Genomic DNA, 56,589 nt, shown 5'->3' with positions numbered 1-56,589 from the left:
GTGGCCCGGGAGTGCAGTCGAGGATGGCCCAAGTGCTTGGGCCCTGCACCCCATGGGAGACCAGGAGGAGATGCCTGGCTCCTGCCTTCGGATCAGCACAGCGCACTGGCTGTAGCAGCCATTTGGGGGGTGAACCAACGGGAAAAGGAAGATCTTTCTCTCTCCAGCTCTGCCTGTCAAAAAAAAAAAAAAAAAGAAGAAGAAGAAGAATTCAGGTCCCTCATATACTTCTGCAGTTTAGAAAGTATCTAGACTCATAAAATAAATGCAATCTTTATACTTATTTCCAGAATATTCCTTTAAACTGTGTTCTGAAGCGCTGCCATGAAACACTCAGGGCGTGGTTTCTCCCCGGTAAGCAAGTGTTTCAGAAAGACAAGCACAACGTAGCAAAACAGTAGTTCATAGTATAGTAGTAGACAAAAGTATTTAAACCAAACAATTATCAACACTGAATATTTCCCGAGGGAAAACATCCTACTTTAGAAAGGTAATAGCCTGTGCCTCGGAAACAAGAGACGAGTGCAGTGGGATACCTGGTCTGAGGGCTCTCGAGGGAGGCCTCGCGTCTCCGACATGGCAGACAGTACATCGTCAGCTCCTCAGGATTTCAGCAAGCTGCCAGACGACACCCTGCTTGGAGCTTTGTTGAAGAGTCTCACTGGGCCCTGATAAGGGTTTGGTGCAGAGAGTTGATTGGAAAGTGGTTCCAGGGAATTCTGTGAGAGACTGAGGAACTGGGCAGACTGTGAGCACCAGGAGCCATCCTGCTGGGGACCCTCTGAGACACTGCCGGGAAAACATCTGTGAATTCTGGGGTCGTCATCCACCACTTTGCCTCCCTCCCTGGTTGAAGATCAGTCCGAGGCATTAATGCCGAGTCACGTCCAGCCTGTCCCATGTGTGGATCACGTTCAGCCTCAAAATCAGAGAATTCCCCCAGACAATGAGGCAGAAAGCCAAAGGGGACGACAGTGCAAGCGAACTCAGCACTGGCTGTGTCTTAGTCCAATTCCTGGTGCTTTAGCAGATACCTGAGACTCGGTAATTATAAAGAAAGGAGGCAGGGCCGGCACCGCGGCTCACTAGGCTAATCCTCCGCCTGCGGCGCCGGCACCCCGGGTTCTAGTCTCGGTCGCGGCGCCAGATTCTGTCCCGGTTGCTCCTCTTCCAGTCCAGCTGTTTGCTGTGGCCCGGGAGTGCAGTGGAGGATGGCCCAAGTGCTTGGGCCCTGCATCCACATGGGGGACCAGGAGAAGCACCTGGCTCCTGGCTTTGGATCAGCACGGTGCGCCAGCCACAGCAGCCATTGGAGGGTGAACCAAAGGAAGACCTTTCTGTCTCTCTCTCTCACTGTCCACTCTGCCTGTCAAAAAAAAAAAAAAAAAAGGCTTATTTTTATTTTAAGATTTATTTAGTTAATTTGAATAGCTGAGTTAGAGAGATCTTACATCTGCTGGTACACTCCTCAAATGGCCGCAACAGCCAGAGTTGACCAGACTGAAGCTCAGAGTCTGGAGCTGCTTGTGGGTCTCCCAAATGGGTGGCAGGGACCTAAACATCTTCCACTGCTTTCCCAGGTACATTAGCAGCTGGGGTTCACACTGATGCCCACGTGGGATGCCAGTGCTGTAAGTGGCAGCGTAACCTGCCATGCCACAGCGCCAGCCCCGAAAAAAGGTTTATTCTGACTCACGGTTCTAGAGGCAAGAAGCCCAAAGCCAGGTGGAAGGGAAGTTGGCGCACAACAGAATACACAAAACACAAGACATGGCCTCGTCGTGTAGCAGCCTGCTCTCCAGAACCAACCCACATCCAGGCTTCAGTCTCTCTCAACAATAATCATCCCTTGAAGAACCCACCACCTCTCAACACCACCACACTGGGAATCAAATTTCAACGTGGATCCCATAGCATTCTGCCTCTGGCCCCTTAAGCCCATGTCCTTCTTACCATGAAAAAAAAAAAAAAACCAACCATCCTATCCCAGTATTTCCAAAAGTCTTAACTTTTCCCAGCAACAACTTGAAAGTCCAAAGTCTCACCTGACATTCAAGGCCTACTCCCAGCTGTGAGCCTATAAAACCCAAACAAGCTATTTCCAAGATGCAATGATGGGATAGGCATGGGATACACATTCCCATTCCAAAAAGGAGGAGTAGGCCCCAAGCAAGCAAGCCCAAGAGGACAGACGTTAAATCTTCAGGCTCCAGGATAGAACCTGACGCTGTGACGTAGAAGGCCAAGCCTCCACATGCAGTGTTGGCATCCCATTCAGGCGCTGGTTGGAGTCCCAGCTGCTCCACTTCCAATCCAGCTCCCTGCTAATGTGCCTGGGAAAAGCAGCAGAGAATGTCCCAAATGTTAGGGCCCCTGCATCCACATGGGAGACCCAGAAGAAGCTCCTGACTCCTGGCTTCAGCCTGGTCCAGCCCTGGCCATTGTGGCCATCTGGGGAGTGAACCAACAGGTCAAAGGTCAGTCTTCTCTATCTGTATCTCTACCTTTCAAATAAATAAAAAAAAAGCTGGAGGATAACCTTTCATTCCACCTGCCACCTCCTGGGCACACTGGGGGTTGGGCCCTAACACAGAAGGCAGCTCCACTTCTGTGACTTCACTGGGCTAAGCCTATGTGGTGGCTCTCTGGGATTGCGCACCGGTGCCTGTGGCTTTCCCACACTAGCACGGCTCCCTGCCAGTGGCTTGACAATCGTGGGATCCTGGTGGCACCTCGTTCCCATGGCTCCACTAGGCACTGTCCTGGCGGACCTTCTGTGGCAGCGCCCTCTGCGGGCTCCCGGGAAGTTCAGTGTAGCCTCTGGAATCCAGCAGGAGTCCACCATGCTTCTGTGGCTCTTGCATCCCGCATACCTGCAGAAATGGCATCACATGGCTGGGGCACCGCTAAGGCATCTTACTTGTACCTCTCAGAGTAGCAGGTGAAGCCACGCCTGGAGTTGCTGGAGCTTCATGCTTAGTACCTGGCTGCCTTCTGCTTGTGCTGACAGTCCCTGGCCACCCTCTTGCTGCCTTCTTACCTTTTACAGAGCCAGGCTATGACCTCTACAGACTTTCACGCCCTGCTCCTCTTCTAACCATAAATCCTGCCGTGAATCATTCCTTTGCTCCCAAATCTCACTGCAAGTGGCCAGAAGTGACCGCGTCAGTCACTGTATTTTTCCTAGAAACGTCTTCTGCCAGGATCCTCGTTCATCCTTCTCAGGTTCGCCCTTCCACAGAGCCCGAGGGCATGCAGTTACCCGCAACTGTACAGCCAGGCTGGCCTTTACGTTGGTGCACAGTAAGACACTGCTCATTCCCGTCTGCAAGCCCATCAGAATGGTGATGCTGTGCACATTTCTGTCAGCTTTCTGGTCATGACCAGTGAAGCCATCTCAAAGGCATCCCAGACTTCACCTGGTGTTGTCTTCTGAGCTCTCACCAGAACATCCCTTCATGCTCCATTGATAGCATCCTCTCAACTCTTCCAACCCGTGCCCAGCTCCAAGGCCACTTCCACACGGCCAGGTATTACCATGACAACAGCCCTACCTCTTGGCACCAGCTTTCTGCCCTGGGCTGTTTTCTGTTGCTGCAAGGGAATGCCTGGGCCTGGGCAATTTGTAAGGAGAAGAGGAATATTTTGGATCATGGTTCTTGAGCCTGGGAAGCCCAAGACTGGGGGGCTGCCTGTGGTGGGGGCCCCATGCTGCTTCACCTCCTGGTAGAAAGTGGGAGGGGAGGCAGGCACATGGAGGACAGACCACAGGAAGAAGGCCTCACCTTGTACAAAAACGCACTGTTCCGAGAACGCACCCTCTCCCAGAAAGAAAGGCCTTAATCCCATAATGACATACTCACCTCTTAAAGGCCCCACTATCTCTCAACACCATTACACCAAGCATCAAATTTCAACACGAGTTCTGGAGGGGGCAAACCTTGTTCAAACCATCGCAGGCGCCACGTGTCCTTGCCAAGGGGACAAGTCCTGAGCTGCAGAAGTTGCTCCTGTATCAACGACCTCTTCCTTATCCGCCTCTGTTCTACCCGCCCTGGGCCAGCATCCTCAAGACCCATGCCCACGCGTGTACTTCTAGGCCCTTCCAGTCTTCTGCTGTATTGGCGGACAACCCCTTTGCTTGCAAAGCAGGTCAGTGTTTTTCTGCAGAGGTCACGTGATACTCCACACCATTTACGGATTTAGAAGTAGCGAGTGAAAGAACTTGGGGAGCACACCCACGTCATCTTGCCAGTCTTCTCTCGCGAGAGGCCTGTGAACGAATTCTGATCCAAGGCCACTCTCCTCTGGGGGGAGGGAGCCACCAGTGTGTACCAGGCCCAAGGGCCCAGGAGCATCTGGAGTGTTCTAGCCCATCCTGAATCCCAGAGTCCTGTTTTTCTCCCAATTATGGACTTGAAAAGATTTCCCAGGCATGTGAATTGGCTGTTCTCCCCATCGGGGCCACCCTTATAATCCAATCTTGGGCTTGGGCTTGATTCTCAACACATTCTGCACAGAGAGGCGGGTCTCTTACAGTGCGGGGGGGGGGGGGGGGGCGGGGGAGGGCTTCTAATTGGGCATCTGCTGGGCTGATAGTTTCATTAATCAGAGCCTGTCTTTCTCTTCCTTCATCCCAGCCCACCCTTGATGGGGGTTCTGGTGACCGATCCAGTTGTGTTCAGGGTTTGTGACCACAGCTTACTAACAGCCACGGAATCGTGTTTTCAGCTCTGTGTGCAGGATCTCCTCTCGAGGGTCTGCTTTCTAGGGCCATTTATGACACTAACTACTTTCAGTTAGGCTCCGCCCAAGCAGGCGACGAGGCAGGGATTCTGGTTTAAGTAGCTTATTTTGCAGACAATCCCAGGAAGTAGGCCAGGAGGGAAAGGAGAGAATGCGGACCGAGGGTGCATTAAGGAGCAGGTGACTTCTGTGAGCCTGCACACCCCGTCCCACAGATGGGTGAGGAAGCTGGGAACGTCCCCTCCAATCCCTCGTACATAGGATGAGCGTAACTCCTGGCATGGTCACTCCCAGCACCTGCAGCTGTGGACTGAGAACATGCGTGTGGTCAAGCAAGAGCTCGGGTGAAGAGACAGTGGGAGGTGAGACTAGGGGGATGTGGGCGGGGCATCAGCTTCAAAAAAAGTGCAAATGCGGCCAACAGCTGCAAGCTCGCAATACTCCATACTCGTTCATACTAGGGCCTGCTGAACCTGGAAGAAACGACAAACCCCACCTTGCCTTTGCAACCCAGCCTGCTCTCATGGCCAAGCCACAGCTGCCTTGAAATAGTGACAGCTCTGGACAAAGGAATACCTCAGGACCGAGTACCTGCACCGGCCCCGTCTTTGTGACTCTAAGTATCAGGCCCATTGTGTGTGCTCAGCCCAAGCATGGGCGAACTTGACTTTACGCTTCCTTCCCAAGCACAGCTGGAGTCGTAAGAAACTTTGGATATTGCCTATGATTTCCCAACTTGAAAGCTTTTCCATATAAATGACAAAACTTCTCTAAAATCAGCCACTAGAAGTATCTTCAATACAGAACCCAAGTTCCTGCCCTCTTAAGCAATGAGTGATAAACATCATTTCATCTTTTCCCAATGGCTCAACATCACTATTACAAGTCTCAGCGACCGTCTTTTCCCACATCGCTCGCTGGGGTTGCTAGGGTGTGGAGAGCTGTTAGTTCCTTACACATGGTTAGCACAAATGTAAAATTTGCACAACTAAAAGGGGGTGGACAAACCCCACCATCAATAGTGGAAGGTTTATCACTTCGTTCAATGATTGATTGAACAAGCAGACAACACAAATCAGACAAGATACAGAAGATAATAACACTGCATTGTTAGATACTAGCAAGTTTGGAGTACTATATAAAGTACCACTTCCCCCCACCCCAGCATCCACCTCCTTTTTAAGCACACAGAGTATATGGAGATGGGCCACACGCTGTGCTCAATGTCCACAAGGTCCAGCAGACTGGTTCACACAAATCCTGTTCTATTGCACACCCTCACCTGTTATATTCATAACACGGACTGCCAGTTACCACGCAAACGCACGCATCACGGCTACACACAACATGGGTGTGGCCCACAGACAGGATGCTAAACGAGGCAGACATGGAAAAGACCCCCATCATGATTTCATCTGTGTGAACTTCCAAGCTGGGCAAAACCAGCCCGGGGCGCAGGGCCACGATGTCAAATCCTAAAGAAAACCGAGGAGATACCGGTTCTAAGGAGGTGGGACTCTGGTGCTCTCCGAGTGAGAAAGGGGAGAGGCCTGGGAGGAACAGATGACAGATCGAGGACTCAGATCCCTGCCACCCACATCGGAGACCCAAACTGGGCCCCGAGCTCCCATTTTTGGTCTGGCCCAACCACAGCTGCTGTGGGCATTTGCGGAGTAAACCAGTCATTAGGAGTGCTCACGCTCTCTGCCTTTCAAATAAAAAAAAAAAAAAAAGGAAAAAGGTTTTCAAAAGAGTTTCCCCCACTGACCAACTGACCATGTGTTTTACTTTTTTTCTTTAATTTATTTGAAATACAGACTGATGGGGCAACAGAGAGCCAAAACAGGTAGGGCTGGGTCAGGCAGACACTAAGACAGTGGAACTCCATCCAGGGCGCCCACATGGGCGGCAGGGCCCCAAGAACCTGGGTCATCTTCCACTGCTTTCCCAGGCGCATTGGCAGGGAGCTGGATGGGAAGCAGAGAAGCAGGGACTCGAACCAGTGCTCTGATACAGGAAGCCAGCGTCGCGGGCAGCAGCAGGACCCGGCTACACCATAACACCAGCCCCCTTGACCGTGTATTGTACAGAAGACATTTAAGCAGTGGAAAAGAGCAAGTGGAAGAGGACCACCAACAAGGCAAGACGGGGATGATGGAGGATGGAGGGGGCTCGGCAGGGGGCAGATGTGCACACTTGCATGAGATGGGTGGCAGTGCCATGGTGTGGGGCCCCTCCCCCATCCCGCCAGCCGCCATGGCAGCTTCCAGAAGCTTCCTCTGCCAGGGACAGTTTTCACTGGGACATGTGCCCGTGGGTTTCAGAGCTCCCCAGATCCTGACGTTCTGCCAGGCCTACACGTCCCCCCACCCCCAGCATGGGGGGGGGGGTCATCTCACACTGCAGGTGCTGGTTCAAGAGGTCTGGGCTGGGCCTGAGAGCCTGCTTGTCTCACGAGCTCCCTGCTGATGCCACCATGGCCTGTGCATAGACCGTGTTTTTTGAGACTCGGTGGAGGGGGTCAGAGAAATCAAAAGCAGTTAGAACTGCTGAGCCTGGGCAACAGCGCGGGTCGTGAGGGGGCTTCTCCTGTTGTGAAATAAAGAACAAGCACCGCACAGCCCAGCAGGACTCAGGGCGGGTTGTGGGGGGCCACGAACTGAGACGGCCCGGCCCGCGGTATCCTCTGACCCGTGCGAATATTTGCCCTGGGCTCTGTCTGTTGTTCCCCACCACACTGAGCTTCTAGTGGGTCTTGACTGCTTGTTTCTCAGGAAAAAAAAATATTTGCAGCGAAGGGGTCAATCCTGCCAAGATCCACAAAAAAAAAAAAAAAAAAAAGCAGTCTGCACGGCTCCGCGCTGCTCCCCGGGCTGTTGTCTTCCCAGCACGTAGCTGTCTTACCCCCAACGCAGGCACTGAGCCGAGTGGGCATAGTGAGAAGCCAAACAAGCCCACTTCGGCGTCCGTTCTTTCTGACCTGAGATGCCCGTGAATTCCTCGCAGGCCCCACTAATGGCCGCCCACTTGGCAGTGCTTCCTCCACTCAGTGACACAAGCATCAAGTCACAGGCCATCGTCCAGGTGGCCCGCTTGGCACCGCTGTCCCCTAGAGGGGACATTGAGACAAGATGACTCTGCCTGCTATGTTTACTTTTTAAGGATCTCCCTCCGCAGTGGCAGAATGTGCTGGCCAAGGCCAACCCCAAGTGCAATGGTTGGAGCCTTTGCCATCAACCTTTAGACGAAGGCTTCTTTGCTCCCAAGCTTTCGACTTCCTCTCCTTCTCTCTCATTGTGAGCCTGCCAGTGAAGTCAGCTATGCCCCAGAAGTTTCCATTGTTTCTCACGGCAAGAGCAGGACCAGCCCAGTGCCAGGTCCGCACAGCCACCGTGTCCTCGGTGTGGGCCAGGAGTCCCTCACCATCGTGGGTGCGCTCTGCCTCCAGTTCCGTGTGCCAGGCATCCAGGAAGGGTCCGTACTGTGCCCCAACTGGCAAACATAAAAAGTAAACCCAGAAAGGTCACCCATTCTTTCATCTTCCACAATGCTGCTCAGCACAAATACAGTTAATTGCCAAAGGACATAAAACAAGGCTGTACTCAGCCAAATGCATTCTCTGCAGGCGCCGGACAAACAGAGCCTGCACGTGGATTTCAGCACTCCCAGCAATAAGCCCGGTCCCTGCAGGCCCACAGTGTGATGGAAACAGAAAGGTGGGGAACAGTCCTAAAACAACTCTGCTCTCAGCAGCCAGAGGCCACGGACGACCCTGGCTGGACCCTGGGGAGCTATAAAAGGCACGTGGGTACAACTCCCAGAAATTCCTGCTTTGCCTCTTTTCCCAAAGTCTAACATTGTTCGTCTCCTTGGAAGACTGTAGTTCTTATCCCTACAGATACAAGATGCAGATCTTGTAGTCCAAGATCTCAGCTCTACCTTCTAATGTTTTGCTTTTTTAAGATGTATTTATTTATTTGAAAGGCAGAGTTACAAAGGCAGAGGCAGATGGGGGTGGGGGGTGGAGGTCTTCCAACCGCTGGTTCACTCCCCAGATGGCTTCAACGGCCAGGAGCCAGGAGCTTCTCCTAGGTCTCCCACCTGGGTGCAGGAGAACAAAGATTAGGGTCATCTCAAAGCAGAGAGCTGGATTGGAAGTGGAGCAGCCAAGACTCAAACTGGCACCCACATGGGATGCGGGCACTGAGGGCCAGAGCATTAACTCACTGTGCCACAGCACCGGCCCCGTCTCCCGTTCTGTAGATTATCTCTTCATTCATGATCTACTCCTTTGCTGTGCAGAATCTCTTTAGTTTGATGAAATTTTATTTGCTTATTTTTACTTCTGTTTCCTGCGTTTTGGGGGTCAGAACCAAAAACTGCCTCTCCAGTGTCTGGAAGCATTTCCCCTGTGCTGACTTTAGAAGCTTCAGGATTTCAAGTCATACATTTTGGTCTTGCATTCATCTGGAGTTGATATTTTTGCACCTAATTTTATTCTTCTGCAGGTGGACATTGGATTTCCCCAGCACCATTTAGTGAACATTCTCTTTTCTCGGATGTTGTCCTTAGCACCTTTGTCCAAGACTGGCTGCAGATGCATGGGTTTCCTTCTAGGTCTGCTCTCTCCCACTGGTCTGTGTGTCTGTTTTAGCTCACTGGGCTTTCCTCTTCTATTACTGCGTTTTGCCTTTCTAGCAGCTCTGTTTGGTTCCTGTTCTCAGCATCTGGACTGTCAGTTCATTGCCTGTTCATTTTCAGCTTTATCTATCAGTAATAGGAAAAGGAGTATGGACGTCCATATGGTGATGGTACATATGCCAATTTCTTCTTGTAGTTCTACCTGGTTTTTCTTCTGATTTTTGAAGCTATTTTGTTATTGATTGTATTCTTTGAGAAATTGCTATATATTTCTGGTGGTATTTGCCCTTTCCATCACTAATGACATTTTTTGGTTTCAAGTATGTTATGTCTGATATAATATAGCTATCCCTAGGGTTTTTTTTTTTTTTGGATAGGATTTTAATAATTTTACTATACATCTTTCTGTGATCTGTTGTTTGGTCTATCTCTTACAAATCGCAACCATTTGAGGGGCCAGTTCGGTGGCATAGTAGGCTAAGCCTCCACCTGTGGTGCCAGCATCCCATGTGGGCACTGATTTGTGTCCCAGCTGCTCCTCTTCCAGTCCAGCTCTCTGATATGACTTGGGAAAGCAGTAGAAGATGGCCCAAGTGCTTGAACCCATGCACTCGTGTGGGAGGCCAGGAGGAAGCTCCTGGTTCCTAGCTTCAAATCCGCCCAGCTGTGACCATTGGAGCAATTTAGGAAGTGAACCAGTGGACACAAGACCCCTCTCTCTGTAACTCTGCCTCTCAAAGACATAAACTATTTTTAAAAAAAGATTAATTTGAGAGGCAGAGTTACAGAGAGAGGGAGAGAGAAGAGAGACAAATCTTCCATATGGTGGTTCACTCTCCAGACGGCTCTAACAGCCGGGGCTGGGCCAGGCCAAAGCCAGGAGCCAGCAGCTTCATCCGGGTTTCACACATGGGTGCATGGGCCCAACTCTTTGGGCCATCTTCTTCCTGCTTTTCCCAGGCCATTAGTGGAGAGCTGGATTGGAGATGGAGCAGCTGGAACACGAACTGGCTCCCATATGGTATACTGGCACTGCAAGGGGGCAGCTTTACCCACCACTCCACACTGCTGGCCCCAATCTTTGTCTTTCATATGGTCCACTTAATCCATTTATATTTATTGTAATTACTGATACATGTAGACCCGTTCCCTATATTTGTTTGTGCTCCTTCTTGACCTGCATTTTTTTTTTTTTTTTTTTTGGACAGGCAGAGTGGACAGTGAGAGAGAGACAGAGAGAAAGTTCTTCCTTTGCCGCTGGTTCACCCTCCAATGGCGGCCGCGGCTGGCGCACTGCGCTGATCCGATGGCAGGAGCCAGGTGCTTCTCCTGGTTTCCCATGGGGTGCAGGGCCCAAGCACTTGGGCCATCCTCCACTGCACTCCCGGGCCACAGCAGAGAGCTGGCCTGGAAGAGGGGCAACTGGGACAGAATCCGGCGCCTCGACAGGGACTAGAACCCGGTGTGCCGGCACCGCAAGGCGGAGGATTAGCCTAGTGAGCCGCGGCGCCAGTGACCTGCATTTTGAATGACTTGTTTTCTTCTTCCTTCCTGCTACCTTCAGGCTGTGGCAGAACGTAAAACAAGCAGAACTCTCAGCCTGCCAGGGAAGCCGATGCATGTGCACGTGCGCACGCGGGCACACGCAAACTAACACAACCACCGGAGCAATCATCTACAAGCACCGAAAACACACTCACGCTGTGTTCAGCCTTTTAATCCGAAGAAGTGCTTGCTTATGTTTTCCGGAACTCACATAGCAGCACGCTCCTAGCTGCATTCATTACAGACGAAAACTAAATTATCCCAATGTCCGTCAACTGTCAAGTGGGGAATGTGCAGCTGTAATCATACAGAGCCTCCAACAGAGAAGCAGAAAGCGAAGCTACAGCTACACCGACTTGGGTGAAACATCGCAACAGGAAACAAACACACTGCATGGCAAGACACTGGACAGCTACAGTCTGTTTCCATGATGTCAAGTTCAAATACGGGTAAAACTACCGTGTTTAGAGATTTTGTGTGCAAGTGCTAGGAGCACACAGAAAAGCAAGGGAGGGACTGGCAGTGTACTGGTTTCCTTTTAAGGAGCAGGTAGGAGAGAAAGGAAGGAAGACGGGAAGGAGAGCTGTGCCGGGGAGGGAGGAGACTGGTGGGAGAGGCGCAGAAAGCCCAGGAAGGACCTCGAGCTGCTGCCCAGGGCAGCCAGAAGGGAGAGAGAATTTCAGGCAGAGACTCAGCCAGAAGGGAGCCCTCCTCAGCTCTCTGGGGGGTCCTCATGATTCTTGTTAAGTGGCAAGTCAAACAAGAGGTATGGGAAGAAAGGTTTGAGGCACCCAGAAAAGATCTGGGACCCTGGCCCGGGACCCCAAGACGGCAGCTCAGCCAGAGGTAGATGACAAAAGAGGGGCAAGCAGCCAGCCCCGCTGAGGCCCCACAGCCTGTGTCTGCTGCAAATGCAAACTGCAGCTTGGACAGATTTTGCCAGCAGCCCCTGACAGCAGTCTGGGGAGCCCAGAAGCCCTGGTGTTTGGGTGTCTCAAGGCTGAGAAACAGTGAAAGTGGGGGTGGGCGTGCAGCAAAGGTAGGTGGGAGGAAGATGCATGCACGTGTCCAACCGTAGGTCCAGGCCAGAGAGCAAGGCACTGGGAAAACAGGCAGGGCTGGAGCCAGGGCCCCGGTGGGGCAGAGAGCAGATTCCAGGGCCCAGGAGGCCAGAGCGGCAGCAGGAGAGGCAGGGGCCTGGGTTCCGGAAGAGAGAGTTGGCGTTTCCCACCTCGCAGATGGCGGCTTCTGGGGATGGAGCCCCCTAGGGCCCATCCTGCCTCCCTGCCAGAAGCTGGGGAGCCTCAGTCCTGGGGAAGCCCCCAGTGCCCAGGTCAGCGTCCTGGGGCATGGGGTGGGGAGAAGCAAAAGCTGCCCCATCATCCCTCTTCTGGGAACAAAACAGGAGCACACAAGGTCGCTCCTTTAGCCCAAGCAGCTGCCGCAGTCCAGGCTCAGAGAGCTGAAGCCCTGTGGCAGGAATGAGACCAGTACCCCTCTCCTATCCCACAGGCCAGGCCCGTCCAGTGGACCTCTCTGCCGTGATGGCAATGTTCTAGATTTGCACCGTCCCATGTAACACCCACGAGCCCCATGTGGCTCTTGTGCTCCTGGAACGTGGCTAGTGTGACCGAGGATAGTTCACCTTCATTCACTGAAAGGCCAGGAAGCACACGTGGCCAGGGGCTGCCACACTGGACAGCCAACCCCGGTCCCTTCCTCTAAAGCCAAAGTAGCTTGGGAGGGGCTGGCAGTTTATCAGCACCTTAACTCTTTGACCAAATGAAATTGCACACGGAAACACGATAGAGAAAGACAGCAGAGTGGGAGCACCCTGGCTGGGTTCTCACCACCCCCTGTCCAAGCCCCGGGTACAACCTAGATGTGCGCACAGTTGGTGGGTGAGCTGCCTGGGGCCCAACGGGCATCTATCACTCGGAGCACACAAGGTCCTTGAGCCATCAGCAGGAGACTCTGTTAAAATCATATTATTTGACGATGTTTCTTAAAATGCCTTAGCAAAACACTAGCTTTACATGGATGGTGGTGATAGAGTTTCATTGTTAAGTGTATTTAAATGAAAAGGTGAATTTAAAGCAAAACAATAAAACTGTCCTTGAGGTTGACAAACACAGCAAAAATGGCAAGTGTGCCAGAGTACAGGCAGCACTGCTCATTTGGGTCTGAGATTAAGGCCTTGGGTCAGCAGCCCTGGCACCTCCTGGGAACTTGGGATATACTGCTGGACCCACCGTCTCTGTCCTGGAGTCACTGAGCCAGGGTCTGCATTTTAACAAAAATCCCAGGGGGTCCTTGGGCACCCTGAGGCTTGTGGAGCAGCCGTTGCGGGGGTGCTGTGCAGCTCTGAGGCCTGAAGCCCCACTTCAGCAGCAAAGAGGGTCCCAGGTCTCAGGAGAAAGTGATGGGAGACCCTCACCTCCTCAAGAGCACAGAGGTGCACACACATGTACACACGTGCACATACCCATCCATGCACACACATGTGCCTTAGATCCTCACACAGGCACTTACACGGAGCCCAACTCAAGGGCTCCCCCAGGCTCCCCCAAGGGCCTGGGGCAGGGAAGAGGGAGTGATCTCTCCTGCTTGGGGCTGGGGGCTGCGCCTGGGGCTCCTTCAAAAGTGTAACATGGGGGTAGGGGTGGTTAGCTCAGTGGTTAACATGCAGCTTGGGATGTCAGCATCTCATATTGGAGTGCCTGAGTTCAAGCCCCAGCTCCACTTCAAATTCCAGCTCCCTGCGAATGCACACCAGGAAGGCAGCACATGGTGGACCAAGAACCTGGGTGCTGGGTGCCTGCCACCATAGGAGAGGTTGGGTTGAGTTCCTGGCTTTGGCCAGGCCGAGCCCTGGTTGCTGTGGGCATTTGGCAAGTGAACCAGCAGATGGGAGATCTCCCTCATTCTCCCTCCCTCTCTCTGCAGTTCAAATAAATAAAATTATCAGGGTGGAGCAGAGCGGATGGGGCTGTCGGGATTGGGTGGGGAGAAGGAGCCAATAGCTGCCCAGAATAAAAATGCACAGCATTTCCGTGAAGGTGAGAAGACTGGCTCCTGGGAGCCAGGTGTGTAGGGGTCAAATTCCTCCAGGGCCTCAGAACCCGCACTGAGGGGTTTGGACTTTACCTTGTGGGGCACTGGCAGCCATGGTGGACCCATGAGGACGAGCAGGGTGCAGGGAGCTGGCGACCTTGGCATTTGGCATGGTAAGAATCTGCACCCAGGCGCGGCCCCAGGGCCCCACATATCACTGAGTGAGGGCGGCCCCATCTTGACAGCCGCTGCGGGCATGAGCACCCTCAGGTGTGCTGGCCTCGTGACCCTCAGGGCACAGCGGCCTCGCCCCAAGCTGAGGCAGGCACAGCAGGCTCCTCCCTGGGGGAGGCCTCCTGGGAGCACTCAGGTGGGCTCTGCTGAACATGAACCCTCACTGACCTGGGGCATCAGACGCTGCAGGCGGCTCAGCCCGCTCGGACCCGCTGCCTCCCAGCAGTGGCTCCTCCAGAGGCCACTGGTGGATTTCAGGAATTTTCTGAGCTTGTTACATGCAGCCCGTATTAAGAATGAGCGGCTAACTCCTCGCTCCTCATTCCTTCCTAATTATTGGCTCCACTTGACCTTAACTGGCTCTGAAGGTTCTGCTGGCTCCTGAAGCTGGGAGGTGGAAACGCGGTATCAGGTGCACTGTGGCGGCACGTTTCTCCCCAGCGCCACCTGCGGTGCCACCCCGGGCGGCTTGGCACCGGCCACAGAGGGAGAATTGACACCAGAGAAATCGGCCAACAGCACAAATCACAGCGGGCTCTGCAGAGAGCGGGAGAGCTAGCAGTGGCCCCTCACTAATCTCCACCCTGTGCCTGCGCTCTCCCCAAGGAACCGCCCCCACCCCACCCCCTTCCCAGGCTCTTCCCCTCCACTCGGGCTGCCCCAGCAGGAGGGCAGCTGGCCTTGTCAGATTAGAGCTATCAAACAGGCTTCAGCATTTGCATTCCCTGAACCCTTTATGTGGTTATCTGCCCATTCTCCCTGTTCTCCTGTGCTGGTCCTAGATAACCCCCACCCCCACAGGGCCACACCCCTGGCCAGGCTCCCAGGCAATGTGGCAATGGGAATGGAGGGAGGTGCTGGCAGTGACAGAGAGGCCTTGCTCCATCAAACCAACTCAGGGCCTCATGGGCAAGGTGACAAGCAAGCGTCCCAGACATCTCTCCCGAGTTTCAGTCACTGTACAGTCAGGATCAACCGAACAAACGCAGCCCGCCTACTCTCACAACAGCTCAGCAACACTAAAGAGCCAGCCTTGGGGCGAGCAGGTAGGCTGGAGGTTGGAACAGCTGTGCAGTGGCTATTCCATGCCTGGCTGTGGCTTCTGATTCCAGCAGTGATGGCCCAAGTGGCTGGGCTCCTGCCACCCACGTGGGAGACCTGGAATTGGGTCCCCAGCTCCAGGATTTGCCCCCCTTCTCCTGCAATTGTGGGCATTTGTGGTGGGAGTGGGGAACAGCGAGTAGGGTCTCTCTGTCAGTCTCTCCTACTCTGTCTCCTAAACTGGGGCTCAGGGAACCAGCACAAGGAAATGCTGGACTCTGGGCACTGCCATTGCTAGGAGAATTAAAGTCCTTTGTCAAAGGCAGGGATTGGAGGGGGAGGTAGCCCTATCTACAGATCTTTGAGACTTATTTTTAACCCAGATTTTCAGGACTATCTGAATAGTATAGTGGATAAGGGAATGCTCCTTAAACAAGACATAAGAAAAAAAAAAGAGAATACCAAAGAGAAAGGTTGAGAACTTGAACTTGGTTAAAATTAAGAACTTCTCTTCTTTAACAGAAGAGAAACACCATGGATAGAATCAAAAGGTAGCCACAGAGGCCCGTGTTGTGGCACAGAGGGTTAAGCCACTGCCTATGAGGCCAGTGTCCCATAGGAGTGCCAGTTCTAGTTCCAGCTTCTCTGCTTCCGATCCGGCTTCCTGCTAATGCGTCTGGGAAAGCACTAGAGGATGGCTCCCTGTGGGAGACCAGGGTTGAATTCCAGGCTCTTGGCTTCAGCCTGGCCCAACCCGTTTGCAGAAGGAACCAGCAGATGGAAGATCTCTCTTTCTCTGTCTCTCTCTCTCTAACCTGTCTTTCAAGTAAATAAATAAACCTTCAAATAATATTAAAAAAAAAAAAAAAAAGGTAGCCACAGGTGGAGGGAAGAAATGCGGAATACGAAAAACACAGGTAGCATTAGCATGTGGAAGGCTGTGCAGCCTTATTGGTACCAGGGAAATGACACAGCCACCAGCCTGGGTCAAAACTTAAAAACAGAATGACAGCGGCGCCGGCACACCGGGTTCTAGTCCCGGTCGGGGCGCCGGATTCTGTCCCGGTTGCCCCTCTTCCAGGCCAGCCCTCTGCTGTGGCCAGGGAGTGCAGTGGAGGATGGCCCAGGTGCTTGGGCCCTGCACCCCATGGGAGACCAGGAAAAGCACCTGGCTCCTGGCTCCTGCCATAGGATCAGCGCGGTGCGCTGGCCACAGCGCGCCGGCCGCGCCGGCCATTGGAGGGTGAACCAACGGCAAAAGGAAGACCTTTCTCTCTGTCTCTCTCTCTCACTGTCCACTCTGCCTGTCAAAAAAAATAAATAAATAAAAATAAAAAAAAAAAAAACCAGAATGACAGTGGGAATATAAACTGGTAGCATCATGGAAAAACACTTTGGCAATACCTACACTAAGCTGAACAGAAGCCCCCAGCCACGAGTGCATTCACATGTTCTAGAATGTCCTGTGCTAGAATGTTCCTTAGCTCTATTCATGCTAGCCCACAGCTGGAGACGACACAAGCATCCATCAGTTTTCGGCTGGAGTATATCCATGCCGTAGAGTACTACACAGCAGTGACAAAGAACAAGCCCAGAGTGATTCCTGCCCAGAGCTGCAAGCAAATGAGGCCAGTCAGGCGCCAGCACACACGCATACCCCGGTGACTCCATTTTTGCAAAGGTCAAGCAGGCAAAACCAGCCTAGGTGCCAGGAGCCAGAGGGCACTGCTCCCTTTCGTGGGAGGCCAAGGGTAGGGAGGGAAGCACTGCTGGGAATCTGAAGCTTAGATGTCAAAATAGCTTTTCCTGCTTGCTGTGGGCTTCTCTCCTGCTAGGAGAGTCTGGTAGGAGGTTCCTGGTAGGAACCGGGTAGATTCCTGGTAGGAAGTTCCGAAACAGGGAGTGTATCTGAGGGCGCCGCCTCCTCCCGCCTCACCCCACCCTCCCCTCTCCTCTGCCACCAGCCAGGCAGGAACTTCAGGAACCTCTCCCCCACCCACCCCACCGCCATGGTGGCACCTGCGTCCAGGCTTCAAGTTCAATTCCCACTAACAACTCTGCTTTTAACCTCGCCTGACTTCTTTATTTAGCATTTTCTTATCTCTTACTACCATAGCAGGCACTGTCCCAAGGTGTCGTTAATATTAACTTCTTTAATGTGTTACCCATTCCTTCACGCACCCTGGCAGGGATTCGCAATAGCCACAACCGCTTTACTGAGCACTTACTATGTGCCCCACAGCAAGTCCAGCCCTCACTTCTCTGGGGAGCCTTCTCCTTGGGGGGAGCAGGTGTTTGTTCCCATTAGAGGCAACAGAAGCTCAGGCAGGCAGAGTGACTTGTCCAAGGCCACACAGCTCTGTTGGTGGCAGCCTAGGGACACCACGCCAGATCCTGCATTCGGTTTAGGTGTTATGCGACCACTTTCCACCAAAGCACCTTGTGGGACTGGTAGGAATAGGAGGAGCCCTGGCTCCCAACAGGGCAGAATGCATCAGAAATCACTGGCCCAGCAGGGGAGTCCTGCACTGCCCTGGTTCCCACGCCTAGGGTCCAGCTATTGGGCGGATGCAGGGAAATAGGTGTCTGATTCGCTCTCCTCTGCAGGGACAGGGGTGAGGTCCTTCCGATCTCTGGACAAAACGTCTCCTGCGGGAAGCCTTCCCGGACCACCGCTGCCCTTCCGCCCTGCCTCGGTGGATTCTCCTGCGCTCATCCAAGGGCCAGGCTGAACCTCTCGAAATTGTCCTCCCCTTTGGTCAGAGAGCAGCCTGGTTTGCTTGTCAGCTCCGGGAGAGCGGGGGATGTCGCTGGGGGTCACAGCCACGTCCCCAAACGACGCGAGGCGCCAAGCGGGCCCTCCATAAACCACCGGCCCCGCCGAGGCCGTGCGGACGACAGCGGGTGGGCCGCGATCTCGAGCGCCTTCCTGGCGGCGGCGGCCAGGAGGGTGGGGCTCGCCATCATCCATTTACCAGCCTCGCCCCTTCGCCGGGCGCGCGGTTAATGAGATTAGCGATTAAAAAGCGGGTGTGCGGCAGCGGCGGCGGTGCGGGACCATTCAAGGCCGGGACGGGAAGGTGCGCCTGGCGGCCGCGCACCAACACCACTACGGGGGCGCCCGAGCGGGAGCCGAGCGCGCCGAGCTGGGGCCATGGAGAAGGCGCGACCGCTGTGGTCGAACCCGCTGCAGTTCGTGTTCGCCTGCATCTCCTACGCCGTGGGCCTGGGCAATGTGTGGCGCTTCCCCTATTTGTGCCAGATGTACGGCGGAGGTGAGTGCGCGCCCGGGCTCCGAGTCGCGTAACCTCCAGGCGCCGGGCGGTGCGCGCTGGGAATCGCGCCCAGGTCGCAGACCGGCACAGCGAGGCTCGCCGAGCTCAGGCATCCGCGCAAAGCCACGGGGTCCGGAACCGCTCCCAGGACGTCCGGACCCGGAGCCGGAGCCCTACCCAAGCCCGCCTCCGCTGCTCATCCTCGGGCGGCCAAGCCCCCGCCCCACGCCCCAGCTTGCCGGGCTGTCGCCTGGAGCGCGTCCGGAGGCGCGGGGCCACGATTTTTCTCCCTTGGGAGACGAGGTGGCAATGATCAGACTTTCAAGTGAGTAAACTTGACGCTGACCTGTGAAAAGTGAGTCGGAGATTGTCTCCTTCAGCTCAACGTCGTTATGCAACTTTCAGATCCTGGACTTAAATCCCCAAGCAGTGTGGGCTGAAACTCAAGTTAAAGGGATCCTGAGCCGTTTCTTGATCCGTTAGTAAAGAGAGCTGGTCTGGTTTGTGCCTGCAGAAGGCAGGAGAGGCCAATCAGTGTGTGTCTGTGTGATAACAGGAATTTTTCTCGGAGGCCCCATTGCACCCTCACCCTCACCGGTACGCCCTTAGCTTTCGGAGAGCTGGGAGTGGGTGTTACATGCCACCCACCTCCATGAAGGCCAGGTGTCTTTTTGGAAGGCCATGTGGCCACAGGAATTCAAGTCTTAGCATTTAAAAAAAAAAGTCTCAGTTGTTCGATTTCTAGTATTTTAGCTAAATCATCAGTGTTGTGGCAGAAGGCAGAAAACAAAGATGGTCACTGGCTTTTATTCAGAGCAGATCACTGGAAACTGCCTAAGACCTCGGCTGAGAGGGGGTGGCCTCAGTGGGCTCAGAGCCTGTGTGTAGTGGGGTGCTTTGCCGCCCTGCAGGTGGAGGCGTGGGAGTCTCTCTCTCTCTCTCTCTCTCTCTCTCTCTCTCTCTCTCTCTCTCGGATGCAGAGGGAGGGGAAGTCGCATGCAAGGCGGTGCTACATCGTACAACTTCAGATTCAAAGCTGTGCAGGTTAAAAATCTGCAAAGAAAAGCATTGGAAGAAATCCAGTGGTGTTAACAGCGGTTGCCGCTGGCTGATTGTTGTGTACCTTTGTGTGTGTACACGTCTTGTACAACCAGCGTGGTTTCTCCACCATCAGGGACATGGTAGATGTTGGAGCAAAGTATTGACAAAGTTCGACTTGCATTTGAGGACCAAGCTCTCACCCTCCTCCCCTCACCCCCACCTGCCCAGTAACAACTCAAGCAAAGGTTAATCTGAAGTTTTCTTAAATAATGCATTCTTAATTCTCCTTTTCTTATTTGCAATGCAGAAATGCGCTGTAACTAAAGCTCAGGCTGTGTGCCGTCGGGTGCTGGGCTGTAACAGCTCTGTGACTGAGTCTTGAAAGCATCCCTCTGAGCTCAGCACACCTTCCCATGACACCTTTATCCCAGGTACTGGTTGCCCAACCATCTGGCCAGGTGAGCTCAGAGTCACCTGACTCTTTGATACCTTGTTTGTAGCAACATCATTACCTGAGCCACCTGCAGGCGGGCCCAGGTGGGGCTGAGTCGTTCTGAAACAGAATATACTGCTAGCCACGGAGTTGCTAGGGAACCTCAAAACCTTCCGTATCCAGGAAAAAGAAACCTTCCAGGTGCGTGGTTCAGAGGCTGCTTTGGCTGGCTGACTGCAAAGGTACATTGAGTGGCAGGGATCGGGGACAGGTATGGCTATAGGTCAGGTGGATGGCACCATCCTAGGCAATCAAAAGACCAAACAGTTCATCCTGGGACAGAAGGCACTTGACTGCCTGCACCTGCGCAGTATCTCCATCTCACTCCCTGGCGCTCCCTGCCCCTCCCCTGACTCTCAGGAACAGGTGTGTGTCCCGGCACCACTGCCTCTCTGCCTCGACCCTGCCCAGACATTTCCTCCACCTGGGCTGCTGTCTGGACTGGGAGAACACCCACGTGTGCACCCCAGCAGACAAAGGGCTTGTTTGCAAACCACAGAGCTCGGCTCTGCCAAAATACTTGCCAGAATCAAGTGGATTAAGTGCTGGTGCGGACTCCGGAGTGACTGGGGGGTTTGTTTCCTGCCTGCTCTTGGGGCCAGGCCCAGCACGAGGAATGTTAATGCTGAAGATTATGGCCTAGGCACTGATCCGCTCTGCACAGCTCTGGCCACCTGGGCCAGAGACACGGAGGCAGCAGAAGGAACCCATAGAATTGCCTTGTGAAAAAGTCAGCAGGGCCCTGGGGACCACGTGAAAGTCAAGGGCACTGGCTGGGAAGAAAGCAGGGAGCGTGAATGTCCCTGTCCCCAGTGTGAAGAACAAATGCACCCGCAATTTACTCTGCACGGGCAGCTGAGCACAATGGTGTGGCTGGAGGGAGGAGCTGGGTGGTTTGTTTTCCTTTATTTTCTTCTGTGTGATTTTGGAACAGTAAAACAAGTGACCTCAGGGAGCACCTGATTACACAGTGGGACGGCGACACTCACAGCCTGCGTGTCCCCATCCCCCTCAAAGCACCGGCTCCTGTCTGGGACTGGAAGCCAGCTCTTCCAGTCCTCTCTGCTGCCCCACATCTCGCACTGTAACCTCGCATCAGGGTAAACTACAGGTCTGCTAGGGGAGGGTGGGGTTCTGCCTGTCCAGCAAACCCCAGTGTGGGACGGGTGGGGGAGGGGAACACCTTAGTTTGCAGCATTTGCTGGTCATCAGTGTGAATACTCCCACCGTGGCAGGTTTCAGACCGCTGCTGGATTGTCCCAGAATGTGGGGTTGGGGAAAGATGGACACATTTGGCTTCTGTGACCTGGTCTGCGCCAGTCCCAGAACCACTGGAGCCAAGAGCCGTGCAAGCCGCAGCTCTCAGGCCAGCACCCAGCCCCATCAGCACAGGAACGGACAGGTAAACAGGACCGCAGTGTCCACCTGCAAGGTGCTTCGGCGTGTGGGGCCTCTCAGGCTCTGGCTCAGGCTGTTTGTACGGACCCCGAGGTGGACAGAACCCGGGTTTCAGAGGTTGGAAAGTGCCACCCACATACAGTTGCCAAAGTGAGCTTGAGGTGCTGGACCCCGGCAGTCAGGAAATGCCAGTGCCAGGGGCCTTGAGAGGCCTGGGTCTCAACTCGGTGCTGGCAGCAGCCGCTCTGTCTGGTCCTGATGTGAGCCGGGCACGGGGTGGAGCATTTTCTGCAAGCATTGTTTTGTCTGCATGGGACTCCTGTGCGCGATCCTGTCCCCCTCAATGACGCATGGGAAACCAATTCAGACAAGAACAGGTGGCTTCTGGGGCAGGGCTGGAGCCCCTTTGGTGTCCAGGCCCGGGCTTCCTGCCCCGGAACCGGTGCGTTGTCTGACAAAGGCAGATTGCGGGCAGCTACCTCCTTTGTCCAGGTCTTCTCCCAGTACCCCCAGCCACGGTGCTTCCTTCCATGGTTCTGATTCGAATCTCAGCCCCGGCTTCACCTTGACATTGGAGGAGCCCTGGCCAAGGGCCTATGTATGTGCCATGTGTCCTTCTGTAATTGTCCCTGTCCCTTCCGGTCCAGTGTCTCTGCTGTGCCCGGAGTAGCCCCGGCAATGTCTATGGTCCTCTGTCCCAAAACTAAAGGCCTCCTCTTCCGTGCAGCCCTCCTTGGGCTCCCCAGGGAGGCTGTCCGTCCCGTTCAGTGCATCGTGGGGTCTGATTGCATCACCCCACTCGATGAGGAGGGGAAGCAACCAGTCAAGAATGCAGTGTCCATGCACGGGTGGCCCAGTCTCCAGCACCAGTGCCTGTGTCCCAACCCCAGAAATCCCAACTGGGCTCGTCTCAGTGTGGCTCGAACAGCAGATGTTTTAAAGCTCCCCAGGGAATTCTGTGCTGCCCAGTAGTGAATGCTAATCTTAGTCCTATTAATAACAGGAAGGCACAGAGGACAATTTAAAAATCAATACTGTTGGGGCCACCATTGTGGCATAGCCAATAAAGCCACTCCCTGCAATGTTGGCATCCCCTCTGGGCACCTGTTCAGGTCCTGGCCACTCCACTTCTGATCCAGTTCTCTGCTAATGTGCCTGGGAAAGCAGTGGAGGATGGTCCAAGTGCTTCGGCCCCTGCACCCACATGGGAGACCCAGAAGAAACTCCTGGCTCCTGGCTTTGCATAGGCACAGCTCTGGCTGTTGTGGCCATCTGGGGAGTGAACCAGCGGATGTGAGATTTCTCTCTCTTTCTCTCTGTGTAACTCTTTCAAATAAATAAACAAATCTTTAAAATAAAGTGTCTTGCTAAAATAAACACTGTGAACCTTCCAGGCACTTGCTTTAAGTCAGTGAGTCTTGTAACAAGCCAGGGACTGTGCTGGGAGCTGTGACTCCCCAAGGGAGGGAGGGCACACACCCCTTCTGCACCGGGCAGCAAGAGCTTGGACAAACGGCTGCTCGGAAGCCTTGCTGAAACTATCCAGGAAACTATCCGAAAGCTCCCCGCGATGGCAGCGTTGAATCAGCCTTGCCTGACGACCAAAGCTCACCAGGTAGAGTTAGAGGGAAAAACACCGCAGGCAGAGGGGACCGTGTGTGCAGAAGGGGCAGCAGCGCAGGGCAAAGGCTGAACAGGATGCGGGCAGGGCTGGGGCGCTGTGGGAGAGGGAGCCGGCTGGTCCGGAGTGACAGCCGCATCCAAGGCTCAGGCGTGGTCCGAGCTGTGGGTTACAGAGATGGCCAGGATGGAGGCCAGGGATGGGTCGGGCAGCGGGTGAAGTGATGCTGCTGCTGGCAGGGCTGGGCAAAGCAAAGGCGAGGCATCATGGAAGCTTTGGACCACAGCGGGGCACAGAGAGGAAGGAGGACCTTGATTTCACCTGTGCCTTGGCTTTTTGCTTGCTACATATTGTCCGGTTTTGACTCCAGATAGGAATATTCTCGGAAAGGCCAAGGTGGGGGGACTTGGGGCTGTCCCGTGGAGGACAGCAGTGGTGCTCAGAGTGCAGCCCTGGACTTGGGATTTCAGCATCCACTGGGATCGCGCGCCGTGCGCCCGAGATGCAGCGCATGCGCACCACACTCCGGGTGGTTTCTCAGAGGACAGGGCGGTGCAGAGAAGGAAGAGACGGCGCTTGGACGCCCAGAGGTGCTGGCTCTGGTCCATCCATCTCTGTGGGCCTCAGAGGAGACCCAGCGTGATCCGATGGCTTGCGAGGAGGAATTTCAAACAGAAAGGAATTTTTTTCTTCTCGTTAGATTCTTGGATTTTACAAGCAGATGAGGTACTGGCTGTAACAAAGAGAAAAATAACAGCATGTTCTAGAATAATTTTATGTGCAGGTTATATATATAATCCATGTTCAGGGTAGAGGTTCTGGAAGATACAGAAAGAATAACATACAAAATCGCCCCAAAAGTCCACCACTCAGGTAATTATTGTTAACAGATTTGCTTTAACAAATTAGAACCAGACTTTATAGGCCATTGGCTGTCTTGCTTTTAAAAATTAAGTATTTTTTTTTTGCTTCTACTCCCACAAATGATTTAGAAGATAGGTCTTATTTTTCTTCTAGTAGTTAGTTTAAACTTCTGAAAATAAGTACTTACTTTTCCTAATTATCAGGATCAAAAGCTATCACCCTACAAAAATCAGAAAATTTCTACTCTTGTCCCCTTCCTCAACCCACTCCACATAACAAGTTTTATTGATATAATTTTTGATTTTGGACGCAGGATGAATATTTTACTATTAATCTTGTTTCTTCTAATTCATGAGATGTATTTTCCATTTGTAGTATTTTCACCATTACATTAATAGTATTATTCGAGGCCTAATTCTGGTTTTTGTTGTTGTTGTTTATTTACCACTTGTTAGTCCTTTAAAACAAGTCCGTAGTTGATTCGGATTTTTTGACCTAACATTGGTTGGCTGTGGCTCATGTTCAGAGAATTTCTGATAACACTTTGTTTTTGGTAGCATAATGAAAATCTATATATACTTCGCTCTTTCTTTTGGATTTTCAGTTTTTGTGTTTTTTTGTTTGTTTGTTTGTTTTGAAAGTCAGAGTTACAGAGAGAGAGAGAGAGAGAGAGGTCTTCCTTCCACTGGTTCACTGCCCAAATGGCCGCAACAGCTGGAGCTGTGCCGATCCGAGGCCAGGAGCCAGGAGCTTCTTCCGGGTCTCCCATGCAGGTGCAGGGGCCCAAGGACTTGGGCCATATTACACTGCTTTCCCAGGTCATAGCAGAGAGCTGGATGGGAAGAGGAGCAGTGGGACTAGAACCAGCACCCATATGGGATGCGGGTGCTTCAGACCAAGGCATTAACCCACTGCGCCACAGTGCCAGCCCTGGATTTTCAGTTCTGTATAGGAGAATACTGCAGCTGATTTTATTGTTTATCTGTTGTTGGGTACCTTAGATGCCTAAGATAGTATGTGATATTATGTGATAGCTTATTTTCCAAAAACTGGAGCTACATGTCAAGGTATTAGATATGTTTTCATCAGCTTTAGACTGTATTTGGGAGCCCTTTTATTATACATGTCCAGGAAAATGTCTTAGGTTTTGTCACTGTGTGTGTTCCAGCTGTTGTGTCTGTAGTGTTCTCTCTTCCTTGGTTCTACAGATAAATACTGAGGCTGGTAGCCATGTTCATTCTTGGTTCTTTTTAAATCTCCTGCTCTTAACCATGTGATCATTTCTTCTATTGAAGATTTATTTATTTATTTGAAAGGCAGAACAACAGAGATACAAAGAGAGCAGGACCTTCTATCTGCTGGTTCACTCCTCAAATGGCCACAACAGCCAGGTCTGGGCCAAGGCCTAAGCCAGGAGCCAGAAACTCAATCCAGGTCTCCCACTTGGGTGCAGGGGCCCACGAGCTCAAGTCATGTTCCACTGCTTCCCACGCATGGTAGCAGGGAGCTTGATTAGAGGTGGACTGGCTGAGGTTTGAGCCCATGCTCCAATATGGCATGTTGGCAATGTAAGTAGTAGCTTAACCCTGTGCCATCACACAGGCCTCCCTTCTTGATTCTTAGAATCTCTGTCTCTTTATTCTTTTCTGCTGAGCTCTGGTTAACATGTTGCTTTTCTTTTTCTTTTTTTTTTTTAAAGATTTATTTATTTATTTATTTGAAAGAGTTACACAAAGAGAGAAGGAGAGGCATGGAGAGAGAGAGAGGTCTTCCATCCGCTGGTTCACTCCTCAGATGGTCACAATGGTCAGAGCTGCACCAATCTGAGGCCAGGAGGCAGGAGCTTCTTCCGGGTCTCCTACGCAGGTGCAGGGGCCCAAGCACGTGGGCCATATTACACTGCTTTCCCAGGTCATAGCAGAGAGCTGGATTGAAAGTGGAACAACCGGGACTCCAACCAGCACCCATATGGGATGCTGGCACTGGAGGCAGCGGCTTTACCCACTATGCCACAGCACCAGCCCCTAAACATGTTTCTTACTTCATTTATTGCCTCTAAGGAGTATTGAGTTCGGCCACCTGTTTTTCATAAAATCTTCATTCCTTGTAGCTGGTCTTCTTCATTGCCTAGTGCTGTTCCATAAACACAGAGTCCTCTTGACTTTCTTCTCTTTCTCAAAGTCAATCTATTTCGGGGAAGACATTTGCTCTGATGCCTTAGACTGGTCTTGGAAAAAAAAAAAAAAGATTTATTTATTTGAAAGTCACAGTTACAGAGAGAGAGAGGGAGAGACAAAGAGAGATCTTCCATCTGTTGGCTCACTCCCCAAATGGCCACAACAACTGGAGCTGGGCTGGTCCAAAGCCAGGAGCTTCTGCCGAGTCTCCCACATGGGTGGCAGGGGCCCAAGCACTTGGACCATCCTCTGCTGCTTGCCCAATCACATTAGCAGGAAGCTGGATTGGAAGTGAAGCAGCCTGGACCCAAACCAACACCCATAAGGGATGCTGGCATCATAGGCCATGGCTTTACCTGTTATGCTAACCCTAGACTGGTTCTTTGTTTCAGTCTATAAAGTGTTAGAGATAGGTCCAAAGGCTTCTTTCTGGTTGCTTATCCTTTCTGAGGGAGGTGTAAGCTGATATGGAGCCGCCCGATGTACATGTCATCTAATACAGACTCCAAGTACAGTCAGCATTTAAAGTCATTTTATATGGAGTTTTTAAAGGAACTGTTTTTAGCATCACAGGGAACTTTCCCAGAAGTTTCTATCATGATTCCCCATCAGTAGTCTCTTGGCCCACCCACTCAACTAGAACCACCTTGGCAGAACCATTTTACCATTAGGAAGTCATTCAAAAAACATTCAATCATGCTCCACCACTCTGGGCCAGGCTCTTTGTTGGAAATTAGCGATCACCTGGGAGGCAGGTGGACCCATCCCTGTGCTCCAGGAGCTCACTGCTTGGGGCTAGGGTGGGAGAGGCAGTAGATACTTTGTGGAAAGCCAAGTGCTTCAACAGCAGCGGCTGTGGGGCCACAGGGGAGCCCCAGCTGAGTTCTGAGTGATCTGGAGGGGTGCCCCTGGGGAGTGATGTGTATGGAAGATGCACTGGGCTCCAGCCCCCTGCCTGGTGCTGTTCTGAGCAGCATGGGGAGCGAGTTTCCACACCACTGGGAATACAGACACCAAAGAAACACACAGTGACCGCATTTTTCACCCAGGTAAGGCAAGCCAGGCAGGGCAAGGGGTCAGTGGGACCTGGGGCTGTTTTAGGCAGGGCAGACAGGGAGACCCTCTGAGGAAGTCAGGTTTGGGCAGAGAACTAAGAAAAGAGGAAATGTGTTCCCAGTGGAGGGAACGACAAGGCAGGGCACAGAGCCCAGCCAGGCTGGGAGGACAAAACCTCTTTGGCTCTTCCTTATTTCCCTGCTCCCCAATAAAACCCGCAAATGTCCCCCACCACCCCGCTTTGGCCTCTGAGGCCCTGGGGAACAGGGGCTTTTGTCTCCCACCCCAAGCCACTGACCTCCCACCCTCCACTGTTGCAAAAAAAAAAAAAAAAAAGCTGTTGGAAATCCATGCAGAGTTTTTCATGACCCACAATTTCCATGTGCTTGTTGAAGACCCTGAGATGCATGGATTTCAACATCTTTTTCTTTGAACTAAGGTACACTTTTCATGCCATTTCCCACAGACTTTTTGAAGTGCCCTTGGAGTATTTCTCTAGTCTCAAAATACCTCCCACCAGGGACTTAATCATTTCCAGGGGACAGTGGTGACTTAGGGCAGAAGAAACGGACAGCCACTGCCTTAACCAGGTGAGCAAAGTTCACCAGCAGGACGAGTTGGCATCCCTGGCCTCTGGACAAGGGCGCAGGATTACTTCAGTGTCTCTGCCAATTCCCAGCGGCAGGGACATTCCACAGAGGCACCTGCTGGTACTCTCCCAAAGTGTCGAGGTGAGGAAAGAGTCCGAGGGGCCACCCCGGATCAAAGGACATGACAGAGACGTGACAGCGAGAGGCCCCGTGGGTTTGTGAGCTGGACCCTAGACCAGGAAAAGGACCTCACGGGGGATAGTTGGCAGAAGGCCAGCAGCACCTGCAGGTGAAATACGAGTGTTGTGTCCGTGCCAGCTTCCTGATGTTGCTGATGGCACCGGCATCCGGAGATCCCAGGGAAGGTGTTTGTTTTTTAGGGAATGTCTGAACAAGTACTGAGAGGTAGGAAAAGAAAGAGCCGCATTGCTTTAAAGCAGCACCAATGGATGGCTTCCCTCTGGCCAATGGGGCCCCTGAGCTCTTGCCCGTGGTCTCGTTCCTGGAGGTAGCTGGGCCCCTGGTTCTCCCCTTGCAGGGCCTCTCGTCTGCTGACGTGGGGACCTGGGAGTCCCAGGGCCACGTTCCAGAGCACGTAGGTGAAGCTGCGAGGTGCTCTGAGTCCTGGGCTCTGGCACCACATGGTGTCCTTTTGGCCACGTTTCGCTGGACCACAGACGGCCAGTGCCGATTTACAGCGTGGGCAAATAGACTCCAGCTCTGCATGGGAAGAAGCATGTGGCTGCCGTAGTCTACCAAGGATGCCCTATCCGGAAGCCCACTGCAGGCCCCCCTCTGCCTCTCTCACACCCAGAACTCCTTGTGTCCAGCCAGCCTCAGAATGTATACATCCAAGGAGCGTGGACACTGGGAAAAGGGTTAGTACACTTGGTTTCTTTAAAGTTTTACCTGTTTTGAAAAGCACACACACACACACACACACACACACACACACACGTCTCCCATCTGCTGGTTGGGATCCCTTCAGTTGCCAGGGGTGGGGGCCAGGCTGTGGCGTAGCAGGTAAAGCTGCCGCCTGCAATGCTGGCATCCTATGTGGGCGTTGGTGCATGTCCAGGCTGCTCCACTTCTCATCCAGCTCCCTGCTAATTGCCTGAGAAAAGCAGTGGAAGAGGGTCTGAGTGTTACAGCCTCTGCCACCCACATGGGAACTCTGGCCCAGCCCTGACTGTTGGAATGATCTGGGGAGTGAACCAGCGGGTGGAAGATCTCTCTGTCTCTCCCCCTCTCTCTGTAACTGTGACTTTCAAATATATAAACATTAACAAAAAAGGGGAGGAGTGTGCTGGTACTGTGGCTTAGCAGGTAAAGCTGCAGTTTGCAGTGTCAGCATCCCCTAGGGGCACTGGTTCGAGTCCTGGTTGCTCCACTTCAGATCCTGCTCCCTGCTAATGTGCCTGGGAAAGCAGTGGAGGATGGCCCGAGTCCTTGGGCCCCTGCAGCCACATGGCAGACCTGGATGAAGCTCCTGGCTTCTGGCTCTAGCCTGGCCCAGCCCTGGTCATTGCCATTTGGGGAGTGAACCAGTGAATAGAAGATCTCTCTCTCTCTCTCTCTCTCTCTCTCCCCACACACACACACACCCCATGCATCTGCCTCTCTCTGTAACTCAGTCTTTCAAATAAATAAATAAATACATCTTTTTTTTTTTTTTAAAAGGCCAGGGCTGGACCAGGCAGAAACCAGAAGCCCAGAATTCAATCCAGGTCTCGTAGATGAGTGGCAGGGACGCAGTCACTCAGGCTGTCACCTACCACTTCCTAAGGTGCAGGAAACTGGAAGCAAGAGCAGAGCTGGGCCTCGAACCCAGGCCCTCTGATGTGGGTTATGACCCTGTGGAGAAGCGACTTAGCTGCTGCACCCAACGCCCACCCCAGCAGCCTTGTTTTCAAACTGATTACAAGACAAGCTTTTGTTTTATTAAGATATATTCATTGAATTTGACAAATACTCACATATACGGTTGGTTGTGTTGCCACCACTACAGCCATGTCCCTGGAAGGAAGTCCCTCCCCACTGCCCTGCCTCTGGCTGCCAGAGACCTGTTTGCTTTTTCTGTATTTTGCCCTTTCTGAAGCATCGTACACGTGGGATCACCCAGTGTGTATCCTTTTGAGTCTGGTGTGATTCACTTAGCCCAATACATCTGTGATTCATGCATGTCGTTGTCGGGAGTTTCAGATGTTCCATTGATTGGCTGAATGCTTTTCCATTGTGTGGTGTACCACGTTCTTTGTTCATTTACCCATTGGAGGGTGATTGGGTTTTTCCCAGCTTAGAGCAACTGTGGATAGAGCTTCTATGCATATTTGTAGGCAAGTTTTTGTATGAACCTAGGTTTCCATTTCTCTGGTGTCAATGCCACCTGCTGGGTCCCATGACAAACGTGTGCCTCATCTTCCAAGGAACCACCAGACTGCTTCCCAATCCAGCCGTGCCACTTTGCATTCCCGCCAGCAACGTAGGAGACTCCCCACGTCCTCTCCTGTTCTTGGCGTGAGTGCCAGTGTGTTTGAATCTTAGGCCTTCTAGTAGATGGCATCTCGTTGTGGTTTGAATTTGCACCTTCACAGTGGCTTAGTCTGCCGGGCGTCTCTTCATGCTCTGCTCACTGTGTGTCTAGAACGTGTTGCACAAAGCTTCGTGTGTTGGAAACCTAATCCCCAGTGCAGCAGGGCTAAAAGGGAAGCCCCTGGAAGAGGTGGCCGGACCATGAAGGTGCGTCCATGTTGGTCTCCCTGCAGTGTGTTTGTTGTAGAAGCGCGTTTGGCTCCCTCTGGGCCTCTCCAGCCGTCCTGCCTTCTTTGTGGGATGACACAGGACCAAGCCCCTCACCAGAAGCCGGCACTATGTTCCTGGACTCCCAGACATCAGAACTCGGAGCCAAGATCTTTCTGTTTTTATAAGTGATCCAGTCTCAGGGACTCTGTTACAGCAGGAACTTAGGTTATAAGGCGCATGTTCCTTGGTGAAATTCTGGGCTGATTTTTGTTTAATTTTTGAAGGGGTTCTTTGCTTACTGAATGTTGAGAATCCTTGTGTATTCTTGGTACAAAGATCTTTTCAGATTCACATTGTGCAACTTTGTGTCTCTCAGTGTGTAGGGAGTGAGCTCTGAGCAGTGCCCCTCACAGAGCAGAAGCAGTGGCGTCCAATTTCTGCCCATCTGCTTCCATAGACTGTGCTTTGGATGGTGTAGCTAAGAAATCTTTGCCTAACCCAATTACAGAAAGATTTTCCCCAGTTTCTTGGTGGTACACATAGGTCTATGATGCAGTATAAGGGGCTTCTTGGGTGTAAAATGTAAGATACAGATTGAACCTTCTGTTATGTATATATGGATGGCCTATTGTTGAAGTGCTGCTTATTGAAAGCATGATTTCGGCCAGCGCTGCGGCTCAATAGGATAGGCTAATCCTCTGCCTGCAGCGCCGGCACATCGGGTTCTAGTCCCGGTCGGGGCGCCGGATTCTGTCCCAGTTGCCCCTCTTCCAGGCCAGCTCTCTGCTGTGGCCCGGGAGTACAGTGGAGGATGGCCCAAGTGCTTGGGCCCTGCACCCCATGGGAGACCAGGAGAAGTACCTGGCTCCTGGCTTTGGATTAGCGCGACGCGCCAGCCGCAGCACGCCGGCCGCAGCGGCCACTGGAGGGTGAACCAACGGCAAAGGAAGACCTTTCTCTCTGTCTCTCTCTCTCACTGTCCACTCTGCCTGTCAAAAAAAAAAAAAAAAAAAAAGGCATGATTTCACAGAAATTTTCCCTGGATTGTGTATGTATATGAATGATGCAGAGCTTGGAGTAGGGCGTGGTGCCCACCTTTCTCAGCTCCCCTGAGTGACAGTGACTTTCCCTCCAAGAGCTCTGCTGGGTCTCTGTCCAGCCACAACCCCCTAACCCAGCAGGGACAGGAGGGAAGCAGGCTGGGTCTCACGGCTTTGCCTGGGATGGCAGAACTCTGGACAGCGCCTGAGTTAGTGCATTCGGGGTTCCCTGCCCGAGTGCACAGCTCTGTGGTGTCTGAGGGGGACGCCAGGGTCCCTGTGCGGTGGCAGGAGCTGGAGGGAAAACTGGGTGGTCACACACAGGCATGGATGGTGGAGGCATTAAAAGTGACACTGAGCACCCAAGGGAGCGCACCCAGCTCCTAGTGAACCTTCACACCTGTGGAACAGCGCCCTCTGCAGCCCACCCTGAACTCTGCAGCTGGGCAGACCGAGTTTCATTAGAATCAGAAGCCCTGCCCCTTATCCCACTAGCCTGTGTCAGGGCCACTGCCAAGGAGCCAGCAGCTGGGGCAGGGACATGGTGGGAAGGTGGGAAGACTGCAGGAGGAAGGGGAGAGGGATGGAGAGGAGGTGGGAGGAGCGGTGGAGAGGGAAGTCGGGTGACAGAGGGCGTGGCACGGGGGCTGGCAACAGGACAGCACAGAGGCGATGGCCTGGCTCTCAGCTCTGGGCGCCCACAGGTAGCTTCCTGGTCCCCTACGTCATCATGCTCCTGGTGGAGGGGATGCCGCTCCTGTACCTGGAACTGGCCGTGGGGCAGCGCATGCGACAGGGCAGCATTGGCGCCTGGAGGACCATCAGCCCCTACCTCAGCGGCGTCGGTACGTGGGGCCCTCTCCAGCCCCCTCCCACCCTGGGACCCCCCCCAGAGAGAGCCCAGGAGGGTGCCGGGCAGCGTGGGCTGGGGGCGGGGGGCATGTTTGCAGCCCACAGGGGCGTGAGCACTGCTGTGTGCCCTGGGCTGGCCTGTGATACCCACACTCACTGCCTCTTCCTGACCGTGAGCAGCTGGGGGGAGACCATCTCCTGTGAGCAGAAGCGTGGCGCACGTGATTGGCAGGGAAAGGGTCTTCTTCCCCACCTCCCTGCACCCATCAAGCCCAGGGACCCACACGGGAAGCAGGCAGGGCAGCGGGGTGTCAGCCAGATGCCACCTGCTCTTACCTACAGAAGACAGGTGTCCTGTGACCTCACGGGTCAGCTCTGGACTCACACAGCCTGCTGTTCGTGACAGCTCTGAATTTTTGCATGGAAGTGTGAGGTTTAGAATCTGCCTGAGCAGATAATCTCAGAGGGCTTCCCAGAGGCAGCATTTGCTGCAAAATAGCAAAGACACCGGATGTTAGTGCCAACCCGGGAGTGCAGGTGGCCATTTGGCGGTCAGCTCTGGGACTGCGTTGGGGGAGGAACCGCACTGGTCGGTAGCCTTTGCTGACACCTGTGTGTAAACACTCCCACGTGGCCAGTTCTGTCCCAGCGGGTGGGCTCAGAGGAGGTGGGGACAGTTGCCCTGATGGCGTCCCTTCCTCTGCTCCCAGTCCCACCCTGGGTTCCATGTAGGCTGGACCAGGTCGGACAGCGCTCACCCCTCCCACACCACTGCTCCCTGCCACCAGATGTCAGGGTTTGTCCCCAGTTATTCAACCTCAGATGAGTCAAGGTGAGAGCCCTTGTCACATAGGCCACATGGGTGGCACATGGCAGTGACCAAGGGCTCACCCTATGAGGTTTGAACCCTGGCTCTGCCACTTACTAGCTGGTGGTCTTAGGCATGCTCTGGGCCTCAGTTTTCTCCTCTGTGAAATGGGAATAATTCTGTTGTGTGCACCAAAGATACATGACATGCTTAGCACAGCACCTGGCATTGAGGTCTTAAAGATAACCTCATGAGCCTCATGTCTCAGAAGATGGCAGTGAGGTTAGGGGAAGAGAAACAAGTATACTGAGTACCGACAGCTGCCTGGTCATACTGACCACATACAGACCTGGTGAAGGGAGGCCCTGTCCCTAGGGCAGTCCCAGGAGGGCACACTGGGTGGGCTGCGGCCGTCTTGTCCCTGCACGCCTGATCGCCACCCCTGTGCCTCCTTGCAGGCGTCGCCAGCGTGGTGGTCTCCTTCTTCCTCTCCATGTACTACAACGTCATCAATGCCTGGTCCTTCTGGTACCTCTTCCACTCCTTCCAGGTGAGTCAGAGCCCACGCCAGAGCAAGAATGGGCACCAGAGACAGGGGCGGCACAGGGCTGCCCAGCTAGGGCCAGGGGGGATGCATGAGGGCTACAGCCTCAGGGGAGCAGCGGGAAGGGTGGGGCAAGCCTAGCACCCCAGGCTGAGCAGAGGGCGCTGAGCCCTGGCCCCATGGAGCTCTTGTTGGTAACCCAGATTGAGCAGGTGCATGAGTGTGTACATGCTTGTGTGCATAGTTCTGGGGACCCCACCCATAGCTTGCTTTTTTTTTTTTTTTAAGATTTATTTATTCACAAGCTAGAGCAATAGAGAGATTGGGAGAGACACAGATCTTCCATCCGCTGGTTCACTCCCCAAATGACTGCAACAGCCAAGGCTGGGTCAGGCCAAAGCCAGGACCTATGTCTGGGTCTCCTACTTGGGTAGCCAGGCCCAAGCACTTGGGCCATCTTCTGGGTTCCCAGTTCCCGGCTCTGGCTGTTGCAGGCATTTGGGTATTGAGCTAGTGGAAGGAAGCTCTCTCTGTGTCTCTGTTACTCTGCCTCTCAAATTAAAACATAGTAATAATTAAAGCAATTCATTCCTGATGATAGCCACAGAAAGTATGCAAGGGCTGGAAATGGTAGAGAAGAGAGAACTCTGCCTCCACTCTTCGCATCCAAGACCAGAACTTTCCACTCTTCATCATTTCTCATCCTCAGCTCCTGCCTTTTCGTTCTCAGGGGCCCCACTCCCCACTGCACCTGCTTGCCTTCCCACGACCTCCTCCATCTCCCCTTCTTCCCAGCTGGGAAGAGAGGAGGAGGGGCCCAGGCTGACAGCTTACTCTTTCCCGCTTTGTCAGCATCTTGAGGTTCAGTCCTGCCCCAGGGTTGGATATTCAAGCCCAATTATGGGCTGACCCTAATCAGTGGGCATCTGGAGTGCTTGGGCATAGCCCGGAGTCTTTGGGGGCCCCACGGAGTGTTTGGTATGACTCCAGTAGTTTTGATGTGGCATCTACACTTGGAAGTGCTACGTCCACACCCCACTCTGGCTGCCTGTCGCACACATCCCTGACTGGAAGGCTCTCTCCCTGAGCTTGGCTACAGCCTCTGATCCTGGCTCAACCTTGAGTTTCCATGAACACCAGCAGAGACTCTGCCTCTCCCCAGTCCTCCAGGGGGCAAGAGGACAGCACCTCTTACTCTGAAGCCTGGGCACTGTTCCTGTCCTCTGTGCAGGGCTGCATGGATGGTTGAGTTGGTTGGGCACCGCACAACAGCACTGATCCCAAGGAAGGGGCTCTGTTGCGGGGGGGGGGGGGGGTGGCTTGGGGAAGCAGGAGTGGGACTAATGAGAGGCAGCCTGCGCTGTATGATTAGTTAGGGGGCGTGTTTGGCCTTCTCTGGTTGGACTTGAACAAAACAAACAAAAAACCAGTCCGCTCACCAGGTCCTGACCATTCTGGGTCAGTGTTGCCCACGCTGAGGGTCAGAGTGCCCCCATGGTAAATGAAGGTGCCATTGTCCCTTGGATGGCCGGTCCTTTTCACCCACAACAGAGCTCCGTGGTGCTCTGCAGACCTGTGGATTAAGCAAGGAAGGAAAGGCCCCTCCCCGGAGCCCCTGCCTTGCGCTCCCATGTCCTTGATGATGGCTGGGATCCGTCTCTACCACAGGGAACCCTGCCCTCCGGGGCCCCTCAGTGACCGGTGACCCGGGCCTCAGCCCCGCCTCCCCCTAACACGCTTGTTTTGGCCCCCCAGGACCCCCTGCCGTGGTCCGTGTGCCCCCTGAACGCAAACCGCACGGGCTACGACGAGGAGTGCGAGAAGGCGTCGTCCACGCAGTACTTCTGGTACCGCAAGACCCTCAACATCTCGCCGTCCATCCAGGAGAGCGGCGGCGTGCAGTGGGAGCCGGCGCTCTGCCTGCTCCTGGCCTGGCTGCTGGTGTACCTGTGCATCCTGCGGGGCACCGAGTCCACGGGCAAGGTGGGCGGGGCGCTTTGGGGGCGGGGAAGGGGCGTGGCGATCCTCGCGGGGGCGGGCCTGAAAGCAGACACCTGTGCCCTTGGTTGGCTCCTGGCGGCCGAGGGGCGGAGCTTGCTGGGGTAGGAGGCGCCAGCGGTGCTGCAAGCAGCAGCATTGCACATGTGACCCGTGATCCTGCAGATGACCAGAGGCGGCTCCAGTCGCAGCTCTAAATGTGGTGTCCAGGACTCTCGCTTCCTAAGATGAGCGTTTCTATCCCAGCCAGCCCCAAATCCAGACCCTTTGAGCAACCAGGCCAGAGTTCCCGCCTGTAAGACTCTGAGCAGCTGTCCGTGGGCCTGGGGCACCCCTCCGCTGTGTGCACCATGATCTTGGCCAGCGAAGCTTCAAACACTGGCCCCCTCTGCCCTTCCCCAGGGGGCTGCGATTGTGCGTCTAGGGAGCCACTGAGCGGGGCACGTGCGCGGGCTCCCGGATGATTGTCATGGGCAACCGGGCTTGGACCCTGTGCTCCAAGTGCCTTCTGTGACCCCTATGGAGCCTGTTCTTCCAGATGCATCCCTGGACCCGGCTCTATGCGGAGGACAGGGGCTGCAGGGAAGGTTTCTGTAGCTGCCACCCTGCTCCAGCCTGGGCACAAATCCCCTCCCCCAGCGAGCCTTGCCTGAGACACTGCCACCCTCATAGAGATCAGCCACGCTGCCCAGGGCTGGCACCAGCCGTCGCAGTACACTCGTGTTTTCCTGAGGCATCTTGAACAAAATAACAGCCGCGTGGTGGGATCGTGTGATAGCCCCAGTATCGGGCTGTGTAGGGTATTGTATTTTGTCTTCCGAGACGCGTTCAACCAGGAGAAAATCAACTTGGATGAGGACCTAGAGGGATTACGTTTTGGGGGCATTTATTAGGGTTGCCATGTAGGAGCTCGCAATCTGAGGCTGTGAGGTTTGCGAGACGGTGGCTGGTTTGATCGCTTCAGTCCCAAGGGGGTCCTGAATGACAGCTTGCTTGTCAAGACTTGCGATCAGTGTGGGGTGAGTTTGACCCAGAGGGAGGGATGGGCTGAGTCTCAGGACACAAGGGAGATGAGCTAGGGAACGAAGGCAGCTCATTTGTTCAGACACCGCGGTGTGTCATCCAGTTCTGCCGGGTGGATCTGTGCCAACAGCTGGGCTCAGCAGTTCAGCTCCGCAGGTCATCCGCAGCTGTCACTCGGATCAGTAGTTGAGCTGCGGGTGTGCCTGCGAACTGTTGAACTCCTAGCTCTGTCGGAAGTGCTCAAACCACTGCTCCTCCACCACAACCCAGCCTCCTAGCTCCCGGGACCCCTTTCCACAGCTGAGCAGGGGGCTCACCAGCACAGGGAGAGATCAGACCTCGCAGGACCCTCTCAGCCCCATGGTGGAGTGTGGCCGATGCTGCCTGGCTCAGAAGCAGTGTGTTTAGAATTTCTTTTGGCCAGGTTATTATGAGTGTGAACCAAGAGATCTGAGGGCAGCCTCTGGAAGCTTGGAGACCGATGGCTTGCTGGTGTGCCCAGTCTCTGTCAAAGCTTGTTTATTCTTGCCACCTACCTCCTCTGTGCCTCCACAGCTCTAGTTATGGGGCACGATTTGTGTTAAAGGCTCTCTGTGGGAATCTCCTGTTTCTCCTCCGGGAATGGTTGTGGGTGGGTCAGAGGTGGGAAGCTCGTGTCCAGGAGTCCTGCCCACTTGGTTGTGTGTGCGTATGTGGGGGGGAGCCACCTTGTCAGGACTCCAGAGGCCCCTGGGGAACTTGCCCACCTCAGGGGAAGAGAGGAAACTCCAGGGGCTTTCCCTCAGTGCCCCCCACATGTCTAGGCCCCGGGCCCACTCCCCACTCCTCCTCATTTCCTGCAGATCCTTGGCCGGATGCCCTGGCCTTCCCCATCTTCAACTCCACTTGTATCTGATTTGTCGTCTGATAATCCTGGGTGCACTTAGTTCTCTTCTGAAGTCACAGCCACCCTCCACAGGGCCATCCGCAAGGTGAGAGGGTAGAGTGGCACTGTCGTCACCTTGGAGATGCCCCAGGAAGCTGGAGCCACATCATGTCTTGAGTCACCAGCTGTGTACCTCAAGAGGACTTGGACCTTGATCACAAATCATGTCTTTCCCCTACATGCCATAAGGCTTGTGAAAGATAAGATTAGGAAGATGACTTTGGTAAGCCGATTTTTGAAATCCATGTGTAGTTTTGACCTAATAGGCATTTTCCACGAACTTTTTGAAGATCTTTCATGTGCATGGATAACTTTATTTTGTGCACTAAAATGATCTACTTTTTAAATTTTTATTTATTTATTTATTTCAGATGTACAGAGACGTAGCTCCCACCTGCTAGTTCGGTTCCCAAATATCCACAGTGTCCAGTGCTGCAACAGTCCGAAGCTCTGAGCCAGAAACTCAACCCAGGTCTTCCAAGTGGGTGGCAGGGTCTCAGCGAATGCAGCCATTCCCTGTTGCCCCCCAGGGTGTACGCTAGCAGGAAACTGGAGCAGGGTGCAAAACCAGACCTCACCTCACACACTCCCGGATGGGATGTGGGCATCCCAACTGGTGGCTTCAAGACAAGGCTCCCTTGCCCTAACCTTCTTTTTAGTTGCATTTTCCATGAGCATTTTGAAATACCTGCTTAGGAGTTGATTTGTAGTAAAAGGAAAAAAACAAAAACAAAAACAAAAAAACACTCCTGGGTGTGCCCAAGCTCACGTGAAGGTCTCTCGTTCCAGGCTTAGTAAAAGTTAGAATGACTTAATATAGATAAGAGAGGCTTACTGCCAGAGGAACCCTGGGCTCCAAAGATACAGAGACGTTGTTGAACCTGGGGTGTTTGTCAGTACGGACAGAGGAGGGGGTTGACGAAGGCTCCCCTTACATACAGTTTCCCAGCCCTGGGAAGTGACGCATTTCCTGGGGGTTGCCACATAAATCAGATCTTGCATCTTCCCAGTGTATTCATTGCGGGGCACCTGCACAAGTCACTGCGGATCCTCTATGAGCACTCCTGGCCAAGCTTCTGTCCTATCCCATTCCTGGAAAAACCTCTCCTACCCTATTCCTTATTTTGTTTTGTTTTGTTTTTCCCCAAAGAGACAACATGAATCGTGGATGTTATCACATTTCCTTCTTTGCTCAAGCCACTAGGAAGCTCACCACTGGATCTGGCACAGAAACAGGGTAGAGACTCACACCCCTCCTGTGGGCTATCTTTCCTTTGGACTCCTTACTACGTTGCTTGTACTTTTTTTGCAAAGTGATTTATGACGGTGAAAATGTTCATGCTGGTATATTTTTGTGGGCTTCCTCCAGTCCTTTCTAGAGTCAGGTCAAGTTGAAGGGAGGTTGAGGGGCGGAGGCCTCAGTACCTGTTTGCGCCCCCTCTGCTGGACGAGAGCTCTGCTTGTGGTGCTCACAGGTGTGACAGCCGCGTCCCTCCAGCCCCAGAGCCGACCCTGTGTGCAACCAAGAACGCCAGCACCGAGTCCGGCTGTGGGCAGCTGGGGCGCAGCCCGAGAAGCCAGCACTGGAGGTGATGCCCAGGGGCCGCCCTGGTCCCCACCTCCACAGGGGGCTGACTGTGCACCTCACGCCCGCAGGTGGTGTACTTCACTGCGTCGCTGCCCTACTGTGTGCTCATCATCTACCTGGTCAGGGGCCTCACGCTCCACGGAGCCACCAATGGCCTGAAGTACATGTTCACTCCCAAGGTGCGGTTGGGGGCGGGCTTGGCGGTGTGCTTGGTGCATCCGGCTGCCTCCTGGGGTGCCTGGGAAGAGGGGCAGGGGCAGGGTAGCTGGAGGCTGTACCCAGGGATGGTGCTGTGAGTCCCTAGGCTGCGGCAAAGGCTGGGGTCCCCCAGGGGCCTGGGTCCCCGTCTCAGCCAGGTGGTCCCCAGCCCTGTTCTGGGGTCTTCAGTGTTCCTCCCAGCACCCTGTCCTACCCTCCCTGAACTCTAACTGCTGCCCCCCGCTCCCTTCTGGTCTCCGTGTGAAGTAAACCCCAAGTCCCTTCCACACCAACCTGGGCCCATCAGCAACCCACTCGAGTCCATGCTCGCCTTTGTCTCCTGGGTTTGCTACGATCCCTCTCCCATCACTCTCCAGTGGGCGTGCTCATTTGTGGAGAGATCTTCCATCCACTGCTTCACTCCCCAGATAGCCACAAAAGCCAGGGCTTGACCAGGCGGAAGCCTAGAACTAGGAGCTTCATCCAGGTCTCCCACAAGGGGGACCAAACACTTAGGTCATCTGCCATTGCTTTTCTTAGACCATTAGCAGGGAGCTGGATTGGAAGTGGAGCAGCCGGGACACTAACAGGTGTCCAAATGGGATGCTGGTGCCGCAGGTGGCGGCTTTACCAGCTGCACTACAGCACCAGCCCCAGAGACACATTCTTCACTTAGCAACTCTACCCCTGGAAACAACATGGCTGTAACATCCCCCAAAGTGTGTTCCCATTGCAAATGCCCCCGACCACACTAGATTCATCCAAACCCAACTTCTACCTCCATCTACTCCATGTCCCACTCGTAGTGAACCCCGGGCCCGTCAGCCCTGTCCCTGCTGGCTTTGCAGATCGAGCAGCTGGCCAACCCCAGGACCTGGATCAACGCGGCCACACAGATCTTCTTCTCCCTGGGGCTGGGGTTCGGCAGCCTGATCGCCTTTGCCAGCTACAACGAGCCCTCCAACAACTGCCAGAAACACGCCATCATCGTCTCCCTCATCAACAGCTCCACTTCCATATTCGCCAGCATCGTCACCTTCTCCATCTACGGCTTCAAGGCCACCTTCAACTACGAGAGCTGCTTGCAGAAGTAAGTGAGGCCTCTGCCCTTCACCCTCCCTTCCACTTGACCTGGGCCTTGGGTGGGGAGGCGGGGCCAGGAAGTCAAGAGCACCTGCTGGAGTCCCTGATCCAGGGTCACAGAAAGTGGCCTTGGGCAGGTCCATGACCTGGGCAGGTCCATGATCACATCCAGGGCCAAGGACAGGCGCACGTGTTCAAGGCCCTGAGCACCACAGGGCCTTCTACAAACAAGACTGAGTTCCCAAGGCATCTCCAGCTGAGGCCTGGAGCTCACAGAACCCGCTGTGGCCCTTCCCGGGAGCCAGAGCGTGATCCACTGGACACAAGAGGCTTTTTTCAAATTCTAATGTGAACCCAGGTGAATTATTTTGAATTTAAAAAACTCACCTACATTCAAATAATTCTACATTTGAAATTAAAGTAATTTGGCTGGCACCGTGGCTCACTAGGCTAATCCTCCGCCTGCAGCACCAGCACCCTGGGTTCTAGTCCTAGTCAGAGTGCTGGATTCTGTCCCGGTTGCTCCTCTTCCAGTCCAGCTCTCTGCTGTGGCCCGGGAATGCAGTGGATGATGGCCCAAGTGCTTGGGCCCTGCACCCGCATGGGAGACCAGGAGGAAGCATTTGGCTCCTGGCTTCGGATCGTGCAGCGCGCCGGCCGCAGCACACCGGCCATAGTGGTAAACCAATGGAAAAGGAAGACCTTTCTCTATGTCTCTCTCTCTCACTGTCTAACTCTGCCTGTCAAACAAACAAACAAACAAACAAAAAAAAGACATTAAAGTAATTTAACTGGGACCCTCTGTGGCAAGTGTTCAGGCCCCACACATGGCTATTGGGCACCAGACATCAAGACAGAACGTTCCAAGGTCACCAAAATTTGTGTGTGTTTTTTTTAAGATTTTAAAAATCTCTAAGAGATGAGTGACAGAGGTCTTCCATCTCCTGGTTCTCTCCCCAAATGGTTGCAATGGCCAGGGCTGGGCCAGGCTGAAGCCAGGAGCCTGGAACGCCATCTGAGTCTCCCACGTGGGTGCAGGGGCCCAAGCACTTGGGCCATCCTCTGCTGCTTTCCCAGGCGCATCAGCAGGGAGCTGGATAGGAAGAGGAGCAGCCGGGACTCGAACCAGTGCTGCAATAGGGGATGTCAGTGAGGAGGCAGCAGCTTAACCTGTGGCAGCAGGAGGCTGGCCCTTGTCACAGCAATTGTAGAGGACTGCACTGGTCCGGAGGTTCCAAGAGCCGGGCTGCGCGGCTGTAGCTCCTGCTTGCCATCACCACCGCCTCCTAAGTGTCCAAGGATCTCCCCCGCCTCTACAAGGGTCATGGTCATCGGGTCTCCCTGCAGGAAGGGGCTCTTAGGCGGGCCCTGGTCAGTGTCGCGCTCTGCCCTGCAGGGTGATTCTGCTGCTGATCAACTCCTTCGACCTTGAGGATGGCTCCGTGACCGCCGACAACCTGGAGCAGGTGAAGAGCTACCTGGCGTCCACCTACCCCAGCGAGTACAGCGCCATAGCCCCGCAAATCCACAACTGCAGCCTGGAGTCGGAGCTGAACACGGTGAGGAGCTGGCGGCTGGCGGCTGGGCTCGCCTCTGTGCACCGGGAGCCTGTGTGGGGCCGGCGGGCGGTGGGGGAGGCACCAGCAGGTCCAGGGCGCTCGGAGGACAGCCCTGACGGCCCTCTGCCTGGTCAGGTGCCTGTGGGACCCGTGTCTCTTCTTCTGCCCTTCTCTTAAGTTTAGAAAGTACAGGAAGAATGGAGAACAAAGTGACAAACACGCACATATGGACCATTTGTCACTTCTGTCACATTTTTCACTTTGGGCTCAGATTTGTTTTTGTTTTTGTTTTATTTAATGTGAAAAAAAAAGTTTCAGGGAGGAAGGCAAAGCCCCCTTTGTGTGGCAAGAGCTTTCCTACCTACATATGAAGTGCCATTCCTGTTTACAAGTAGCATTCTTTGTGAGCAGTGTTTAATTGGATGTCAACGTGGTCTTCTATAAACTTCAATGAATTTTCCAAATGAAAATCTTGGCAAGTCTTTGATAAGATGTATAGGACCATATTATTATTTTCTTAAATATTTTTTTATTTGAAAGGTAGAGTTACAGAAAAAGAGGTAGAGACAGACAGAGACGGAGAGATCTTCCCTCCATTGGTTCACTCCCCAAATAGCTGCAGTGGTGAGGGCTGTACTGATCTGAAGCCAGGAGCCAGGAGCTTCCTCTGGGTCCCCCACACAGGGGACAGAGTATGAAGCCAAGGCCAGAGCAGGTTTATTTAGAAGAATAAAGCTGGGTGGGGGCTCACCCCCAGGTGAACACCTGGCAGAGAGAGAGGGAGCCCCTTCCCTTTCAGAGCAGCAGTTTACACAGTGCAACGTGGCGAAGGGGAGCTTGGGTGAGCTCTAAAGGTCTGGTGAGGTCACAGCTGTGAGCTGCGAGGGGTTTGGGCTGAGGCTGGGCTCTGGGGCGGAGCTGCTGTGCTTGGGGGAAGAGCTTGGGAGGAGTGGGGAGAGCTCAGTGGTACGCTCAGCAGTCCAGGTAGGGCGGGGCTGGTCAGCAGGGCGGAGAAACCGGGACCTGCTTGCTGTGTGTAGGAGAGAGGTCAACATGGGTCCAGGACTTTTTGTCTCGGCTCCATCAGTCAGTATCCTGTTCTGTTTTTCAAATCCATTCACAGGACACGATTGCTCACCATTCTTTCCCACATCCCAGCCTTCTTTGTTGGATTGTCTCCCTTAAAATACCTCCTTTCACTACAGATCTCTTGATAAGAAATATTGTTTTTGTTTGTATGTTAAATATCTGTATTTGGCCCCCATTTTTTAAAAAGATTCTTTTATTTATTTGAAAGGCAGAGTTACAGAGAGAGAGAAAAGAAGAGACAGAGAGAAAGGTCTTCCATCGCTCCCCAGATGGCTGCAATGGGCGGACCTGGGCTGATCCAAAGCCAGGAGCCAGGCTCTTCCTCCGGGTCTCCCACATGGGTGCAGGGGCCCAAGGACTTGGGCCATCTTCTACTGCTCTCCCAGGCCATAGCAGGGATCTGGATTGGAAGAGGAGCAGCTGGGACTCGAACCTGTGCCCATATGGGATGCCGGCACTGCAGGTGATGGTTCACCTGCTATGCCACAGCACCGGCCGCGAGCCCCCTTATTTTCTGCAGCTCAGGCTGGCTCCCCCCGCCCTGCCCCAGTGATGGGTTGGTGAGCCCTTGTGCCAACCCATCCTCTTACAGCAGTGCACTGAGGCCGCCATGACAAGGTAACATGGACAGGCGCTGAAACGACAGAGATGCCCCAGCACAGGTCCGGGGCCTGCGGGCCCAAGATCAAGGTCCAGCAGCTGTGGCCCAGGAGGGCAGTGGAAGATGGCCCAAGTGCTTCAGCCCCTGTGCCTGGCTTTGGGGGGTGAACCAATGGAAGGAAGACCTTTCTCTCTGTCTCTCTCTCTCACTGTCTGTCAAATAAAAAAAAAAAAAAAAAAAGAGGAAGGAAGGAAGGAGGGAAGAAAGGAAAGGGTCCTGCCTTTACAATCTCATTTCACCTTCCTGGAGGTAGTGGAGACCACCTCAGACACAGTCGCGTTGGGGAGTAGGGTTTCCAATGTGGGAATCTGAGCGGGTTGCAGCTCGGTCCATAGCAATCCTAAATCTGACTGTGATACCTGGTGCCCCTGGGGAGGGCTGGTCAGAATCTTATTTCTTATTCGTGCTGCCTCTGAGTTTCTTGTGGGATTTTATCCCTGGTTGTGAGGTCCTTGCTTAACCTGGCAGTCACGTGCATCCACGGTAGGGGGCTTACCCCAGCAGTGTTTATTTTGTTTCTCCTACCTGCTGGTGCGTAGAGAGCATCACCCACCCATGACTCCTGTGACACACTCAGGCCCTCTGTCTTGAAGCAGCAGTTCCAGGCTTGGCTCGCCCAGCTCAGGGTCACCACAACAGCATTACCTGCACGGGGAACTGACCACTGAGCTGCCCTGCCCCTGCTGGTTCGCTGCTGCCCACCAGACCAGATGCTTGGCATTTCGTCAGCCCACTCTGGCACCAGCATCCCTCCTCTGTTCTGAGCCACAAAGGTCCCGGAACACCCAGACAGTCAGGACACTGGGGGCAGACGTCCTCCGAGCGTTCCCGTGTTATGTTTCACCCAGAACTTACCTCTGACTTCCGGGTTGAATGGCAGGTCTCCACACACGCTGCACCTGGGATTGCCCTGTGGCTGCTGTGGCTGCTTGGCCCAGGACGGCTGATCTGCAGAGGGCAGCCTCCCCCTCCAAAGGCAGCTGCTGATCGCCAGACCTGGGGTCCCCCCAGGCTGCATAGCCCAGGCTGTGGGTGAGGCGACTGTGCATCTTCGATCCCTGGCCATGGAACCAGTGTCTTCCCTCTGTGCGCAGGCCGTCCAGGGCACAGGCCTGGCTTTCATCGTCTACACGGAGGCCATCAAGAACATGGAGGTGTCGCAGCTGTGGTCGGTGCTCTACTTCTTCATGCTGCTCATGTTGGGCGTGGGGAGCATGCTGGGGAACACAGCGGCCATCCTCACCCCTCTCACCGACAGCAAGTTCATCTCCAGCCTCCTGCCCAGGGAGGCCATCTCAGGTCAGCGGACCAGCCGGGGGAGGGACGGGGTCAGTCTGGGAGGACTGGACATGGCGGGGACCTGTGCTTGTCCAGGCAGAGCCACTGGGGTCTGTGGCACCCTCACCTGCCAGGGTCTGCGTCTGGAAACCTGGGACCTGGGTCAGGTGACGCACCTGGTGTGGTTTCCTTCTTGAGGGCATGAGATGGGGAAGGGATCACCTCCCCTCCGACCTCGTCCCGCCCCAGAATAATGGTGATCACTAGGCTAGGAGAGCGCCTGCTTTGGTTTTTCGTTGTCTTAACTGAAGTATACCCATGCTAAAGTATGTGTTTCTTAAGTACACATCAACTAATTGTGGACTTGTAGCCTCCCAAGTAACTGCCTCTTAGGTCAAGGTGAAAAACTTTCCTACACGCCTCCCCAGACAATAGGCACCTCTAGAAGTCACCTCTGACATTTCAGGTTTGTCTGTGCTGTTCTTGAATGCCATGTTAATAAACCCTGCAGTTGACAATCTCTAGGTGAGATGTGGGGAGCAGGAGCCATCACCCCCATACCGCCTGTGTCAGAACTGCTATGGGGGACTCGCCACTCTTCCTTCCTCCATCCTGCCAGGCACTGGGGTTGCCATTGCCAATCAGACCACTCCCAGCTCCCTCCAGCCGTCAGCTCCATCCACCCAGGCTGCCGTGGCCAGCCCCGTCCCTGTGACGAGACTTCTCTGCCACTGCCAGCTCTGGTTCCAGCCCCTCACCCTGACCACGCGGGTAGGGCCCGTCCCCTCTCCTCTGGGGTCTGGTCTCTGTCGTCAGCATGACACAGGCCGGGTCCCCTCAGGGTGCAGAGGGCTCAGGGCCACAGGGGAAAGGGCAGGTGGGAGCCAGGGCAGACATTCCATGGGGCCCAGGGCCAGCAGTCAGTGGCCAGGGGGACACCAATGCCCGGAGTGGAGGCTGAGGGGCTCTATTCCTGTCTGCCGCGTGTGCTGTGGGGGAAGGGGCGAGGGGCTCCACGCCTCTGAGTCCCCCTCCCCCAACCTGGGGTGCAGAGGCATATGGGTGGAATACAGGGTGAGTAGGCTATTGGTAAACGCTGGTTTCTCCCTCTTCCCCTCCTGGGCTGGTGCGAGAGCTCTCAGGAAATGGCTCATAGGATCCCCTCATTCCTGTCTGCTCCCCTGAGCCCTGGGGCTGAGGGGTTGGGATGAACAGGAGCCCCCGCCCCACAGCCTGGCGCCATTCCCATGAGAACCGCGCTCCCTGCTGGTTGCTCGCCACACAGGGCTCCCAACCCACGTGCTGGCCAACGTTCCCAGGAGAGTCTGCTCCTGCCACCCCACAGACAGGTGAGCAGGTGGTCTTGCACCCCCAGGTCTGGTGTGCCTCATCAACTGTGCCATCGGCATGGTGTTCACCTTGGAGTCTGGCAACTACTGGTTTGACATCTTCAATGACTACGGAGCCACACTGTCCCTGCTGCTCATAGTGCTGGTGGAGGCGATCTCCGTGTGCTATGTGTACGGGCTGAGGAGGTGAGGAGACCCCAGCCCCTGCCCGCTGCAAGGGGAAAATGCAAGAAAAGTCTCTTGCAATGTGCATTGCCCTTCTTCATTGCTTGTTCAAGTTTACCCTCCGATCTCAGCTAATTCTCAGCCTCTCTTCCACTCTCTGTTGGCTTCCAACTGAAATCTTCTCTGTTGGCTGGGTTTCTACTCTGTACCATGGGGCATGTGCCAGTTGGCCCTGCTGGACACCCACACCTTCCTGGGTCAGGGAACCCTGCCTGCACGCACCGACTCCTCTTATCTCTTGCCAACATCTGTGTTTTTTGAAGAACCCTGATCAGGGTCTGGCTGAGAACTTAGACCTTGGAAAAGCTGGCAACTCCAAATGTAGCTGGGTTCTCACTGCCGGTGCACCGTGCAGCACTGGATGTTTTCCGTTCCCTTGGGTGATGGGGCCACAGCGAGTGGCCTAGAGCAACTTCCAAACCAGAGTGTGTGTCTAAACCAAGGGAGGGCTGGTGAAACACAGACCCCTGAATGTCCCTGATAACGTGAGACCAGCTGGTCACCTGGGAAATGGCAGTCTAGGGGGAGAAAGTGTTGGGGGTCCCCTGGAGGGATGCGACAAGCCCATCGGCGGTGGGGTGGGGGTGGGGGGGAGGTGGTCAGGAAGGAGGGAGAGGAAGAGGGGCCTGAGACCTGGCCTCCCCCCATCCATGGCCTCTGGGCACAGCGCCATCTAGTGACAAGGCAGCACCAGCTCTGTGTAGGTCCTGCAGCTCCTCTTCTTGCTCTATGCAGGGAAGTGGGGGTGGAGTGAAGACACAAAAGGACCCCAGCGCTTTCTGTTCTATGTCCTTGTGTGTGAGGCCACTGCAAAACACACCAAACACCGGAGTTAAAGGAAAGATTTATTGTCGGGGGCGGGGGGGGGGGACCCAACAGGCTGGAGGGAGAGGGGGAAAAAGGGTAGAAGGGTCAAGAGAGAGCATGGGTGTGGGAAGCAGGCCTGTTGGGTAGGGAAGTGGGGGCAGTGCATCCTGTGGGGGTGAGGGAGGGGGTGGAGCTGACGCTTGTGGGTGGGCCATTTGGTCACCTGACTTCCAGCAAATCAGGCTGGGCATAGGACTGAAGCTTACTGTGCAAGATGGTGACAGGTACCAGAGCCTAAAATGGCGTCACAGATGACACTGCACCATGTTACTAACATTCCCCCTTTTGGCTTTTTATAAAGCAGGTGTGGTATGGGATTACAGCAGCCCCAAAGTCCAGGAGGGGTGGAGGGACGATGATCTGTCTTTTAGAGTACTTCCTGCTGACATGGGAACAATGAGTTACCCTCTGCTGGCATGGGTGATGTCTCAAGCCACCGTCTCCTGGGTAGGGAGCTGAGTATATCCCTGTAGCAGCATTTGGTTGACCACCTGGTTGGTGAAGGCCCTGGTTCGTTCCATTATCACCTCCTGTAAACTCTTAAACAGACACAGTAGTATAAAAGCCAGGGTGAGAATAGCAGCTGATGGTCCTAGGAGTGGCATTAACCAGGTAATGAGAGGGTTTTCTAGAGGAGAGGAAACGAGGGGTCTCTGGACCCTGGTGAGGACATCTGATGGATGTGGTTCTACGTAGCCTGATTGGTTAACATAATAACAACACTGTGAAGGCCCATCTGTTCTGTGGTACTACACCTGCTAGTGAGGTGATTTGGCTTTGGAGACCTCGGATGGTGTCAGCTGAGGTCTCAGGGGACCTAGTGACCTCCTCTTGTAACTGTGGGAGTTGCTTTTGGAGTTGGTTGGTGGAGACCACGTTGTGGCCCAAAGCTGTTCCTGATGCCTGCTCAGGAGAGGCAGGCCGAGAAGCTGATCCCGACCAAGACTGCAAGAAAGGCCGCGCGTCTCTTGCGGATGGGCGGGGTTTTCTGTAGAAAAATTCTGATCCTAGAACATTAGGTTGGGGAGAAGACCATCAATACACATTGGCTGGAAGAAGAGCCAGTGATGTAAGAGTAGAGGCTATGATTACAAAGGAATGAGGCCCCGAGTGGGCTAGACAGGGTCTAGAACAAAGGACACAGCCATTGTTAGAGGACCTAAGAAAGGTGCTGTCTAAACCATGAGCAGGCTTTCCCACTGAGAGGCAAATAGAAACTGACAGAGGGGCCTGATAATAATCAGGTGGGCTCTATGGCCTCCCCAGTTATGAGCTCCAGGCCTAACTTATCTCTTCACATGGGGAACATCCTAAGGGAGGTGTGAACCTCCTTAGGGAGCACACCCTGGTGACTCCCATTACCTAGCTGGCCTGGGAAGGGCGCTGGCCCGGTGACGGCAGGTGGCATCTCCAACAGGAAATCTACAGTTCTGCTTGCAGTGTTGCTGACCCTACTGGGCCGTCCCCTCAGCAGCGGTGGTCACTTTGGAAGCTGGGCCGAGTGAAGGGCTCTTCAGCTTGGAGCCAACAAGATGTGTGGCTCTGACCTGGGCGCCCTTTGACTGCAGGTCAGCTCTGTTTGCAGTGACCCAACTCTCGGCTGGCAGGGCTGCCAGGGCTCTTCACAAGCTGACTTCTGCTGCAACCCTGGCTTTCCGCCTCGAAAGCCACTGCAGTGGACTGGCGGCTGGGTCTCCTTGAGGGTAGACCACTGTGCGAGGCAGCCATTCATGGGCTGCCGCCTCTCTCTGTATCGCTTCTGCTGCCTGGCTTCCTCTTCCTTCTGGAAGACCAGAGGAAAGCTTTAGGAGGATGCAAGTCAGGGGGTGCGCCATCCCTATCTTTGGTGCCCTAAACTAGAAGTCTGTAGCCACAGGCATGTTCTGGTAGTGGTTTCTCTGTGAGGTGGACAATGCCCATGAGCAAAGCTATGTCCTCACTTGAAAATTTTCTCTCCCTTTGTATGGTCTGAAAGGGAGGTTTTGCCTGTTTCCTGTGCCTATTGGGAAGTAAATGTAGCTGTGAAATCATGATTGAAGCTCTCAGTCTGGCTGTGCTATTATTACAGAAACACGTTATCCATCCCTTTTATAAGGCCTGAAGATCAAACTGTGCATCCCGGAGAGTCTTTCAGTACAGAGCCAGTTCCCCACCTTGAAGAGAAGAGAGAAATCAGGGAACAAGTCAGCCTTCCCGGCTCTCTTACTGTCGGTAACTTAATATCAAATGAAAACTTAGCAACAATTTTAATTGTTAAATAACAACTTGTGAAAACACTCACAAGAAGGTCCAATGCCTTCTATAAATTTACAGAATCATGTATTTAAAAACATCTCTTAAAGATCTAACACAGTGTAACTTGTTGGATCAGCAACCTTAGCATAAACACCTAAAACACCTGATACAGAGATTCATCTAGGTCATGTGAACCAAAAGCTACCTTTAGTTAACTTAGCAGTTTAAATTTATGAGCAATCTTTTATCTATAAGCCAATTAAAATAGAGCTCTTATTCAACTTTCCTATGTAGACATATAGTATGTACACATGTATAACATAACATACAAGATAGAACAATAACGCTGTTTCAGTAATAGCTTCTAAAAATCTTTAACCTTTTGAAAATTACCAATTGATTTGCATTACTATCTGCTCTTAGTAACCTCAGTGAACCACACTTCCTCCCAGTTGGAACCTGTAGTGCATTACTGGCTTCATCTCCTTGCAGGGCCGTCCCAAAGTACAGAATATGGTACAAGTCACTGGGAAAGTCCCTCAGAACCTACAGGAGGACGGAGTAAAACACAGGAGCAACAATGTTTAGTCCTTATCAGCAGCAAATCTGAATTTTAGTATTTGGAGGAGAACACAAACTATGGATGACAAAAGACTTTAAATAGCCATGGTTAAAGTTATAAACTCATTAACAAACAAGAGGCACTTGCTTACTCCACACATTGTTTTTGAAAGCATCAGTAGGATTTTACAAATCATTTACCCCTTTTAGGCCTCTGGGCCTTTCTCATTAAGATAACCATCATGTCTGGTCACACAAGATCCATAGAGTTTTTCACTTTTGGACATTTGTATCGGTAGATTTTTAGATTATCGTAACTTAACATTTAGCACCACTTCATATCCTGACAGTACCTTTCATGTAATCCAAACACCCTGAGAGACGTATTCTTTGATATTTCCAGAGGCCCAACTGGAAATATCAAAGTCCAAAGAATTTAGAACTTTGATTTTTGAATGCCTGTCAAGAAGGCTTAAAATATCTGGTAGAAACAGGATCCCTTAACATCATGACATAATACAGACCAGATCTGATCACTGCACCGGGGGCCACCCGGACTTCCTCTGCACCAGGTTTGAACGTGACCTCCAGGCCATGACCGGCCGCGCCCTCAGCTGGTACTGGAAGATCATGTGGGCAGTCGTGAGCCCGCTGCTCATCATCAGCCTCTTTCTCTTCTACCTGAGCGACTACATCCTGGCGGGGACGCTGCGGTACCAAGCCTGGGACGCCACCCAGGTACCTGCCCTCCCTGGCCAGGCCCCTCACTTCCGAAAGCACAGCCTTGGTTAGATCCATGCTGCGGACCGGTCACTGGTTGCAGCGTGCGAGCAGCCCTGTGAGTGCTTGACAGATGCTTCCTCCCTGGAAGCCTGGCCCAGGTGTGCTCAGCCACGCGGTCTGGGCTGCGCTGTTCCCCAGCACCACCCAGAGCCTTCCAGCTGCATTCTTGTTAGGGGCTGCTACTGCACCCAATATGGGGGTCCTACAAGGCCCCTCTGACATGAGGCGCTGATCTGTGGGTGTTGGAGCCGCAGCTCTACCGCTGGCTGGAGGGAGGGACTCATCTCCCTGCTGGGAACTCCAGGGCTGCGCGGGCCTCGCAGTGGGTACCACCCCAGGCTCCCTTCCCCCCCAGCACCCTGCTCCCCTAAGTGGGCGCCTGTGGGCTGGGGCACTTCCTGCTGCTGACTCCTGTTCCCCCTTGCAGGGCCAGCTGGTGACCAGGGACTACCCGCCGTATGCTCTGGCTGTCATCGGGCTGCTCGTGGCCGCCTCCACCATGTGCGTCCCCCTGGTGGCCCTGGGGACATTCATCCTGCGCTGCCTCAAGAGAGGAGACACAGCCCCCGCGTCCTGAGATCAGGGCCCCCCAGAGCTCCGGCTCCCAGGTACACCCTGCTCGGCTGCCATCGCAGGCACTGAAGCCAAGGGGAGGCAGCCGTCACCTTCCTGGGCTGCACAGGAGGATGAGGACGGTGTGGAGGAAGGACACAAAGGACACCTGCTCTGGAGAGCACCCCTCCCCACCTCAGGAAGCTGCCCTTTCTCCCCTGGACCTGCCCCGGGAGGTCCTGTCCGGCTGCCTCCTTGTGACCCAGGCTCAGTCTGATCGGGCCAGCCTTAAAGAGATTCCCTTGTTTCATTCTAGGGAAATCCTAAAATGAATGCATGGTGCGAGCAGAAATTTGATTTAATTTTTTGGACCAAATCTAAGCCACTGGGTTTGCACCGAGGAGAGGCAGCCGCACTTGGATCGGTTTCGGGAGTGCTGAGGTGCCCGGGGTGAAATACTCTCCTCTTGTCAGCGTGCGGTCCGTACTGCTGCCTTCGCCCACCGTGAGCGTGCAGCACCTCGCTGCCCCTCCCCACTTGCCGACTAACAGGACTGTTGGCCACAGACGGAGAAGAGCTTTGCAAACCCCAGGGTGGGAACTTTGTGGAATCTAAGCCCTTGCACATTGGATCCAGGACCTGCCCCCCTCTACCAATGTTGCCCCAACTGAAGTTTGCCATGAGGAGCCTGGTCCTCAAGGTGTGTCTTCCATGGCCCGTGGTGTCTTTGTGGAGTGGGGAAAGTTCTGGAAGCCCCTATGAGGAGGAGAGCTCAACACTGACTTCGTGTTGTTTGCACAGCATGGCCAACTTACAGGAACAACCACAAACATCACTTACAACCAACTTTATGTACAGATAAATAGTTTTTTAGAACATACGCAATGCAAACAGGGCATCTTGTAACAGAAGCCACGCCGGCCGTGTGAGATGGCGCCGCCCACCATGCCACCTAGTCTTTGTTTTGCTGCCATCAGTGGGTCCAGGTCCCCTGCTCTGACGTTCGGTGCTTCACTGAGTCTTGGCATCCAGAGAGTTTCTTTGGGGATCTTTCTACAGACATTTCTGAAGACATGGTAACATCAACCAGCAATGTCATTTTTTTTTAACTTTTTTTTTTCATGCTATAAACTTTGCAAAAATAGGCATTAGCAAGGTCTTCTGTCTGGAGTTGTCATCTTATCCACACTCCCAGTGTCCCCAGAAATCCAAGTATCAAAAGATGACTGTCCCTTCAAACGTACAGACCGGGCTGTGTTGAACCCCAATATTCAGCGCCCTGGTTTCTCCCCCATGCTTCTCTGCTACCTACAGCAGGAGAGGACAGAGACAGCTGCTTCAGGACCAGCCAGGAAAACACATTCCCATCTATCGGATTGAAAGCAGAAGGGGACACTTGTGAGTCACTGCAGAATCTTCCCACTGCTTTGGAGGGGGTCCCGGGCAGCCTACCCAGTCCTCAGCACTTCTCTGGCCGGGGCCATGGGAGACCACCATTGATTCAAATTGACCTTGGGACCTCAACTGAGGACAAAAATGGGTCAAGCAGTGGATCGGGTTTTTGTACGTTGTTTCACGGACTGGCCTTTCCTGAACTTTCTCAATTTGCAAATTACAAAGCAGCCCCTGGAGAGGTAACAGGAGGATTGTAAACCCAACAGATGCCGACGCCAGCTTCTATGACACTTAGATTCTGGGAGAGGAGAGAGAGAACGCTAGACAACATGTCAATGCGATGAATGTGGACTTATGGTGTCCAAGAAGGAAATGAATGGGCCCAGATGATGGCCTTAGAGGGGCGCTAATGTACTGTGGGGAGGGAGATTCGAGTAGGGGCTATGTGACCTGGAATTGAAAGATAAGGGTGAGCTCATGATACAAATTCCCAGGGAAGGGTCAGTCCAGGCAGAACCAACAGCAAGTGCAAAGGCCCTGGGGTGGGAATAGGAAGGAGCATGATAGGAGGTGCGCATGCAGGAGCGGGCGGGGCCATGTAGGCTGGGGTAGGAGGCTCGAATGTTTTTAAGGGCAACAACTGTGCTGAGCTTTGGTGTGGGGGCTGGCACAATCTGATGCCGGAAAACCGACGGTGGCCGTGGAGGACGCTGAGCAGAAGAACCTGGAAATCACCGCAGGAGCCCCAAGAGCTCTGCCGCTCAACTGTCGGGTTCCAGCTGTCCTGAAATTTACAGATACAAAGGAACAGCAGATAAAGGCAAAACAGAGGAAACATAGTCTTTGTCGTTAAATCAGGAGCCCCAGAATCCTTGAACAGAGAGAGAATAATTCGAAGAACTCATGTTGTTACTGGCCACTTGCAATCCGTGTTCTAAGATTCTGTGCCAACGAGTTTGCCTTTCTTGTTGGTAGCAATTTCTACCTGTTCTGAAACACTTTGCTCATGCGGTTCTAGAAGCTGTCTCTAAGTGTGCATGAGAATAAACCCTAAAGCCCGCTGTGCACTAAGAGTAATATCAGGTGAGGAGCCCAGCATGGGACTGTGGAGGAGCAAACCACTGGACTGAAACAAGGAGACGACAATGTCTTTATAATCAATGCACCTCAAAAGTAAATATGTGAAAGAAGCAGTATGGTATCACACAGGTATGACGAGGTAATACAGAAACATGGAAAAGCAGTAAGCGCAGGGCACCTTTTCCTGTTACAGAAATGTCTCTAAGGTGACATGACCCGCTGCGGTCATCTGCATTGCACAGGCACAGATTTGGACACAGTGAGCACCTGCGTTGCAGAATGTTCACCTCTGTTTCATTCCTGGCCTGCAACTTCTTCATTCCTCCCAGGCAAAGATCCCCCCACCCTGCTGTTTGCACCACAAACTACTTCTCCGAACAAGACTAGCAAATGACAAGAAATAGAGCAACCAGACAAACCCACTTCCCAGAGTCAACACACAACCCATCTTCACCACGCGTGGCCCCCTCTGATGCTCTCACAGCCTTGCTAAGGTGGCAAGAGTGTTTGCACAGAGCCCAGCACACCCTCCCACCTACCCTAACTGATCTCAGTTACTGTAATACCTGGTAGAAGGTAAATGCTAGGGACACAGGTTTTGGATTGTTTCGGAATAAAGACGAGAAAACCCATGTGTGTGTTTAGTACAGGTGTGATTTTGTTTCGGGTAGTTTTGCTTCTTTGTTCATTTTAGTCGCAGTTCGGGAGGGCTCACGGGATTGATTTCTTAGTGGGGCCTCCCTCTGCATAACCTCATTTCACTAAACAGAGGACAGAGGCAGGGACACTGCACACATCTCTCCCAGGTCACTGACGGAAGCCACAGCCCCAGGAAGACACATGCAGAGCCCCAGTTGTCTGGGGTCCTAGCCCTGGCCCTCACTTCTCTATTGCTCATCCACCAACACCCACTCTAGCTCTCTCTCTCTTACAGAAAGCAACGCATTTTTACTTAAGGTGCCTACAGCAGCTCATAGTAAAAGAATTAGGCTTCTTCAACCAAGCGAGTGTAGACCTGATCCAAGTGTGTACGTTCCACACAGAGTGAAATCAGAATTATCTATCCCAATCCCTGGTGAATAGTCATTTTATGCTAAGTCACTGTGTAGTTAAGTCTTCATGACACAGCGGATGTGATTCCATGCACGTTACCTCTGGCTGAGCAGACAGCTCTCGCAGAAGATGTCCGTTCCACACGAACCGCTGGTCTGCCTGCGAGAAGTTGGAGAAGGCAATGAAGTATCTCCCGCCAGCTGCCTTTCCCCAGCAAGCAGACTGCACCCATCAGTGGCTGCCTGGCAGCTAGGAGCAGATTTCCCTGGCGTGCTCCAGACGAGTACACTCGTGTTAGGCATGTTTGTCACCGTGCAAGCATCACAGGGTCTCTGTACTCATGTTCACACTACAGACACAGACACAGAAGCAGGGCTCCTGCAACACCTCTATTTAAATGAGTCAGTAGCTGAATCAATTCTCTTTGCAATGCACAGCAACTGAACCCCAGGGCCTACCCACTTGCACCTCGCTGCAAGATGGGCACAGTCCCACACAGGCACCCTTGGGATCTAGGGCCCTGCTGGTGGTGTGGTGGGCAAACTCTATGCACCCAGAGTGGGCTATAGACTGCCGAGGCATTGTGTAGTGACTGTAGGCAGCCTTGGAAAGAGAAGTTTATAAATTCCTAATGTTTTTATTTTCAAATGCATTAGAAAACATTCATTTTACACATATGGTAAAGAGATAAAGTTTCATGTTTAAATGTATTGAAGAGAAAAAATGAATTCAAAAGAAAAGAATAAGTACAGGTGTATCCCTTACCCTATCTGAAGAGGCCACAGCCTTCAAGGAGGTCCCTGCGAGTCTCTGGGCTTTGTATGCAAATGAGGCTGCGTGCATGCGTGGGTGTACACTGCCTGGAGAAGGCATACAGTTTCCCTTCAGGGGCTCAGCGTGGGCTCGAGCCCCTCACAGACCTCCTCTCTGCACGCGGCTCTAGCCCTGTGCCAACCCATCTGACCATCCTTGGAGGCTGATGTTCAACGTGGAACTTCAAGGCCTCGCTTTCTCTTGGTTTTCGGTCCTGCTTCTCACATGGGACCTTCTTAGCCGACCAAGCTCCGTCTCACAACCTCGCTCACTACATCGCCCTCTCTGGGAAATCAACACCTCCCCAGGCCGGCTCCTGGGAGACCATCAACCGCTTGCTCGGCTGCTCCCAGGGCTTCCTGCCACTTGTCAGCTTCCACTGGGGCCCGTTCCTCCTGGGTGTGTTCTTCTTTAAGCCCCAGCCCCTCCAGTTAGTGGTCTGCAGGTGAAAACCAGAGAGGAAATGTCCCTGCCGGTCCCTACTACAGGAAAGGCACCCCTGACCATCCCTC

The 56,589-nt window shown here is 53.6% G+C and overlaps 1 protein-coding gene across 1 annotated transcript; it reads left to right on the top strand.

Annotated features, from left to right (window-relative positions):
* The first annotated feature begins 18,023 nt into the window (after window positions 1-18,023).
* On the top strand, window positions 18,024-54,845 carry LOC100346971 (sodium- and chloride-dependent transporter XTRP3). The gene is made up of 11 exons (XM_051851702.2): window positions 18,024-18,536; window positions 32,263-32,403; window positions 33,677-33,768; window positions 35,518-35,745; window positions 39,365-39,475; window positions 40,343-40,584; window positions 41,974-42,136; window positions 44,981-45,185; window positions 46,540-46,699; window positions 50,974-51,139; window positions 51,612-54,845. Exons 1-11 carry the CDS (start codon window positions 18,416-18,418, stop codon window positions 51,759-51,761), a joined length of 1,779 nt encoding a protein of 592 aa, XP_051707662.1. The 5' UTR covers window positions 18,024-18,415; the 3' UTR covers window positions 51,762-54,845.
* Window positions 54,846-56,589: the final 1,744 nt, after the last annotated feature.

The sequence above is a fragment of the Oryctolagus cuniculus genome, chromosome 10 (genome assembly GCF_964237555.1).
Source record: "Oryctolagus cuniculus chromosome 10, mOryCun1.1, whole genome shotgun sequence".
NCBI lineage: Eukaryota > Metazoa > Chordata > Mammalia > Lagomorpha > Leporidae > Oryctolagus > Oryctolagus cuniculus.
Note: the sequence above shows the minus strand (reverse complement) of the source record. Positions and strands in the feature narration are given on the sequence as shown.

What these genes read in the sequence shown, in the direction of transcription:
- LOC100346971 (XM_051851702.2), top strand. Translation starts at nt 18,416, where the DNA reads ATGGAGAAGGCGCGACCGCTGTGGTCGAACCCGCTGCAGTTCGTGTTC. An exon ending in ACCTCTTCCACTCCTTCCAG is followed by an intron (nt 33,769 to 35,517) that starts GTGAGTCAGAGC and finishes TTGGCCCCCCAG; the next exon opens with GACCCCCTGCCGTGGTCCGT. An exon ending in GCACCGAGTCCACGGGCAAG is followed by an intron (nt 35,746 to 39,364) that starts GTGGGCGGGGCG and finishes TCACGCCCGCAG; the next exon opens with GTGGTGTACTTCACTGCGTC.